Consider the following 51098-nt stretch of genomic DNA (forward strand, 5'->3'; position numbering starts at 1 on the left):
GGTTGGGAAAGCTGTGTCGCCCCCAGTCACCTCTCACCACCCTTCGGTGAGTTACTGCTCCCCTGGTCTCCTCCCCGTGCTCGCCCCAAACAATTCCTGAGTCTCTTCCAGCCCCGTGCTCCAGAATCATGGGTTCTAGGACTTAAGGATTCCAAAAAGTCCATCTCACTATAGCCAGTGGTTTTACTAGCTGTTCCCAGTGGGTGATTTGGGAAGAGGATGACGTAAGGTAAACTGGTAATGTTTGCAAGGCAAATTTTAGGTTCTAGCTAAGTGTCTTAGATATGGCTCTTGGGAAGTTAGGATGAGAGCTACATAGGAGTGTATGTGTGTGTGTGTATGAGAGAGAGAAAGAGAGAAAGAGAGAGAGAGAGAAAGAGAGAAAGAGAGAGAGAGAGAGACAGAGCGAGCGAGTGGTGGGACTGGAGGTGGACGATGCTTAGAGCCCTACAGTAGGTAACACTAGCATGCCTGTATACCCATACCCATAGTTTGTAGGGATTTGTAGGCTTTGCCTTCCTCTCCACTCCCAGCCTCTTAATTCAATTAAGTAATAAAGGACTGTGCAGATAGCCCACACATGAGCACAACTCAGTTCAAAGAAGAGGTTGCTGCAGTGCCACCGGTGGGATTCCATGCTCTGGTGATGAGTGAATTATTTAAAATAACTTGCAGTCATTACGTCTGTGGCTTTTTCCAAGGGCCTGGTGAAATGGGCAGGCCTGAAGGTGAAGGTGCACCTTTCATCAGAACCTGACCCCCGCACTGCTGAATCTTGGGACATTTTCTGTTGTTTCAACCTAGGCACTGGGGCAGTGGTGTCAGTGATGGGCAAGGGGCTAGGGCGCTGTCAGCCGAATCATGAGCCCAGGGTTGGTAACTGGGCCTGTCTGTCCACCTCTGACACCAAAGTCCAACGCATCATTTGAGTGTGTGCATGTAAGAGCACCCCGTCACAGCGTTCAGATTCTCAAAAGGGTCCAAGGATCTCACGGAGGCTAAGCCACACGTCCTCGCTGCTGGGTGTTAGTAGTAAGAGGAGGGGTGCTTCTGTTTGGTTTTGGTGGGCAGCTGGATTCTTGGTGGGGACTGAGATGCCAGGGGCTAAATCAGTGCCCACCCTGCTGCCCACACCCCTTCCCAACCATCCTGCTCTGCGTGAGGGAGCTCCAGCATGGTTGTGGACAGCAGGCACGGGAAGACCTGTCACAGTCAGGGTGGGGGGTGGGGGGTCCTGGGCCCCTCTGCACTGCACAGGGCATCGCCTCACTGTGTAGCCCCTCAGGGGCACTTCAGCTCTGTTGGGGGTGATTATGGTGCCACAGACCCCAGGAGCCGGGGTTGAAGAAGGAAACCAAGCCGAGGGTGGTGATGGTCGGCGGGGGTGGTGGTGGTGATGGTGTTCTTTGGAGAAACCAAATGTGCTTCCTGCCCAAGAGAAGACATCAGGAGGACAATCCCCCATGGTTGTAGGGGGCAACCCCTCCCTCACCGCAGACAAACCGCCCCTCTGTCTCACTGGCTTCCCACAAGAGGCTCACTTGAGATTGCTGGGCTTCTTGCTTGTGGTAGGCTTTAATTACATCAAAATGCAAATGGGCAGGGAAAGGGAAGAGCATCACCCTTACTCACTGAGGTTTTAATTACCAGCGTTTTTATTATCTTCTAACAGCAGCGAAAATGGCTGGAAGCCAGCCGGGAGCTAAGGAGGGGGACTGGGGAGCCTGGTATTCAGAATGTGGAGGTGGCTTCCTGCTGGGGCCAGTGGGGAAACCCAGCATTAAATAGCTGCAGGAAATCCTTGTCTACCCCTCCACACCAAGGCTCCTGCCTCTGTGAGGAGCAGGAGGCACCCTCTGCCCTGCAGTCGCGGGGATCACATGGCTCTGAGAGGTGCTGCGGTGACCTTGTTATAATTTCCTTTGACACAAACGTAGCCCAGATGTGAGCTAGGCAAAAACATATGGGAAAGGCTTCAGGGTTCACAGTCACATTGCATGCCCCTCTCCACATTTAGGGGGCATACTGGGAGAAAGGCTAACTCGGAAATGCACAACAGGAGAGAGCACGCTGGTTCTGCCTCTCTGTTATCCACACTGGTGGGGATGGTGGTCGGGGTGGTGTTGAGTGCGTATCAGGGTTGGGGTTAGGATAACTTTGGATTTCCTTTAAAAATGCATCATCAGTCTTGCTGTCAGTGATTGTTTGGGGATGAGATTTACTGCTATTAATCCTGTTTGCCTCCAGTTGACAGTCCAGCGAGTTTGCTTTCTCTGATCCCATTCAGAGTATTTGGCATTCCTCCCCAGTGAGGGAGCACTGGCTGCGACGAATCCGATCGACACGGCGTGATTCTGGAGCTCACCGTTAGGCAGGGAAGGTGGCCCTGGTGCTCTGCAGAAAGGAAGGGGTGAGGGGGGCAGACCTGGGAAACTTCATGGAGGAAGAAGGCTAAGAGATGATCACGTACAAGCAGGACTGTGCCCATGACAGGAACCACTGGGCAGAGTCACACAGGGCTTGTGGCTCAGAGCAAGGTGATTCAGTTTCCTATGTCCCCAGCCATGAAAGAAGAACAAGGCAGTGGGAAGTTGAGAAAGAAGTAGTTTAGCAGGAAGCCTCATGCAATCTTTGATGCCGCAAAGGAGACCTTGGCTCACCAACTGAGGCCGAGCTGGCCACTGAGCCATGCGGGCCCTGTATGGAGACCTGTCTGAAAGCTTGCTTCTCCCAAAGCTCCGAACTCCAGCTAAGCTCCCAGCGCAGGTGACCAAAGTCCTGAAGGGCATGGGGAACATGCAAATGAGGAATATTCCCCCTCCTGGGCATAGAACCATCTGGGATGGGCCCAGACCCTGGCCCGTCCCTGGGCCTCCTGACTCAAGAATTCAGTCTAAGCTGAAATGGACCCGAGAGGAGAGGAAGAGCTACCAGTGCTAATGGGGCCCAGTCTGTGTGTCAGCATGAACGAAAAAGATACACCGGTGACTGCTGGAATTTTTGATCTCCTCCAGGAGTTGTCTGAATAAAAGCAGGTCCTGGCTCCTTGACACCTGCGAAAAGAGTGGTTGGCAAGGTGTGTTTGAAAATTTGCAGCAGATATAGAAGTAGATGGTCTATATTTGCTGCATAGGGTGCTACAATTTTGTCATATGTTTGAGATGCAGAACTCCAAGTTTTTATCGTATTCACCACCCTGTTAAGAGAGTCTTAGCTACATTGTAAGAATCTCAGGGGCAGGTGTTTGGTGCTGCAGGTGAGACGCTGCTCGGGACACCTGCATCTCGTATTGGAGTTTGTGGGTTTATGTCTCGCTCTGCTTCCTGTTGGCACACACCCTGGGAGGCAGCAGGTGAAGGCTCAAGTACTTGGGTCTCTGCCACCTACCCAGGAGACCTGGGTTGCTTTCTAGGGCTTTCTGTTTCAGCCTGGCCCAGCCCCAGGGGTTTCAGGCATCTGGGCAGTGATCCAGCAGGTGGAAGATTTCCCTTCCTCTGTCTCTCTGTGTCTCTCTGCCTTTCAAATAAATTAGACTGAAATGTAGAAAATAACCATTATAGGCCGGAGCCGTGGCTCACTAGGCTAATCCTCCACCTTGCGGCGCCGGCACACCGGGTTCTAGTCCCGGTCGGGGCACCGGATTCTGTCCCGGTTGCCCCTCTTCCAGGCCAGCTCTCTGCTGTGGCCAGGGAGTGCAGTGGAGGATGGCCCAAGTGCTTGGGCCCTGCACCCCATGGGAGACCAGGATAAGTACCTGGCTCCTGCCATTGGATCAGCGCAGTATGCCGGCTGCAGCGTGCTGGCCGCGGCGACCTTTCTCTCTGTCTCTCTCTCTCTCACTGTCCACTCTGCCTGTCAAAAAAAAAAAAAAAAAGAAAAAAAGAAAAAAAGAAAAAAGAAAATAACCATTATAAAAAAGAATCTTAGTCATCCCTTTCCTGACCATCTGTACAAGAAGTCTTCAGAAAGTTCATGGAAAATGTATGTTATGCAAAAACTGTGCTTGGATTTCAACATTTTCTTGTACCCAAATAAACTTACTTTTAATTCTATTTTGAACAAACTTTTTGAAGTACCCTCATACAGGCTTTGTAAAAATGTCCGTAAAACAAAAGCCTGATAATCTCTTGGTGTATATCTTTTTAATAAAGATTTCTTTATTTCTTTGAAAGACAGAGTTACAGAGAGAGGGAGAGAGAGAAGGGAATCTTCCATTCACTGGTTCACTCTCCAAATGGCCACTATAGCTGGTGCTGGGCCAGGCTGAAACCAGGAGCCTGGAACTCCATCCAGGTCTCCCACGCAGGTGGCAGAGGCCCAAGCATTTAGAGCACCTTCCACTGCTTTCCCAGGGAGCTGGATCGGAAGTGGGGCAACCGGGGCACGAACTGGAGCCCTTATTAGATGCCGGCGTTGCTGGAGGCATCTTAACCCACTGTGGGGCAACGGCGGCCCCTTGAGCTTCTGGATGTAACACAGTTGTTCAGTTGTTTCCAGGCTTTCCAGACACCTATGATGGACGTTCACAGTCCCAGGACAGCAGCTCAAGGTATGCATCAGCCCTGCAAAGTTCTGTTCATGTTGTCTTTATTGGGACTTTCATTTCACAGGAACATGGCGTACAGCTCCCTGGTTGCTGGGGCCTAAGGGATCACCCATTCTGGGGGCTGGAAAGCTCTGGAAGTCAGTACCCAGACCCAGTGGCACCGGGGTGGGTGGGTGGGGACCTGGTACATTCAGTGTTGGACAGATATGGACAAAAGCCAGGGAAGTGTCGTGCGGCCTGGTTGGGGTGTTTCATTAGGGCACGTCGCAGGCCCAAATGTCCCAGGCTGAGCGATGCAGTTAGGAATGGGCCACAGTGCCTGGGTCCCCACTGGAGGCCAGTGGTCTTGCACTGCTGTCCGGATGAAAGGGGACAAGAGGGGAATTCAGGAGTCCATGGGTACTGGAACCCACACGGCAGTATCTCCAGGTGCTCCTCGGGGAAGAAGATGAACTGCTGACCTTGAGGGGTGTGGGGTGAGTGTGGTGACTTGCTTGTGGGTGGGTCCTTCAGGAGCGGGTGACCACGGTGGCTGCTTGTCGCTCCCCCTCTTCATGGAGGAACGACACAGGACCCTGCCTGGGCTTCATATCCGAGTCACGGCACCATTATGTCGCTCCCTGTCTTCGTGGAGGAACGACACAGGACCCTGTGCTGTTCTTTTGTCTGCTCGGCCCTCCCCGGGTTTGCTGCTGGTTCTTCCCGGGTTGGCTACTGTCCCTTCCACCTCCGTGGAAGGGCGGTTCCCCCTGCCACATTCCCCACTTCCGCCGGGGAGCGGCACACCACCGGCCGGCTCTCTCGGGGGCTGCACAGGTGTTCCCCTTAGATGTTCCTGGTGCATGTTGTCTCTCTCCTCTTTTATAGTCCTCTTCCACCAATCCCAACTCGGCTGCCCACACGCCGAGTACGCTGCTCTCCTCCAATCAGGAGCAAGTCCTACAGTTTATTGGTTGAACTGGAGGCAGCTGCGCAGAAGCTGTTTCTCCCCTCTCAGCGCCATATTGTGGGAGAGCAGATGCATAGAGTAAGTCTTAATTCCAGTAACCCAGTCCAGTCCGGGTTGCTCCCCACAGCTGCTGGAGGTAGAGAGGGGACAGGCCCCTCCTGCCAAGAATTCAAGCCACAGCCGCGGGATGTGCCCACTCCCGCCTGTGCTGCCTCCTCTGGCTTGCACATGTTTTCAGAAAGTTTCTGGGTTGGAACTTAATCCCCCGCCCCACTGAATGCCTTACTGTGACTCTTAGGGGAGTGGCTTTGTTATGAAAGTGAGCTCTCTCCAATGCACTTGCTCTGTCCCGCTGCGTGATGTCCTCCCTGGTGACCAGGCCACGTTCCTGGACATCCCAGTCTCCAGAGCCAGGGGCTAAACAAACCTCCACCCTTCATGAATTAGCCAGCCTGTGGTAATGGGTCACAGCAACACAGAACAGACTGAGACATAACCAGGCCCCAGCGGGTGGCTCAACTAAAGGAATACTGCACACTCAGTGGAGACAGGATGTGATTTAGTTAACTCGGAACCTGCTGCAGACAAGAATGTTACCCCCGACCCACTCACAATGGGACAGCCCAGTTTGGTTATCAGAGGGCCTCTGGGGTGTGGAGACTGGCAGTGGATCGTGACAGGCTCAATGCCAAGATTCTACCTGCTGTGCAAGATACTGTCACCGTCATTGAAACAGTGGCACCCCACCCTGGAGCTGGGGACATTGACAATGAGCTGACTAGACCTGGTCGGGCCTCAGCCCTGTTGAAGTACAGGGCCCAGCACATCAGGTGCACCCTCTGGATGTCCCTTGGGTGGGAAGCCAAAGAAGCACCCCAGGTACAATCAGGCCAAATGCTGGGCCTTGGGACACTAGTAGGATGAGGCCCGGCAGGTGGTGGACCTCTGACAGTGGAGACAGCGTGTACGTACCTGGCACTCCTTAGTCCTTCTTGGTCAGTGTGTCCTGCAAAGCCACCGCCTTTGAAAGTGGCCCTGTGCAGCAGCAGGGCTCGGAAGCCACTCTGAGCCAGAGCACATGCACTGCCCTTGAACCTGTATAGCAGGCTGCTCCACAGACTGGCAGGAGCCCCAAACCTCTTGGTGTCTAACTTCTTCCCAGTCTCCCATGCAGGTGCAGGGGAAGAGCAGCCAGGACACGAACTGGCACCCTATGGGACGCCAGCACCACAGGCTGAGGCTTAACCTGCTGTGCCACAGCACCCCCCCCCACCCCGCGCGCCCAGGGGTCTTTGACTGATGTCTCTGGTAACAGGAAACGGCCAATGGGGTGGTCTGTCTGCAGAACAGCTAGGGTTTGGTTTTCGGTTATCCTGCTGTAGCTGGGGCAACCTCTCGGGAGCTGTAGAGACTATGGGAGACATCCAGGGCAGGCTCACCTTCTTGGTTACAACAGCAGGGCCCTGGAAGGGGTTTTTCTTTGACCTCTTCAGCAACGTCTCCCCTAGGTGGCTGGGATCCTGGACGCTGGGGGGCCTGGCCATCCTCTTGTGGTGGCGGGTCCTCCTGGGTCTCGTGATCAGAATTCCAGCAGTGGTGCACAGTGTGGCACCGAGGTTGTCTCAGTCAAGGTGTCTCATGGATCTGAGAAGCAAACCTCTGCCTCCAGCTCTAGCTGGCTTTGCTCAAGGGGTATCCGGGTTGTGGGTGGACTGCAGGAACAGACCCGCATGGCCTTGTCTGATGCCTGGAGTCAGCCATCTCCTGGGGTACAAGACCCATCCAGGATGTTTCTGGGGTCCCTGGGCCTCAGTGTGGCGTGGGGCACGGGCGGACGAGGCTCCGCTCGCCTCGGGCGGCTTCTCTGAGTCTTACGGGGCCTGGCTCACCGTGAGTCCCGGGCTTCGGTTGTCCATTGCTGCCCATCTGTGAGTGATAGAAGTCCTTCCCTTCAACCCGTGTGAGTTCGGCCTCACTGCACCCGGGGAAGCGGCAAAGGCAGGCAAGCAGAGCCCATGGAGCCTGCTTGGAGGGTGGCGATGCCCCTGGCCCAGCCGCCTCGCTCTCAGCCACTGGTAAGTAGCAGTGGGACAGGGAAGTGGGGGAAGGCATGGAGGTGCTGCTCTCCCCTTTCCTGAAAAGCAATCCTGGCCTCGGGGAGCAGCGCTGCACCCCAGAACAACTCAGGGAGAGGTCTCCCCTCCCCGCCTCCACCCTTGCTTCCTCCAGAGGAAAGGTCGTCAAGGTGACCGCCAGTGACCTTGCTGGGGACCTGGGGGCCCGCTCTGTGAGACAGCGAGGAGGGAGCTGTCTGCTGCCCTGGCACCCCGCCCCGCCCCCACCTGCTCAGACTGCAAGGTCAGGGAGGGCGGGGCTGCTTCTGCCAGACCTGACACCAGCCCCAGGAGGCTTGCCGCCTCCTCCGAGCCCACCCATGGCTCCTCTGTCTCTTTGATCTCTGACTGGGATCCCTGAGTCCCAGAGCCTTGTGCAGGTGACTCCACCCTCTGCCTCTTTCCTTGCCTACCTGGAGGTCATTCCCGTGTGGGAGACGGCAGCTCTAGAGAAGGCACTGGGTGAGGGAGGCACTCTCACGTCTGTTAACGCTTTACCCAGGGCCGGGCCCTGGGCCACTCGGGAGGGGAGGTGAACCGAGCTGGGGGCCCCACCTGCTGACACCTACCCGTGTGCTTCTCCCAGCTTTCTGGGCGTGATGAGAAGGTTCGTTTTGGTTGCTGTAAATACTTACATTTGGGGGGCTCTTTAAAATTTTAATACAGTTTTGGGGCCAGCGCTGTGGTGCAGTGGGTTAAAGCGATGTGTGCTGGTTCTAGTCCTAGCGCTCCACTTCTGTATTTGCGAACTGTATTTGCAGCAAAACTGAGGCCCACAGACTTCCTTCCGTCTTCTGTTTTTCTTAAACTTAGCTCTCAGATATAAGGGAGAACGTGATATTTGTCTTTCTGTGTCTGGTTTGTTTCACTCTACATAACTTCGTTTAGTTCAACGACTGTGCTGCAAATTATAGAATTTATTCTTTTTTATAGCTGAATAATATTCTATTGTATTTACCACATCTTTAAAATTCCTTCCTTCCTTCCTTCCTTCCTTCCTTCCTTCCTTCCTTCCTTCCTTCCTTCCTTCCTTCCTTCCTTCCTCTCTCTCTCTCGTTCGTTCATTCGTTTCTGAGTTCTTTCATCTGCTGGTTCACTCCCCAGATGGCTACAATGACAGGGACTGAGCCAGGCCAAAGCCAGGAGCCAGGAGCTTCTTCTGGGTCTCCCTACTTTCCCAGGTGCATTAGCAGGGAGCTGGATAGGAATTGGAGCATCTGGGACTCCAACTGGTGCCCATGGGAGATGCTGGCATGGCAGGTGGTGGCTTTATCTGCTATGCCCCGACACTGGCCCCAACATTGTCTTTATCCTCTCATCTGACGGTGGACATTTTGGTTGATTCTATATTTTGGGCTATTGTGAACAGTGTTGCTATAAGCACGGGGGAGCAGGTGTCTCTTTGATACAATGAGTTCATGACTTTGACTTTCGAGTATACACCCAGTCGTTTGATTGCTGGATTATAGGGCATGCTTATCTCTAGCTTTTAAAGAAATCTCCATCCTGTTTTCCACAGTGGCTGCACTGACTTCCACTCCCAGCAACAGTGTGCAAGAGTCCCCCTTACTCCACACCATGCAGCATCTGTGGTTCTTCTGTCTTGGACAGGAGCCATCCTGACAGGCGTGGTTGTGGTTTTGATTTGCATTTCCCAGATGACTAGTGATGCGGAGCGGTTTTACTTGCTGACGATCCGTATTTCTTCTTCTAAGAACTGTGTAGTCATGCCCTTTGTCCATGTCTTACCTGGATTGATTGTTTCTTTGCTGTTGAGCCTTTTTGAGCCGCCAATGTATTCTGGATATTGATGCTTGGTCGGATAAGCGGCTTGCAAGTTTTTTCCTTGTTGTGTCAGACTTCTCTTTGTGCTTTTGATTGTTTCCTTCTGGCACAGCTTTTGAAGGCAGATGGATTGAAGTCTGGCAGTAGGAAGTTACCACGCCTCTCTAAACTCACTTTCTTCTGAGGGCAGCTCTGAGGATTCAGCGAGGGTCAGCGCAAGGCAGTGTCTGGCGGGTTGTGAGCGCCCAATTTCTCTTTGCTGTCAAAGAATCAAAAACTTCATTCTTCAGAACAACTCTAGAGCTACAGAAAAGGTGAAGGATAGTACAGTTCCTGGGTGCCGCACACAGTTTTCTCGTGTTAATATTTCAATTTATTCCCAGATTTATTTATTTCTTTGAAAGGTAGCATTACAGCGAGAGGAAGACAGAGACTGAGAGAGGAGAGAGAGAGAGGAGAGAGGGAGAGAGAGAGAGATTGATTTTCCATCTGCTGGTCCACTTTCCAGATGAGTGAACTGCCAGGCGTGGGCCAGGAGGAAGCCAGGAGCCAGGAGCTTCATCCCACATGGGATGCCAGCATCCCAGGCAGCTGCTTAATCTACTGAGCCACACTGCTGGCCCCAATTATTAACGTTTTTTTTGAAGGTTATTGCATGAGGTTTGTGGAAAGTGCAATTAAAAAGTAAGTATATTTTAGTGCAAAAAAGTTTTGAAATGCATGCATACAAGAGATTTTCAAAAAGTTCATGAGGGGCCCGGTGCTGTGGTGTAGAGGGTAAAGCTGCTGCCTGCACTGCCGGCATCCCATTTGGACGCTGGTTCTCTGGCTGTTCTTCTTCTTCTTCTTTTTTAAAAAATATTTTATTTATTTAATTGAGAGGTAGAGTTACAGACAGTGAGAGGGAGAGAGAGAGAAGGTCTTCCATCCGATGGTTCACTCCCCAAATGTCCGCAATGGCTGAGCTACACCGATCCGAAGCCAGGAATCAGGTGCTTCTTCCCAGTCTCCAATGCGGGTGCAGGGGCCCAAGGACTTGAGCCATCCTCCACTGCCTTCCCAGGCCACAGCAGAGAGCTGGATTGGAAGAGACAGCTGGAACTAGAACTGGCACCCACCTGGGATGCCATCACTGCAGGCGGAGGATTAACCTACTGCCAGCCCCGATGCTCCTCTTCCAATCCAGCTCTCTGCTGAGGCCTGGGAAAGCAGTGCAAGAAGGCTCAAGTCCTTGGGCCCCTGCGCCCATGTGGGAGACCTGGAGGAAGCTCCTGGCTCCTGGCTTTGGATCAGCACAGCTCCAGCCGTGGTGGCCATCTGGGGAGTGAACCAGTAGATGGAAGACTCTCTCTCTGCCTCTCTGTACTCTGCCTTTCAAATAAGTAAATAAACCTTTAAAAAAATTTCATGAAAATATAAATCACTTGAAATCTATTGGGGGCTGGTGTTGTAGAGTGGGTAAGATCATAGCCTGTGACGCCTTCATCCTGTATGGGCTCTGGTTCTTGTCCCAGCTGCTCTACTTCCAATTAATTCTCTGTTAATGTGCCTGGAAAGGTAGCAGAAGGTGCCCCAAGTATTTGGGCCCTGTACCCACATGGGAGACCTGGAAGAAGCTCCCAGCCCCTGATTTCAGCCTGGCCCAGCTCTGGCCTTTGTGGCCATATAGGGAGTGAACCAATGGATGGAAGACCTCTCTCTCTATCACTCCTTCTCTCTCTGTTACACTGACATTCAAATAAATAAATAAATCTTAAAAAAATAAAAAGAGTGAAAAAATTATGCACAGTGTTCATGTTTCTTTGCACCAAGATAAACTTATGTTTGAATTCCATTTTCCATGAACTTTTGGAAGTACCGTGATATTAGTATGGTGCAGTTGTTGGAATTAATGAACTGCTGCTGATGTATTTTTATTAACTAAAGCCCATATTTTATTCAGATTTCCTCATCTTTTAACTAATGTTCTGTTTCCTCTTTCCAGACTCATGGCTCACTTTGGTTGTTTTTCTTTTCATTATACATATATATATATATATTATATAGCAGTCATTCAGCAAACGCCTCACCCCATCTCCCTTTCCAGGCAGGAACCCTCAGGCTGTGAAACTTGTTCTTTCAGTCATTTTCCCTCCAGGAAGCAGGAAGCTAAACCTGAAGCCTGGGTCCCAGGGCAGGGCTGAGAACTAGGCAGCCCAAGGGTGGGTGTGTGGGATGGGTGGATGGAGGCTTCGTCTGAGGCTGAGCGGGGTAAGCTCCTAGGTGGCTGCAATCTGAGCTGTTCCTGTTGCAGTCCAACCACAGGTTATAGCTTTTCTTGGGCAACAGAGCATCGTCCAGCAAATTGCTTCAAGATGAATCAGAGAGATTGCTTCACCCCGGGGCAGGGGTAATGCTTGGATGGTCTTATAAAAACTTGCCTGGCCTTTCACAGAGCAGGCTTCTGCTCATAGCTCCGCACTTCTGCCCACTGAGCGGTGAGTGCCCTTTCCTTGGCTGGGTCCTCATGTGGTCCACAGGATGGTGGGTGGGTGCAGGTGGCTACTTTGTGCACATGGGGTGTTGGGGCCACAACCCTCTGAGTGCCTGAACTCTGCATTCTGGACCCCAGCAGATCAGTTAGCTGGGCTAGGTAGTCCCAGCCCTGGGATGTAGGGATGGCTTGGTGGGGGTGGCGTGGTGTGCATCTGTGAGGATGCTGTGGCCGCATCACCATCAGCTGGGGAAGGTGACTAGTCTGACGAACAGCACATCTTCTCAGGTGAGCCTGAGCATGTGATACCCTCCAACCTATCCTCCCTGGTGGAAGAGGTAGAGTAGGGCACCAGGAGCAGCTCAGGGGGATGGTTCCCGGCTCTAGAGAGGATTGCATGTTCTACGTTTCCCCATCCTCGCCATAAATGACAATTTATGGATCAAACACAGAGCCCAGAGACCTGGAGCCGATTTGGAGGACATTCTGCTTTCTGTAAACCCTAGGTGGGGAAAGAGAGGGAGAACGGGTGTTGAGGGGCTGGGGGAGAAGAGCTGCTAGCCCTCCCTTGTCTCCAGAAAGTTCCCGTGAGGCTGGGACAATGACCAAGCTGGAAGACCACCTGGAGGGGATCATCAACATCTTCCACCAGTACTCAGTGCGCACGGGGCATTATGACACCCTGTCCAAGTGCGAGCTGAAGAAGCTGATCACCACGGAACTCGTGAACACCATCAAGGTGGGTGGGTGGCGCCCTCCCCACGGCAGTCAGGCCCCCGCTCCGCACAGAGGGGTGCGGCAGCCCTGAAACAAGAGGCAGGCAAGCACTGTGGTGGCATCAGGTCCAGTCTGAGCCCTCAGGGATGCTCTTCCCATCTCTGGGACAGGGCTTCTGCCTTCTTCTTCCAGTAACTCACTTTTAAAAAAAATTTTTTTAAATATTTATTTTATTTATTTGAAAGACAGAGTTCCAGAGAGAGGTAGAGACAGAGAGAGGTCTTCCATCCAATGGTTCACTTTCCAGATGGCCGCAATGGCCGGAGCTGCACCAATCCGAAGCCAGGAGCCAGGTGCTTCTTCCCAGTCTCCCATGCAGGTGCAGGGGGCCCAAGTGGGGCCCAAGTCCTTGGGCCATCTTCCACTGCTTTCCCAGGCCATAGCAGAGAGCTGGATAGGAAGAGGAGCAGCCGAATCTTCAACCAGCGCCCATGTGGGATGCTGGTGCTTCAGGCCAGGGCTTTAACCTGCTGCGCCACAGTGCCGGCCCCTCATGTAACTCACTTTATCACATCAAGTTCTCCTCCATAGAGAGAAGCAGGGAAGGGGAGAGGCTGGATGAGGGAAGTCCCAGGGTGACTTCCAGTCAGATCCTGTGGGATTCCAGGATGATCCGTGATTTTTACCTCCTCTGTTTGGTTGCATTGGGTTCTCCGACTGGGTGTTGGCTGCACTAGTGCTCCGGGCCTCTCTGGGCTGAGCTCTGAGAGGTGGGAGGTCAGAGAAAGGTGGGGCAGGGGTTGGAAGAGTCTTTGTTGGCACTCTGAGCTCATGGTCTCTGCTGGGTCTTTCCCCTAGAACACCAAAGATCAAGCTACTGTTGACAGAATATTCAGAGATCTGGATGAAGATGGAGACCATCAGGTTGACTTCAAGGAGTTCCTGTCCCTGCTGGCCTCTGTGCTGGTGACTGCTCATGAGAACATCCACAAAGAGTAGCAAGCGCTCTGAGTGATGTCCCCAAGGGGCCTTTACTTCCCATCAAAGCCCAGCCTTGCCCGAGGGAGTAGGTGAATAAAAGTACTCATGAAAGCTTTCTCATGGTGTCTGGGCAGTTTTTTCTTTTCCATGTCTGTGGTCCCCACGTCACCCCTGCCGTCCCAACAACTTCCTTTAGAGCCTTCAGAAACCTGCTCCGTGTGTTCACCAAACACTTAAGGACGTCAGCTACTCGTTCATTCATTCATTCAGAAATGTTCGCTGGACCGCTGTGACAGCCAGACAGAGACCCAGGACACCAGTCCACATCCTCCTAGAGGTTACCGTCTACTGGGGAGGGGTAGAAAATAGTGCACAACCCCCAACACTTTACTGCATGATGCACTGGTAGGTTCTGATAAGTGACAGGAAGAAACTCCGGTCGGGACGTCGGGCTGTTGTGGGAGGGGAAGGAGAGGGTATTGCTTCTTAAGGGATGATCATGCAAACAGAGAACTCGGTGTGGGTCTTGCATCAGAGAGGATGAGCACTCAAGCAGAGGACTGGGAAAGAAATGAAAGACTGTGGTGCAGCTATCTGGAGACCAAGAGGCCCTGGCTGAGAGAGACCAAGGACCTGGGGTGGGCACAGGCTTGTGCACAAAAGCCAGTGTGCCTGGAGGCCAGGAACTGAGATGGGAGACCCAGAGCTGCCAGCGGGGGCTTACAGACTGAGGGAGGACTCGGCTTCAACCCGTGCTTGCTGAGAGCCCCTGGGGGATTCTGAGCCGAGGAGGAGCAAAGCGATTGCACTGATGCTTCCAAAGATCCGCCCTGGCCGCCTTTGTGGAGAGCCGATTGCAGGGAGGCAGGAGCGGAAGTGGGGAGACCAGCTAAATGCACAACCCAGAGTGGTGCCGTCCATCATAATATAACACGGACCACATAACCCATTTCAGATTTACCAGTTCCCATGTTAAAAAGAGTGAACGGGGAAATTAATTTTAATAATGTGCTTTATTAATCCAATAGACACAAAGAGTTATCACTTCAATGGTATGAAATTATTGTTGAGATATTTTGCATTATTTTGTTATAAATCTTTGCAATCCAAGGTGCATTTGACATTGCCAGTGCCTCTCATGCACATGTGTCTCACAGTACGGCCACATTTCAAGGGCTCACTAGTTCTGTGCAGGCAGCTCTTGGCCAACCTACCAGATGCTCTTGCCCTAAGTCAGTTGAGAGCAGAGGCAGGGCTGGCCTGGGCGGAGGTGACCGTGGTGGTAAGGGGCGGTCAATTTCTGAAGACAGTCTGAGGGTGGGACGTGAAAGATCAGGGACTACTTTACATCTGTTCCCCTGGGACCTTGGGCAGGGTGCTGGTGACACAGTGGTCAAAGACCAAGCCCTTGCCTTGAGATGCTCAGCTCTGGTGAGCAGACCCCCGTGCTGTGCCTTGTGTGTTTTAGCAGAAGGAAGCACAGGTGCTGAGAGAGGATCAGAGGGTGGCCCCACTTCGTGGGTTGGCTGAGGGCAGGTGGGCTCCCGAGGGAGCAGACGCTCAGTCACGGTTTTGAGGCAGAAGGTTGAGAGTGAGAAAGTGATGCAGACTTTTGGCACGGGACAGTAAAGAGCACTTTGTTTGGATCTCTCAGTGCATGGGGGTGGGTGGGAGGGCCTGTGGAGAACAAGGGAGAAGGGACTGGGGAGAGAGTGCCACCGCTCTGTCTGAGCAGGGGCGGGTAAGGAGGGCCGAGCTGACCAGAACCTGTGTTCCCCCAGGGGCACTCGCATTGGAGTTCCTCTTCCCCACTCTGGACTGCATCATGGTTGCTGCCTGAGCACCCATCACCACATGACCAGGCTGGTGGGAGCAGGTCCTTATCATTGTGCACGGGGTAGGTGTTTCTGGGGCTTACGTGTTCGTGTCCCCTCCAACGTCCACGTGGAAACTTTAGCCCCGGGGCAACACACGGAGAGGTGAGGCCGTCAGGAGGTGATTGGGCCAGGAGAGCTGCACCCAGCCTCATGGAAGGATTTTTACCTTCGGAAAGGGCTGTGGGCCAGGGCTGCCCCCTGTCCCTCTGTCCTGCAAGGGGGCAGTGTGCGTTCTGTCTGGAGGACACAGCCACCTTGGAAGCCGAGAGCGGGTCCTCCCTGGGCACCGACCAGCTGCCACCTTGTCCTTCACTTCTGGCCTCCAGAAAGGGCAGAAGTACATTCGTACCATTTATAAACTGCCCCGTCTGTGGTGTTTCGTTATGGAGCACAAATGACCTCAGAGAGTATTTCAGTGAATGGTGGGAGTGTGGAAGTCAGCAAGGCTGCTGGTTTCTTCCCCGGGGAAGACAGAGGAGTGTGAGCTCAGAGGGCAGGACTCTCTCCCCGGGGGTGGGGTAGGTGCTGGGGTCCCTGTTCCCTCTGAGAAATGCGGCCTCTGGCTCCAGCAAACCCTCCAGTGGGGGTCCCCCGGCCCTTCCTTGGCACTAACAACAGAGTGCAAGGCCCGAATTTGAGAAAGAATTTAAGAGAGGTTAGGTAGCTTGGGACGGGCTTTGTGGGGCAGTGGCTGGCGCTGCCACCTGCCATGCCTGCGTCCCCGTCAGAGAGCTGCTTTGAGTGGCAGCTACTCTGCATTTGCTCCAGCTGCTAACACAGCTGGGAAGCAGCTGGTGATGGCTCAAGTCCTTGAGTTCCTGCCACCCACAGGGAGGCCCCAGGGGCAGTGTGTGTCTCCTGGCTTCAGCCTGGCAAGGCTCCAGCTTCTGGGGCCATCTGAGGAATCAACCAGTGGATGGAAAATCTCTCTCTCTCTCTCTCTTTCTGTATTTTTCTATCACGTTGGCTTCCAAAGAAATAGGTAAATAAACAAATAACTACATGTAGCTTTTTGGTAAAGATTTATTTATTTTATTTGAAAATCAGAGTTAGAGAGAGAAGGAGAGGTAGAGAGAGAGAGAGCGAGTGAGCAAGAGAGAAGTCTTCCATCTGCTGGTTCACTCCCCAGTTGGCCACAACGACCAGAGCTGAGCCCATCCGAAGCCAGGAACCAGGAGCTTCCTTCGGGTTTCCCATGTGGGTGCAGGGGCCCAAGGAGTTTGGCCATCTTCTACTGCTTTCTCAGACCATAGCAGAGAGCTGGATCAGAGGAGCAGCCGGGATTCAAACCTGCGTCCCTATGGGATGCTGGCACTGCAGGCGGCAGCTTTACCTGCTATGCCACAGCGCTGGCCCCACTACATGCTTCTTTTAAAAAAGAGAAGGATTAGGTGAGTTGCTAGCACTCATGTCTGACAGCTACAAAGGAAGGTGAGAGAGGAGCTTTCTCCTGGGTGTGGTGGGTTTGGCTCTCGGCTTATTTAGTGTGGAGAGGACGTGGAGGGAGCTGGGATTCAGGATGGAGCTGGTGTCCTGACCGCCCAGGCCTGAGCACATGGGAGGCGGTTTTTGGGTGCCTCCCCTGGGGGAGATGCTGTACCTGTGAGCCGTGGGTCTGGGTGAGCAAAGCCGAGGCAGGAGATGAATGTGGATAGTGTGAGGGAACGGGAGCCCGAAGATGGGGGCCAAGTGGGTTTGGCTGGAGCAAAGGGGTCTTGGGGTGGCCTAAACCTAGATGGCACCTGTCACCGAGTGTGGATGAGAAAGAGGAAGCGCTCACTCACTGAGTGACCTTGTGCAAATTCCTTTGTGTCTCTGGGCATGTGTTTCCCTCAGTTTTGAAGAATGCAAAGGAACTTAAAAGTTTGTTTTGATGGGGCGGGTGTTGTGGCATAGCAGGTAAAAGCTGCCGCCTGCAGTGCCGGCATCCCATTGGGCGCCGGTTCGAGGCCCGGCTGCTCTTCTTCTGATCCAGCTCTCTGCTATTGCCTGGGAAAGTGGTGGAGGATGGCCCAAGTGCTTGGGCCCCTGCACCCACGTGGGAGACTCGGAAGAATCTCCTGGCTGCTGGCTTTGAATTGGCACATCTCTGGCCGTTGTGGCCAACTGGGTGTGAACCAACAGATGGAGGACCTCTCTCTTTCTCTCTGTCTCTCCTTCTTTCTCTGTCTATCTGTGTAACTCTGATTTCCAAATAAATAAATAAATAATGTATTTTTTAAATCTTGTTTTGGAGGGTTTTGAACTAGGTGAAACTAGGTGAACACTCAGGGGTCTGAGGATTGATGTTTCTGGTTTCAGTTTTAATTTGCCAGTTACTAATTGTGGAACCTTGTACAAGTTACTTAAAGTCATTTTTTTTAGGAAGATTTATTTACTTATTTGAAAGGCAGAGTTACAGAGAGGGAGAGGCAGAGACAGAGAGAGAGGGGGAGAGAGAGAGAGAGAGAGAGAGAGAGAGGTCTTCCATTTGCTGGTTCACTCCCCAAATGGCTGCAATGGGCAGAGCTGCACCAATCCAAAGCCAGGAGCCAAGAGCTTCCTCCAGGTCTCCCACATGGGTGCAGGGGCCTAAGGACCTGGGCCATCTTCTACTGCTTTCCCAGGCCATAGCAGAGAGCTGGATTGGAAGTGGAGCAGCTGGGACTCCAACCAGTGCCCATATGGGATGCCAGCACTGCAAGCAAGAGCTTTAACCTGTTGTGCCACAGCGCTGGTCCCTTAAAATCTCGAAACCTCAGTTTTCCCATCAACGTGTGTGAATAACAAAGCAGCCCTCTCCCAGAGTTGGTGGAAGATTAGACAATCTCATCACCTGTGGAAAGCGCTGGGCTCAGCCCCCGAGGCAGAGGAAGCACTCAGTGGGTTTTGGCAATAACAGGAAGAGAATTTACAGAAGAGGTGGTTGTTGTAACTGACCTGTTCTCTGCCACTGCCACAACAGGTAATGGTGGCCTTAAAATGAAGGCACACAGGTTGATTTTAGAGGTGGCTGGTTGACATTGACAGTTTGAGATGAGTGACCAAAAGTAGTTGTGCCAAATCTTTCTCCAAGGGTCTTGAAACTACACCAAGCTGTGGTTCTGCTAGCTGGTCTCTTCCTTGATGCCCTCACATATATCTGAGACCACTTCTGGTACAAGGATACTTGAAAGAGTTTGTGGAAAAATGGAAATAAAAGATAAGTGTAGGCATGGCCATTTGGCCTAGCAGTTAAGAGGCTGGCTAGGGCTCCCAAGTTCCATACTGGAGTGTCTGGGTTCAGTGCCTGGCTCTATTCCTGGCTCCAGCTTCCTGCTAATGCACACGCCAGGAGGCGGTGGGTGAAGGCTCAGGAGACCCGGTCCCTGCCACCCATGCGGGAGACCTGCACTGAGTTCCAGCTGGGGGCCGGCACAGGTGTCTGAGGAGTGAGCCAGCAGATGGGACCTTTCTCTTTTTGTCCTGCTCTCTTTCTCTCTGACTCTCAAATCAGAAACAAAATTTTCAAAAACACAAGTTTATTTTGGTGTAAAAATTTGAAATTCAGGCACAGTTTTTTCATAATATATATTTTCTTTGAATTTTATAATAAAAAAACCTATGCATGGATTTCAACATTTTTTTGCACAAAAATAGACTTATCTTTTAACTCCATTTCGCTTTGAACTTTTTTAAGTACCCTTATATATGTAGCAGCATCAGGATCTGTTGGAAACAACATCCAGCAAGAACGAAAGTCAGCCTATTTACTGTTGTGAAAACACACACCAGTGGTCAGAATAGCCCAAAAAGCCCACTGAACCACAGGCTGAACTTGAAACACAGTTGCAAAAATTTTGAGAGCTTCTAAACTTGATCAAAATCTATTAGCTTGAGGCATCTGCAGACAAGGAAGACAGCCCGCTGACTGGGCTCCCAGGAGCTTGGTTGGACTCCCAGCGTAGTGTACCTTCCTCTTGGCTCTGTGAGCCTAGGGGGCGCCTTCCCGTCTGCCCAGCTGTAACGTGCACCGTGCACCGTTAGGACCAGTGGTCTCCAGTGCGTTTGTGAAAACCCGGAGGCTAGCTCCCCTGACTGCAGCAGGTGTCACACGTGCTGTCAGAACCTCAGGCCTCAGAAGTGAGCCTCTGCCTAGCTCCGGAGCCCTGTTCTGCAGTCACTCTAGAACATTCTCTAGAGTGATCCCTGTGGTTGTCCAGCTTCTCTCTTGGCTCTTGCTCCTGCTATCCCAGCAAGGTCTTGTCTGTAGGGCCCTTCCCCTGCTTTGGTCACAGCCAGTGTTCTTGTCCAGCCTGCTGTAGGCACGGGGCTCTCTGGACCCTTCTGTAGCTACCTAGGCCCAATGCCCAAGCCACAGCCTAGGGGGCTCTCCTGCGCATATCTTGGTCTGCCAAGCGTAGACTATGGGTTTCTTGCAGCTCAGGGCTGACTTGCCTGTTCTGTTTTCAAGTCCCTCCTGGGACGGTGAGCTTGCTGAAACCATCTAGTAGAGGCACTATTGTATGCCCAGGGCTGCCAATGCCACTGTTTTGGGGTCTACATGTGTAATACCTTGCCCTTCAGGGGGACACTTGAGGGGCGCACACCACAAGTCACGGCACACCACCTGTGCCTCTGACCTGGGGGCCAGGAGCGGGGTCTGGAGTCTCCAGACCGGCTGCCCAAGCCCCTGATGTGAGAACTGCCAGATCCGTCATTTTGACTTAAACACCCAAGAAGCCTCCAAGCGAAAGAAAGCAAAGTGACGCTCTGACAATCTGGTTGGCCAGGACTCGTCTCCCAGGGCTTTTGGGGTCTGTTTCGGTATCTGACACGGAGCTGGGTGTGCAGAATGACAGCTCTCGGTCTATCCAAACACAGCTCAGGCATGCTAGGGCGTGAGCCCCAGGGAACCTCCTGCCACCTCCTCTCTGCCCTTGCCTCCACCTTGGGCCAAGCAGAGACGCAAAGCCTCACCCATGCTCCCAGGACAGCTATGTTTCTCTCTGGTAAACCTGTTTGTTGGATGCAGGGGTGGGAGACCTAACCTGTATTTGACACAAACGTCAGTCTCAATGAATTCTCTCTCTCTCTGTCTCTTTTTAAAAAGATTTATTTATTTATTTGAGAGGTAGAGTTACAGACAGAGAGAAGGAGAGATGGAAAGAGAGGTCTTCCCATCTGTTGGTTCATCCCCCAGATAGCTGCAACAGCTGGAGCTGGGCTGATCTGAAGCCAGGAGTCAGGAGCTTCTTCTAGGTCTCCCACATGGGTGCAGGCGCCCAAGGACTTGGACCATCTTTGACTGCTTTCCCAGGCCATTAGCAGAGAGCTGGATCAGAAGTGGAGCAGCCGGAACTAGAACCGGCGCCCACATTGGGTACCGGTGCCACAGAAGGCAGCTTTACCCACTATGCCACAGTGCTGGTCTTGCAGTAGCCTCCTCCTGGGTCCCCATGCCTCTGTTCCAGACCCACCCAATCCCTCCTTGCTGCAGCCAGGACGGCGTCCTCCAAACTCAAATCATATCAGCCACCTGCCCGATTAAAGCCCTCCTCCAAGCTCTCCCATGCCTTGGAAGGAAAGCCTCTGCAGAGACAGCGTCCTGTCATTCTGGCCTCATGTCCCTCACTCCCCGTTAAGGAGGCCTTGCTGCCTCACCGCGCGGCTCGAGACCGTGTCCTCCTCCTCTGAGGCCTGTGCAGACTCTCACCGGCGGACATGATCTAGGCGCTCTCTTCCTTGCTTTGCTCCTTGTCTGAGTCTCCTCTAGACGCAAGCTCCAAGGGAGCAGGGGCTTCACGTGGCTTGTGGACCCCGCCCCTGGAGCCAGGTCCTGTGTCCGCTTGCCGCTCACTCAGTATTTGCAGAATGAATGGATGACTGGCAAGCACTGGCTTCTTTGCAGAGAGTTTGTTTTCCAACCGAGGGAAGGAACAGCCGATGTGGGCTGTGGGGGAGATGCTCGTGGCCGTGCTGGGGAGTGCTGGCAGCACACGAGCCCCTTCGCAGAGTCCCGGAGGCCTCACGTGGGGCCAAGGCCACTCCCCAGACCTTGGCAATATTTTTAGGCCCGCATCATGCTCCCCTGCTGCTTTGTTGGGGCTCCGTACCCCGGGGCCTTCACTTGGCTGTGGGACACGGGGTGTTTGAAGGGGTTGTCCCTGGTTGGACACGACCCCTTGTGGATTCTCACAGGCAGCCCCCTCCCTGAAAGCCCCTCAGTGACCCAGGACTAACCTCACCACGGAGCACAGCGGGGAAGAAAGCAGCCAGGGAGGATGCAGACAAGGAAGAGAGAGGGCGAAAGGGGAGAAGAGGGGGCAGGGCACAGACTCAACATGTGGCAGGTGGCCCCTGGGCTGCAGGCAGGGATCCCTGCTCCGCCTGCTCTGCCACCACCCTTTAGGTCTTGGTGACAATCCCCCCCTCTCACTGGGCAGTCTGCATGCGACAAGGCTGCCTCTGCAGGCAGAAACGGCAGGGCTCTTAGAGAAAAGGGAAAAGGGAAAATTGGGGCCAGACGGAGGCTCTCCCTGATGCTTGTGTCTTGGGGGGTGTGGGTCCGCAGTCTGGCCAGAGTTCTAGGGGTACAGGATTTGTTTGAGGTGGGAGCCCAAGAGACAACAGGGCTTGGGCAACCAGGTGTTTCAGCCCTTCTGTGACTTTGGTAATCGGAATGTCAAAATTCGTGACACACAGCTTTCTAAAATACAAATTTAAGCAACTGCCGGGAGGGGGAAGGCTCAGAGGCTGGGCTCTGGATATGCTTCTGGGTAGGGCCTGCATCCGCATTGTGTAAAATTGCCTCACAGGCTGTAAAAGCTGAGGTCTTTCCTTCCCGCACAGTCTTGGCAAACACCACAGATTACAGCATCCTATTTACCCTACAGGGTGTGTGCACTGTACCTCCACTGGTTGAGATGGAGCCTGGGGGCTGGTTTCAGGTTCTTTTTTTAAAAGTTTTTTTTTTTTAAAGCATTTATTTATTTGAAAGAGAAAAGGAGAGACAGAGGAAAAGTTCTTTCATTCTCTGGCTCATTCCTCAAGTGGTAAAATTGGCCAGTGCTGGGCCGGGCTAAAGCCAGGAGCCAGGAGCTTTTTTTGGGTCTCCCACACGGGTGCAGGGGCCCAAGGACTTGGGCCATCTTCTTCTGCTTCTTCCAGGCGCATAAGCAGGGAGCTGTATCAGAAGTAGAGCAGTCAGGATTTGAACCGGTGCCCTATGGGATGAGGGTGCTACAGGAGGTGGCTTAACCTGCTGCTCCACAGCATTGGCCCCTGGTTTCAGGTTCTGAGTCAAGTTTGTTACTGCTGACCTTTCTTGCAGTCTCCAGGGCCTTTGTAGCAGCCCCCAGTAACTGTGTGCCTGTGGTCCCAGGTCCACCCAGGTCCGTTCCCTAAACACAGACGGCCTTGTATAAAACCCAGACACAATTGCGTCTGTCCCTCCTGAAGCCGCACCTGCTCTTCCCTCTGCCCCACTGGAAGCCGTGCAATCACCCGGCCTAGTGTCTGCCCACTCCCCTCTGTACCTCTCCCCTCTTCTCTGCTCACTCTTCTCACTCTCATGTCCACCCATGACCAGGTCTTTGCACAGGTGGTGGCCTTCATGCTTATTCACAGATGCTTCCCAGCCTTGACCCCACTCAGACCCTCAGACTTCCAGGAAAACGCCCAGCTGGAGGCGCTGTTCCCACCTCAAAGTCCCACCAAGCGTCCCGCCTCCCTGTCCTTTGCTCTTCCACCTTTGATTGGTTTGTGGATCTGTCTTGTCTCCCTTGTGGGCCTGAGAGCTCCTTGACAACAGGATGCAGCCGTTTCATCAGGGCAGCCCCTTGGAGCCCCACATGGTAATGCCAAGCATACAGCAAGTCTGAGGATTGTGACTGCTTGAGAGCATGACCGAACAGATGAGGGAGTGGGTAAGTGAATTCACTTCTCTCCCAGACTCACCTGGAGCACGTTCAGAGCAGTCAAGGGTGCAGCTCAGGCCAGCTTCGCTCCTTCCTCACCCGTCTCAGAAAGGTGTCTGGAAGCTCAGGGCCCAATGCTGATCCCAGGCTGGAGGGGAACTCCCTTTTGCAGCCCTTTGGGCAGGGGCAGTTATCTCCACCAGGCTGTCTCTAGTTCTTTAGTTACTAGGACGCTGGTGGAATCCTCTCCCCAGATTTATGCTTCCTGAGAAGACTCACTCCAGGGGCCGGCACTGTGGTGCAGTGGGTTAAAGCTGCCACCTGCAGTGCCGGTATCCCATATGGGCACCGGTTCGAGTCCTGGCTGCTTCTCTTCCAATACAGCTCTCTGCTATGGCCTGGGAAAGAAGTAGAAGATGGCCCAAGTCCTTGGGTCCCTGCACCCATGTGGGAGAACCGGAAGAAGCTCCTGGCTTTGGATTGGCACAGCTCTGGCCTTTGCAGCCATCTGGGGAGTGAACAGATGGAAGACCTCTCTCTCTGTCTCTACTGCTCTCTGTAACTCTGTCTTTCAAATAATAAATAAAATAAATCTTAAAAAAAAAAAAAGACTCACTCCAGCACTTCTTACTTGGAGTGGGAAACTTCACCTTGACATTGATATTGTTACTCTCTCTCAGGAAAGAAGCCAGCTCCCCTCTCCTCACCAGAGGCAGTGTTTTTTGGAATGAGAAGGGTTAAGTCACTGTGACTCTCTCTGATGAGCCATATTCAGAGAAAATCCCACAGAGCTCTGGGGAAGCGGCATTCTGCCAGACCTTCCCCAGGGGTTAGAAAAGTCTCCTCCACCCTGGCTGACTTAGCAGAGAGACGAGGCTAAAGGAAGAGTTCTTGGCACCTAGTAAGGCCTGTCTTCTCTGTTCAGTGGCTCTGCCTTCTGCCAGACTCCAGGTCGCCAGGCAGCTGGCACAGTCCTAAATGCTCAAAGCCACTCCACCTCCTACTCACCATACCTCCCTGAAGGGCCCCCCTTCTGCTCCAACCTCTGTCTTAAGCTCCCTAAGGCTCGAGGACCACCCTACCTTCATTTGTTCATCCCTAATGCTCACTGACAGCTTGTTCCATGCTGGGATCTGGGGATGTGGGAAAAAACCAGCCCTAAATCCTGCTCGGAGACAGACGGTCAGACGAGGAGCCAGCATTCAGTGTGTGAAGTGCAAGAGGAGAAGGCCCAGCGAGTCCGTGGGCCTGGAGGAGGGCAGGTGGCTGGGAATTCTGCATGGAATCAGTGACACTGGCTCTGAGCCTTGGTGGTCCCCAAGGGGTTTACCAAGGACATTGGAAGGCAAGGAGCGAGGCTGGAGGAAGCCTGTCTGTAATTCAGGGAGAGAATCCTGGAAAAGTGGACGGTGGACATGTGCGTGGAAGGATGAGGCATCCCATTTGTTCTGTGTCCTCCAAGGGGTGGGAGGGAGACTGGGGCCACGCCTGGCAGGCACAGGGAGGCAGGCTTTGGCTCAGGGTCGTGAAGAGCTCCCTAGGGGTCAATGCCAAAGGAAGAAGCTCTTCTCTCCTGGAGGAATTCAGGCAGGCAGGTCTGCTTCAACCACTTGGCATGGGTGTTGGGAGAACTACTCAAGGGTGGGTGTGGCAATGGTGGGATTACATTGGTAGTTTTGAAAAACAAATCTCTGTCTTCCATTTGAAACGTGCTGTGTGTGTGTGAGAATAACAGCAGAACTGGTCTGATTGAGCAAAGTGGAGGGAGGGCCTCTGCCTTCAGGGTTGCGGTTCTGTAGTGCTGGTCCAGAAGCCTTCCTTGTGTGTGTTTTCTCCCACCTCTCCTCCTAAGCCTTCCTTGTGTGTGTTTTCTCCCACCTCTCCTCCTTTCCCAGCATCTTCCCCTGACAAGGGCACGTGGAGCCCACGAGAAACTTCAGAACGCGCATACAGTCGTATGTGATGAGAGCCTGCTACATATCAACCTGCTCTAGGCATCCAACGTGAGGCAGAGGGCAAGACAGTGGACATCGCCCTCTCAGAGGCAGAGTCCCGACGGCATCTGTGGCACGTGGTGATATGCAGGGTGGGCGGAGGGGAGGCAGGGAGCCCCCACCTTCCCTACAGAAAGCTCTAGTCCTGCAAAGTTTGTAGCAGAACCCAGGCCTTCCAGCCCCAGTCCGCTGCTCTCTCTTTGCACCGAACTGCACTCAGCTGGGGATACGGGTGGGGGCTCCTCCCCGGATGCAGTCATGGAGCGGAAGGGCTGTTGGAACATGAGGGTCTGTAGCTGTGGGGTCCCCAGGGAGGCAGAGGCAGCCTGAGGAAAAGCTTTGAAACTCTGCACCCAGGCTCATGGCTTGGAACAGCACCGGAGCCCTTCAACCATAGAGGATGCCCCTGGGACCTTAGAACAAGAGGGTTGGGGACCTCCTCAGCCAGGCCGTGCAGGGGAAGAGCTCAAAGCGGGCCCCAAGGGCTCTACTCCCTCTCGCTCAGCCCAGGGGAAGGAACAGGGAGACCCAGCCAGTGGAGCAGATGGGATTCAGGTGCCTTTTCTCACTGTGCTGCTGTGACCAACTCTGTCCTCTGTGACCTTGGGTTACAAAGCTCTCCTCCCCATGCCTCGCTTTCCTCTCTCCCGTATAAAAGGGAGGACGTGACTGCTCGTCCTCATCGGTTGCCCTACATCCTCATTCTGGTCTTCCCTCTGCTGAGAGATGGGAGGCTGTGGTTCTGGAACCCACTCCCGCTGGGTGTGACCTGGAAAGGACCTCGTTCTGAGGGTGGAGAGATGGTCCCAGTGACAGGGGAGTGGGCACTCAGGTCTGCAGGCTGCGTGAGAGGCAGCAGCCCAGGGAAGCTGGAAGCAGAGGGCTGCTGGTGTTGCAGAGAGGAGCACACGCCCCTGCCGGCCTGAGCCCTGGGTTTCCACCAGGGACTGGAGGTGTCTCCATTGGCTCAAGGAGGTCAGCTGGCCCTCCAGGCATCAGTCAGAGCCTTCAGGCCCCAAAGGTCCACTGGACCCCGAGGACAACTCCTCATAGGAGTCCTGGAGCCTCTCGGCCAAACAGCAATGTCCGTGCCCAGGTCTTCTGCTGGGTGGGCGGGTGCCATCAGCTTTCCACCGTGCCCTCGGCTGGGGCTGGGGCTGGCCCAAGGCTGAACTCCCACCTCCACCTGTGTGAGCAGCCAAGGTTAGGATGCTAGGTGTGGCAGGAGGGGGCAGCTATGAGCGTGTGGGTAAACACAGCCCAGTCTGTGCCCAGAGAGCTTTTGTAGAAGCTCCACTGTGCAGCGTTGCTAGGAGAGAGAGGGCTGTGTGGACAGAGGCCAGTGGAAGGGGTGGGCCGGGTGGGAGGTGGCTGGCATGCTGAGGGGGAACGGATATGCCACTTTTGCTTTCTGTGTGACAAGGGCCTCTTTGGCAGGCTGGACGGGGTGGGTCCTGAGCTGGGGCAGGATGGGACCAGAGCAGCCGTTGGCCTGATGTCAGAGGTGAGCCCCAGACCCACTGTGGCTGCCTCTCATTTTGCTGTGACTGCATGAAGGGGCTGAACCCAGAACAGGCTGGCGCGGGGGTGGAAGAAGCACACGGAGCACTGGTGTGGAGGGAGGCTTTATTTTCCCCACCTGCAACCCCACAGCCAAGGCAGAGGCGCACAGCATTCCCTGTGGCCCTGGTGGGGCAGGCACAGGGCGACCTGGCCTCCTGATTAGTGGCTGTGGCCATGGCCATGGCCGTGACTATGCCCATGTCCATGGCCAGGACCACCCCCGCCAAGGCCTGGGCCGTGGCTGTGGCCCTCATGGTCATGGGGGGCATTCTTGTGCATCTCCTCGTGGGAGGCGTGGACCAGCCTTGCCATCAGGATGACGAACTCTTCAAAGCTCAGCTGCTTGTCCTGGTTCGTGTCCAGGTCCTCCATGATATCATTTATGGCTTTCTCATCCCTCGCCTCCTTCTGTGGGTTGGGGGGGGGGGAGAGAAAGCTGTTAGGGCTGGGTGTGGCCAGCGTTGGGGACTGCCGAGCACAGCAAATGCCCAGGGCTTGGTGTAAAAATCACAAACGACCAGGGACAAGGTGCCCACGGTGGACCAGACGCTTATTCCCAGACCCCGCTGGGGAGCCACAGTTCTCTCTGTTTCACTGAAGGGGAAACTGAGTCCCTGGTGCTGGCCCGGAGTCAGAACCAGACCCTTGCTGGTCCTTTTGAGCATGTCGTCTGGTAGAAGCAGTATCTTTCTGGAGGAAACGTGGCAAAGCTAAGGGGTTCCACACACGGCCGATCCAGGCCTGACTCAGGGCCCAGTCTCCTCCTGTCCCCTTCACTCCCTGCTTCCCGCAGAGCTCCCGGGATCCCACAGGGTGGGAGGCGCGTGGGGCAGAGGTGGACTCAGTGCGCACGCCCTGTTGACCCCAAAGGGAGACATCACGTGAGGCGGTGAGATCTGAGGCATCGGAGAAGAGAGCCTGGGCCAGCTCCCGGTGCAATGCAGGCCTGCAGGCTGTGCACCTGGGCCCGGTCCTCTCCCACACCCCACCCCCGGACACTCCCCAGCAGCCTGCCCTCAGGGGCCCAGCTCCTGCTGCCATTCTCCTCCTTCCCTAGGTGTGGGCGGGATCGTGGAGAGTGCTGGTGACCTCCCCAGGTTGTCTGGCTGCACACGGACCCGAAACTGGGACCCATGTGTCGCACCTTGTTTGATCAAGAATGCTGCTTCTCCAAGCTCAAACCAAACACAGAGGCCATAGGGGCAAACCCCCTTCTCGTAGGGATGCCCCGGCACTTTCAGATCAAGGGAAAAAGCTAGCAATGGAGGCCTTGCACCTGCTCTTAGGATTAGAAGTCCTACCACGCATGCCCAGCTGCGCCTTGGGGGCTCCACAGCTTCCTGCCAAGCACCCACCTCAGGGCTCCCCAGCATTCAGGTCTGAGCTCCAGGGGGCACTCAAGTGGCCCCTTCTTGTCCATCCTGTCACCTCCACCCAGCCAGCCCCGATCACCCACAGTGCTCCATGTCGTTGGCACTGGATGTCTCCGTGCTGCTTGTTGACCCCTTTGCTGGGCGTTCCCTTGCCCCTGCCTGGGCAGCACCGTCCCCCTGAGCTGGGGGCAGGGCAGGCGCACCGCTGACGCCCCTGCCCCCCGTCTCCTGGCTCTGTGGGTGCCGTCTCCCCCTTGGCGACGGGCCCCGCGACCCCTTGGGGTGGCTTCGCCGCTGCGGCCGTGGACGCCAGCCTACCTTGAGGAAGTTGTGCAGCTCTTTCTGTACCAGCTGCTTGAATTCCTTCTGGCTCAGGCTGTCCCGCGGCCCCACCCGCACGGAGTACTGGTGGAAGACGTTGATGATGGTATCGATGCTGCGTTCCAGCTGCGACATCCCGCAGGACATTCCTGTACCCTGCCTGGTGGGGGAGAAGCCGGGGTTGGGGTGCTCAGAGGAGAAGGCTGTCCGGTGTCCCGGGAAAGAAGCAGGGAGAAGCCCACGATGAGGAGGAGAAAGCACACAGGTGAGAAATTTCTGGACTATCTGGAGAAAGCCAAAAAGCAAAGCACTGGAGGGCAGGAGGTGCCAGCAGAACACAGTCTAAGAAACCATGGAGGATTTAAGTGGGCAGGCAGGGTCAACCAAGGAGGGAGGGCTCCCAGGAGGAGGACTTGGAAGAAAGCAGGGTGGGGGCAGGAGAAAGGAGTCGGCAGGCCGGGTCCCGCTGGGGACGCGGGCAGCTCGCTTACCAAAGCAGAGGAGCCCACAGATGTCTGACGGCCCGGGGTGGGCCCAGCCTTTATAGACGGCTCCTGGCCTGCTCGCGGGAAGATTGCTTCAGAGGGGAACCGTGTGGAAACTCTGCCAGGAAGGGAACCGGGCGGGACAGGAAATGTTCACAGCGCTCCCCAGGCTTTTTGTGAAATTCCTAGCCCTGGCCTGGCGCAGGTGAGGGGGGAGCCGGCTGGTTAGTTCACTTCCCCTTCCCCCTGCCCTGTGCCACCTCCCTGCCCCCGAGAGCAAGCCAGCAGGCCACTCCCCTCTGCCCTGCCACTCCTGTCCCCACTGAGGGTGTGGGCGCCATGTCCTCCCCGGGACAGTCAGAGGCTGCTGCTGGGCTGGGGACCCTCATGGGCAGCCCGCCCCTTCCATCCACTGAATGAGGGTGGACTGGCCCTTGCCCTGCACTGGAAGGCCTGTGATGAGCCCCATTGCAGGGGAGAGGCTGGGTGGGCTTTTTAGACTCCCAGGGCGGGAGAGAAGTTAGCAGTGTCCCCAGGGGTGTCCACCCCCTTGCGTTCTAGCGGAAGCAACTGAGGTCCAGAGAGAGAGGCCTGAGCAGGGTGATGCAGCAGGAGCTGGACCCAGGCGTCACGGCCCACTCAGGAGTGACTGGCTTCGCTCCCTCTTGCAGCCGGAGGGGGAGATGCTTCTAGCATCCCCTGCAACCAGCACAGGCGGCATGCCCAAGACGACACAGCTGTCACGCAGCCTCCCGGTGGGCAGCGCCTGTCTGTCCTCAGCCATGGGCCTCTGCTGCCTCCTCATGGCCCCGGGGAGAAGGCTGAGGGGACAGAGGCCAGCACACCAGGCCCCGGGGACAGCCCTGCCAGCCTGCTCCGCTTCCTGTCTGCTGTGGGCACACAGGGCCCACTTCCCACCTGGCTGCCCCAGCAGTGTCCCTCTCCCACCCACAGGGTGGAATCCTTTCCCCCTGCCCCCCTGCAGGCTCAGTGCAAGGCCACCTCCTCCAGGAAGCCTGCCATGTTCTTCCCATTTGGAAACCTGGCCCCTCCCTGACGCTTGGGACTCCCCATGCCTGCTTTCCTGGAGCCAAGTGATTTGCATTTCTTGCCTTTGTCTAAGAACTGGCTGTAGTTGCTCCAGAGCTTCTGACTTGCGCTTGTGACCTCCCATGAGTGTAGCCAGGGTGTGGCACATGGGACAGTCTCGCATTTGCTGGACGATGGCGTGTCCAGGAAGCGCGCTTGGAGGGCCTGTTAGAGGCACCTTCCCAGGCTCTCTTGCTCGGGCCCTTCCGCTTCCGCCTCCTCCAGCCCTTCTGTCCCGTGTTCACGAAGCCTTCCTTTGATGCCAAGCCCCTCCTGACAGCTCTGCCATCTGCAAGCCCGACACAGCCCCTGTGTGTGCTCAGCCTTGCCCTACGCGCACCCTGCCATGCGCCGCTGAGACGACCCGCGGAGTTGTGCTTTAGAGGCGGCTGTGGGACTTTAGGCGATTTACCCGGCTTCTCTGTGCCTCACTCTCCCTACCAGCCAAGCAGGGTGTGATCCCCCTGGGATGATTCTAGCAATGCCTGTGGAGTTGGGAAGAACTCAGTACACCAGAGGCATCCTTGTTAGTTACCTTTCCATTTATTCATGCAGCAGCATTGGTTGAGCACCTACTGTGTGCCAGACGCCAATGCTGGATATTGGGGGAATTCGGTGACTGAGACCCAACACGTGGGAGAGGCGTAATGCTAAATCCTGTCCTCCTGATCCCACTTTAAATCCGTGGTAGGCGGGTTCAGGGGCTGCTGTGATGCTAGGCACACAGCATCTCATAAATGCTTGGAGAACGAATGACTGCTTGAATGAAAGAGCCAGTCATCTACGAATGAATGAACGGAGCCAACAGAGCCCAGGATTTCCTGAATGGAAACTTCAGGTCCCTTCCCTACCCAAGTCTGCCCCCATTCCTTGGGCTCACAGAGGAAGTGTGGACAACAGCCGGCCATCAGCCCGCGCTCCGCAGGCCGTCAATGCATCTAGTTTTAGGCAATGCAGCAGGCACCCTGGGCGCCTTCCTGTGTTCTCCTGCAGAGACTTTCAGCCCGGAACAAGGATCTCCCACACCTGCTTGCAGGGACAAGGCACAGAATGAAGCTGGCTGAGCGTGAGGATATCAACAGCCACCAGAGGCCAACCGACGTGGGGTTCCTGGGGCTGGAGACACCTGGGAGTGGTGGAGACTGTGGCGCGTGGGTTTGCTCCTGACTTGAAGTGATCGGCAGAAGTCTCCCGACCTCAGCGTAAGGCTGTTGCAGATCCCTCGAAGGTCCAGGCGATCTGAATTTTTAAGTGGACAATCCAATTTGTAAAAATTTGTCAACTGACTTTAGAGAATAAATGAGGACAGTAACAATGAAGCAGGGGGCGTGGCAAGCAAAGCCGGCTGCATGCAGACAGCGGGCAGCCGCTGTTCTGCTGGGAAGTCCTGGCCTCTCTCGGGGCTGTCTCCTCCCTTCCACCGCAGCTCCTCCAGGCAGGGGCACTGCCCAACTCACCCCTGGAGTCCTGGCACCAAGCAAGGGCTGGGCTCGGCGGTGCCAGGCTGTTGAATGAGTCAGTGCAGACGCATGGGCATCTATGAGGAAATGATGGGTGTCACGCACAGGCTGCCCTCTGCGCTTCTGCTGAGCCCTGGCTGCAACCCGTTTAGGACGGGAGTAGAATAGGGGGGAGGGGAAGAAGGCTCTGCAGCTGGTGGCAGGTGAGCCAGGCTTGGCACAGGAGCCCGCACCTCGGGCCGCCACGCTGACAACAGGCCCTCATCCCAGAAGGCCACAGAGGAGCTGTCCAGGTGCTGGCCCAAGCAGGTGGCCCTTGGTTTAGTCAGTAGGTGCCCAAGCCCCGACTGCCTCCTCACAGCCAGCTGAAGCCAGAGGCTGGCCCGAGGCTGGTGGGGGGTGGTGGCAGGGGAGTCTTCTCTTCAGGACACTGATTTTCTCAGGGGAAACTCAGAGCCTCCTGCTAGGGCACGGATCAGGCCAGCCGCCAGGCTGTGGACGGTGACTCTAGGGGTTGTCACTGGGAGAAATGGGTGTGCCGTCCACTGCTGGGTTAGCAGGGAGGAAGTGGACAAGAGGCGGGGGCTCCTGCAGCCACAGGGAAATGTGGGTCTCCCCTCCTCTCAATAGCCCTCCTATGCGAACCACACAGGAGTGTCACAGCAGGTGCACAGGACCCCGGGTGGAAGCGCATGGTGGACCGAGGGCCCGAGATGGGACCTAGTCTCAGGGTGCCTCCTCTGTCCTATCGTTAAACCAGGGGGTTGGGTCAGTTGGCCTTTACCCCATTTCTAGCCCTGACTCTGGTCTCGGTGGACTCTCAGTGGGCCAGGTCCCCTCTTCATGATGCCTGGGTGGGTGGGGGGGACAGTCTGCCTCCTCTTCCTTCACCCCCGCCCTTCCTCCTCGCTGGGACTCCCAGGTGCTCCTCCACGGAGCTTTCTGGAGCTGAGCCTCCTGGTGTCAGCCCCTGGTGTGCGCCACCCCCACTGCTCATTCTGGACCTCTGGTGCGTGAGGACGGCTCGGAGCAGCTGCCTTTGGACTCAGCACACACCAAGCTCGACCACCCCTTGCGTCTTCGTGGCTGCTGCCAGCTGGCCATCTGGGGGTCTCTGAGCCACCCTGCTCACGGCAGCCCCGTTCCCTGCACCATGCTTGCTGCTCCAGCATCCACAGTGAGGCCCCCAGCACCGGGCTTCTGACATCCTCAGCCTGCAACTCTCTGGCCGGAGCACCTCCCCTGGACTCTGCCTCAGCAGCTGCTGGGAAGCGCTGCCTTCCAAACCAGGAGTGCTGGTCCGCCCTGTCCTGGCCCCGGGCTTCTGTCTTTCCAGTTATTCCTCCGCTGCCATCTCTTGTTGAATCTGGGTTTTGTTCTCATTATGCCCGCCTGAAGGTTCCGGATCCCTCTGGGTATCCTGCTGTTGACTCCCCAGGCCGCGCAGGATTCCCTTTGAAGTACACAGGGCTTTGTAGAAAATAAAGGGTTTCCACAAACACCGCCGGGCTGGCCTTGTAATTGACGGCCCTTGAGTCTGTCTCCTTCGCTAGACTACTAAACACTTTGCTCATCCCTGGACAACGAGCTCCGTGTATGAGAGGCATCTGATAAACGCTGGCAAAATAAAAAGACTGACTTGTTTCTGATATATCTTATGTTTGCAAGACTGTTATTTCCTGTAATTAGGAAGTTGTGCAACTCCGGAGAACGCAGAGAAAAGGAAGTAGGGAGGAGTGATGGGAGACCCCTGTGGGTGAGAGGCGGCTCAGGATTGTCAAAGGCGCGTGCTGCCACCTGGTGGCCCACCTGCATTAGGACAGCCTGTGGCGTCCCTGCGGTCCCAGAATTTCAACCTTTTTGTTGTCAGGACCCTATTATACTTGTAGAAATTATGGACGCCGGCGCCGCGGCTCACTAGGCTAATCCTCTGCCTTGCGGCGCCGGCACAACGGGTTCTAGTCCCGGTCGGGGCACAGGATTCTGTCCCGGTTGCCCCTCTTCCAGGCCAGCTCTCTGCTGTGGCCAGGGAGTGCAGTGGAGGATGGCCCAAGTGCTTGGGCCCTGCACCCCATGGGAGACCAGGAGAAGTACCTGGCTCCTGCCATCGGATCAGCGCGGCCATTGGAGGGTGAACCAACGGCAAAGGAAGACCTTTCTTTCTGTCTCTCTCTCTCTCACTGTCCACTCTGCCTGTCAAAAAAAAAAAAAAAAAAAAAAAAAAAAAAGAAAAAAAGAAAAAAAAAGAAAAAACAAAAAAAGAAAGAAATTATGGACTACTCCAGAGGGCTTTTACAGGTTGTATCTATCCATATTTACAATATTTGAAATTAAAAAATTTAAAATATTTGTTAACTCACTTAAAATAGCATTAATAAATTAATATTAGCACATTCAAAAGATTTATTGAATTTATTTGAAAGGCAGTATGGGGGGGGGGGAGGGAAGGAGGGAGGGAGAGACACTTCATCCCCAGGCTCACTCTCCAAATTCAAAAACAGCCAGGACTGGGACAGGCTGAATCCAGGAGCCAGGAGCTTCATCCACCTACTCCCATGCAGGTGCAGGGCCAACTCCCATTGCTTTCCCAGGTGCATTAACAGGGAGCCGGATTGGAAGTGGAGCAGCTGGGACTTGAACCAGTGACCATATGGGATGCTGGCTTCACAGGCGGCGGCTTAATCCATTATGCCACAATGCTGGCCTCCATATTAGCACATTTAAAGTTTTATTTGTTTGAGAGGCAGAGACAGGGAGACGCACACATGCACACACACACAGAAAGAGAGAGTGAGCGAGATGAGCAAGTGAGCTCATCCACTGGTTCAATCCTGAAATGCCTACAGCTGAAGCCAGGAGCCGGGAACTCAGCTCAGGTCTCCTAGGTGGGTGGCAGAGACTCAGTCCCTTGAGCCATCACCACTGCCCCCCAGGGTCTGCATTAATAGGAAGCTGGAGCCTCCGCATCCAGTAATCAAATCCAGACACTTCACTATGGTAAACTCCAACGTGGGAGTTTACACTCATTCCCTGTATTTTAAAAAATTAAAAATAATTATCTATGTGTATTAAAAAACTAGTGAAAAGCATATCACACTATATATCAATATTTATTTATATTTAGTTGTTTATTGTGTGACTTCAACGAAGACAACTGGACTCTTGAAAGTTTGCATTCAGTGCGTTGCCCGTGTGTTATTTTGGTTAAGATAGGAAGAAGATCCAGCCTCCCACAGAAAAGTAGTTGGAAAGGGAAGGAATATAGTAATAGCCTTTAAAAGTAAGTGTGGATATTTTTCTTTGATATGCTGTCAGAGCTCAATGAGTGGTAATTTCTGAAAGGTTAGTTAAGGTCTGAAACCATTGTCAGTGCATTCTTTGTATTCTGTTATGATAGAATCAATTGGTCAGTCTTGAAATTTGAATGGATCTTTTATCCAAGTATGATTTTGTAACTTCATTTATTGGTCATTAGAAAATATTGGTTCACTGAGTTATGCACATCTTCTAAATGCTGACATTTTTCATTATCATATATATATACACATGAATATATATGCACATTATACATCACACACACATTTATCAGACATTTGTCACATTTGTTAATAGCACCATGATCTCATCATTAAAACCTGTAAGTTTTGGGAACCCACCAAATTATAGTGGGAGACATAAGATTATAATATTTGCTTGAAAGCGCTAATGTTGTGCCAACAAATTCCATTGGTTCTTTTTCTGGAAATGAAAGGCTCACTTGGTTCATTTTCAAAAATGTATCTGCCATATGCCCAGGTAGGAGTTTCTACGGTGTGGTGGTGATTTTCATTTTTTAAGTATTATTTATTTTCTTTTTTTGTAAAGATTTATTTATTTAGCTGGCACCGTGGCTCAATAGGCTAATCCTCTGCCTGAGGCGCTGGCACTCCGGGTTCTAGTCCCGGTTGGGGCGCCGGATTCTGTCCAGATTGCCCCTCTTCCAGGCCAGCTCTCTGCTGTGGCCAGGGAGTGCAGTGGAGGATGGCCCAGGTCCTTGGGCCCTGCACCCCATGGGAGACCAGGATAAGTACCTGGCTTCTGTCAGCGGATCAGCGTGGTGTGCTGGCTGCAGTGCGCCGGCCGCGGCGGCCATTGGAGGGTGAACCAATGGCAAAGGAAGACCTTTCTCTCTGTCTCTCTCTCTCACTATCCACTCTGCCTGTCAAAAAAAAAAAAAAGATTTATTTATTTGAAAGGCAGAATTACAGAGAGGCAGAAGCAGTGAGAGAAGTCTTCTATCCGCTGGTTCACTCTCCAATTGGCTGTAATGGCGGGAGCTGGGTTGATCCAAAGCCAGGAGCCAGGAGCTTTCTCCAGGTCTCCCATGTGGGTGCAGGGGCTCAAGGACTTGGGCCATCTTCTACTGCTTTCCCAGGCCATAGCAGAGAGCCGGATCGGAAGTGGAGTATCCGGGACTCGAACTGGCACTCATATAGGATGCCGGCACTGCAGGTGGCAGCTTTACCTACTATGCCACAGTGCCGGCCCCAAATCTTATTTAATTTTCATCTATTTGGAAGACAGAGTGATAGATAGATAGTGAGAGATATTGAGAGAACTATCTTCCATCCACTGGTTCATTCCCCAAACAGCCGCCACAGCCAGGGCCAGGCTGAAGTCAGGAGCCCAGAACTCCCTCTGGGTCTCCCACATGGGTGGCTGGGGCCCAAGCACTTGAACCATCATCTGCTACTTTTCCAGACACCATTAGTAGGGAGTTGGGTTGAAAGCGGAGCTGCTGGGACTCCAATCAGCACTCCAATATGGAATGCTGGAATGCAAGCTGTGGTTTAACCTGCTGTGCCTCAACCCCAGCCCTGAAAATTGTTCTTTCATGTAGAAACGGTGTCCATGAAGAGTGGCTGATTCACTCACAATCCAATCATGCAAGGGCTTTTCCTCAAGAGAACCATGGTTGAGATGAATGGAATGAATAGTTTTTTAAATTTATTTTTAAAAGATTTATTTTATTTATTTAAAAGATAGAGTTGCAGAGAGAGGTAGAGACACAGAGAGAGAGGTCTTCCATCCGTTGGTTCACTCCCCAGATGGCTGCAACGGCCAGAACTGCACTGATCTGAAGCCAGGAACCAGGAACTTCCTTCAGGTCTCCCATGTGGGTGCAGGGGCACAAGGACTTGGGCCATCTTCCACTGCTTTTCCAGGCCATAGCAGAGAGCTGGATCAGAAGTGGAGCAGCTGGGACTTGAACTGGCACCCATAGGGGATGCTGGCACTGCAGGCCAGGGCATTAACCTGCTGCGCCACAGCACAGGCTCCTGAATGAACAGTTCTCACTGCTTCATCAAGAATGTTCCCAGGGAGATCCAATAGGGATCTATTGGATCCCTAATAAGGGAGAGGTGTGCCGATTTTGACCTTGGGAAGATACCAGAATGGGAGGAACCCCTTTCTCAGGGGAAGTTGGAGAGAAATTTGCAGTGGATGGTATACAGAAAGAAGAGAGCCTCCACGGAGCAGTGGATACAGTGCAACCCCACAGCAGCTGGCAGGACACCACCAGTGACTCCCGCAGCCGGTGACTGGGGGATGCCATCTTATCAGAGCCAGGTGAGAGGAACCTGCACTGCCTGCAAGCCACTGGAAATACTGTCCGAGGGAGAGCCTCGCAGTCCCCACTGACTTTGAACCTGGCCTGAAGCACTGCAGGGGACCAGGCACTCACCTATTGGCAGTGCACCAGGTATTCTCTGGGTCTTGATCTAGAACAAAGGGAGGGCAGAGCAAGAGGGAGACAGGAGGGCTATGTAAAAAGAAAAACGCGTGGCTCTCTCCTTGAAATGTTTTTAGGTTTTCATATTTTATCTCGTTTTCTAGTGTGTTTCTGTAGCTCTTTTGGTAAGAGAAATAAATGTTAAGAGCATTGGTATTTTTAAAGCAAATACAAGTCCTGTGCCACATAATAACATATTGGTCAACAGCAGACCACATACATACATAAGATTGTATCACCCAACAGCTTATCTCCTTTAAATCCCTGCTACAAAGCAAACATCTCTGGCTTCTTAGAGAGCCCCTGAACATTTGAACAGGGGGTAACAGTGGTAAGCGTCTCATGGGGCTTGTGGGATTGAGTGCACTATTATGTGTGAAGTGTTTCGAGCCAGCGTGTAATGCATGGTAGCCTTGCATTATCTGCTTTTTGTCATTGTTCCTGTTACTGTTTTCGTCATCGGCAACATGTTTGGCTTGGGTGGGTGGGCTCTGCCTTCCTGGGCGACAACCTGATTCCCACTAGAGGTTTGGTGCAGTTTGGTGTGAGTGGGTCTGAGTCCGGACCACATGAAATAGAAGGCAAGAGAAGGGTGCCTGAGCCACACACAAGGGACAGGCATGAGGGTGCCCACTACGAATCAAGGAGCAGGCGTGGGAGAAATTCAGCCTGGCCCCTGCAACATCATAATATCCCCATCTCAGGGTGCTTTACAGTGTCCAGGGTAGCAGAACACTGTGCCATTGAGAGTTCCAGTTTCCAGGGCCAGTGGTGTCACAGGTGAAGTTCCAGGGTCTGTCACTCAGAGTGGGCTCAAGTGTCCTTCCCAAAGGACGCGGCAGTGTCGGCTGCTCTATTTCAATGGACTGCTGCATTCTTCCTGGTTTCACATCCTGGGTGCCTAGTTTCCTAGCGATTCTCTGAAACTATTACTATCCCTTTAATAAAGTGTATTTCAGACCAAATCGGTGAAGCTCCAATTCTAATCCTTACAGAGAGAGTGAGTGAGCAGGTAGGTGGTTCTCCCTGGAAAGGAGCTGGGTGCTGAGTTCTCTCCCTGGTGCCTCCAGTGTTCTGGCAAACGTCATCCTCCTCCTCAACTCAAGACCAGCCCTTGAGGATACGGTGACCCCACTCCCTGCTCTCTGTTCTGAAAATCTAGGCTGCTTTCCTCCTGTCTGTCCCAGTCCCAAGGTCTAACCTATTGTTCTGTTAGAAGAAAAATAAGCAAAACAAAAACTTCATTCTAAAAAAAGGAAAAAAAAAAACACCTGCGAAACTCACAAAGAACCTCATCTCCCATCCCTTGCTTTAGCCCATCATTTCCTTCTCTGAATCTTCTTGTGTTGTGCTCTGTGCTGGGAGGACAGGGACAATGATCTCTAAGGCATTGGGAGTATGAACAGGGAGGGACACACACAGAAAATGCACCCGTGGGTACTCTGCGAAACAGCCCGAGTCTGCACTGCACCTCCATGCCTCACACATACATACACCTGCTGAGTTCATATGATGCTTGATTTCTATTCATTGCTTTACATCTTTTTTCTTTACTTAAACATTTTGAATGGGGATTAATACATGATTATAAAATTCTTCTCCTTATCATATAGCCTAGGAGAAAGGTTAAGCACCCAAGAAGTGGGAAGGAAACCTCTGTGACCTGCCTTAGATGCCTGGGTGTCTACAGTGGGTGCAGGTGTTGATGTCACCACCCTTCCGGTTAGAGTGCTCCCCACTGGGCAGGGCAGGTGCAGGTAATTGTAAGTATATAAAAAGGCTACTGATTTTTCTGTGCTGATTTTGTTATTTTATAACTTTTCTGAATTACCTATTAGTTCTAACAGTCTCTTGATGGAGTTTTATGGTTCCTCCATATACAGAATCAGGTCATCTGCAATAGGAATTTTATTTCCTCCCGTCAAACCAAGAGGCTTCTGCACAGCAAAGGAAACAATTGACAGAGTGAGGAGAAAGCTGACAGAATGAGAAAAAGATTTACAAACCATTGTAACTAATAATTAATAATCCAGAGTATACAAGGAACTAAAAAAAAATTCAAGTGTCAGGCAGAATTTCAACTGGATCACCCACATGCGATGTAAGTCATGGGATTTAAGATGATTGTGAAGTATGGATCCTTGGTATGGTTTTCTTCCATCTGTTGACCTCTGACATTAATCAGTCCACTTAGCTGCCCCCAGTGTGCCATGCTGGGACAGACATAGGATAACCATCACAGTGACTTTTGTTCAGCAAAGGCAGAAATGAAGGGTACAAGGAAGTCATGGAGCCCAGACAGTTCTGACGTCCAGCTGGGCAAATCCACTAGAAGCTCCTTGGTTAGGTCTCGAGGGCTGGGACTAATCCTCTGTGACCTGGAGCCTTGCCCCTGGGCTCTCAGCCTTGCATATTTCTCCACTTTCATTCAAGCCAGTGTTCCTTTCTTCTCAAACGGCTGTGTTCTTTCTCTTCCTCTAGGTGGCAGTGTCCTCCCCTTGATTGCACATATACCCCACCTGAGTCAGTCTGGCTCTGATCACCCTCTACAGGGGCTCTCACCATCTCAGATTGCTCTTTATCAACCTCATTTCTTTCAGTCATTGTGGTTTTTATTTTTATTTTTTGTTTAATCCATCAGTGCAGCCTTGGAGAAAGCCCAAGACTACCAAGACCCAGAACCAATCTCTACTCTAACCTTCTCCAGGAGAAGAAATAACATAGATAAAGAAATGAGCTGTACGAGGTCTGAGATTCTCCAGCATTGCAGGGGAAGAATAAAACCTAAGGGAGAATGGAGGAGGTAAGGGCTGACACTGGACAGGCAGGGTTTTGTTATGTGGTAGCTAATACATATGTGTTCTCTGGTCACATTTTATCATCCAGGACTACAGAATTGTGAAAGAAGACCCAAATCAATAAAAATCAGAGATGAAAAAGGAAATGTAAAAACAGAAACCACAGAAATAAAAAGAATCATTGGAATTACTACAAAGAGCTGTATGCTAACAAATTGGTAAACCTAGAAGAAATGGAGATTGCTGAACACATAACAATCTACCAAAATTGAGTCATGAAGACATAGAAAACCTAAACAGACCAATAACTAAGATGGAGATAGAATCAGTAATAAAGACCTCCCAACAAAGAAAAGCTCAGGACTGGATGGCTTCAGTGCTGAATTCTACCAGACTTTTCAAGAAGAATTCCAATTCTTCTCAAGCTGTTCAAAACACTTGAAAGGGAGGGAATCCTCTCAAACTCCTTCTATGAAGGAAGCATCACCTTAATTCTTAAACCAGAAAGAGAAACAACAGAGAAAGAAAACTATACACTAGTGTCCCTGATGAACATAGAACCAAAATTCTCAGCAAAATACTAGTTAATTGAATCTTAACAACACTTCAGAAAGATCATTCACCTGGACCAAATGGGATTTATCCCTGGTATGCAGGGATGGTTCAATATTCACAAATCAATCAATGTGATACATCACATTAACAAATTGAAAAAAACCCATATGATTATTTAAATATATGCAGAGAAAGCTTTTGATAAAATACAATATCCTTTCATAATGAAAACCTTAATCAAATTGGGTATAAAGGGAATTTTTTTTTTTTTTTTTTTTTTTTTTACAGGCAGAGTGAAGAGTGAAAGAGAGAGACAGAGAGAAAGATCTTCCTTTTTGCTGTTGGTTCACCCCCCAATGGCCACTGCGGCCGGCACATCGCGCTGATCTGAAGCCAGGAGCCAGGTGCTTCTCCTGGTCTCCCATGTGGGTGCAGGGCCCAAGGCCCTGGGCCATCCTCCACTGCCTTCCTGGGCCACAGCAGAGAGCTGGCCTGGAAGAGGGGCAACCGGGATAGAATCCGGCGCCCCGACCAGGACTAGAACCCGGTGTGCCGGCGCCTCAGGCAGAGGATTAGCCTATTGAGCCACAGCGCCAGCCAGGGAAAATTCTTCAACACAATCAAGGCTATTTATGACAAACCTACAGCCAGCATCTTATTGAATGGGGAAAAGTTGGAAGCATTCCCAGTAAGATGCAGAACCAGTCAAGGATGTCCACTTTTGCTATTGCTATTCAATATAGTTAGTATATACCTGGAAGTTTTAGCCAGATCCATTAGGCAAGAAAAAGAAATCAAAGGGAAGAAAAAGAAATCAAATTGGAAAGGAGGAAGTCAAACTATTCCTACTTGCAGATGACATGATTCTATATGTAGGGGATCCAAAAGACTCCATGGAGACTATTGGAACTCATAAAAGAGTTTGGTAAAGTGGCAGGATATAAAATCAACACACAAATATCAATAGCCTTTATATACACAGTCAATGTCATGACTGAGAAAGAACTTTTAAGGCTAATCATGGGCCGGCGCCGTGGCTCACTTGGTTAATCCTCTGCCTGCAGCGCCGGCATCCCATATGGGCGCCGGGTTCTAGTCCCGGTTGCTCCTCTTCCAGTACAGTGGTTAAGATGCCCACATCCTACATCAGAGTGCCTGGGTTTGAGTCCCTACTCTGCTTCCCATCAAGACTTCTGCTAATGTGTGCCCTTTGAGACATGTCCTTGCCATCCAAGTGAGATCCAGTTAGAGTTCTGGACACCTAGCTTCAGCCTGGCTCAGCCATCACTGTTGCAGGCATTTGGGGAGTGACCAAGGAGATGGACAACTTTTCACTACCATCTCTCTCTCTCTTTTTATCTCTGCCTTTCAAATAAATAAAAATAGGTAAACAATGAAGTAGAAACCTTTTATATTTTTATAAAGTTTAATCTTTTAAATTTATTTATTTGTTTTATTTAAAAGACAAGAAGACAGAGAAAGAGACAGAGATTTATCACCCATTGGTTCACCCCGCAATGACCTGCAATAGCCTGGTCCTCGCTAGGCCAAAGCTATGAGCTGGGAACTGAATCAGGATCTCCCACGTGGGCTGCAGGGGCCCAAGGACTTGACCCATGACTACTGTCTCATAGTGCGTCCAGTACCAAAAAAGCTGGAATGGAGAGCAGAGCCAGGACTCAAACCCAGGCACTCTGAAACGGGTTGTAAAGTTCCAAGTAGCATCCTAACTGCTGCTCAAATGCCTGCCCCAATTTCAACCTTTTAGAAGAAAAAATAGGACAAAATCTTCTAAATTTGAATCAGATAACAATTTCCTAGTTAGGGTATCAAAACTATAAGTAATAGAAGAATAAATAAATAAATATCAACAAGATATTTAATTTCCTCTTCAAAAGGCACTGGTAAGAAAATGAAAACATAGGCCACATGTGTGGGGAAACTATTTGGAAATTACATATCTGACATAGGACTTCTATTTAGAACACTAAAGGAGCTTTCAAAATTCATTAATAAGAAAATAAAATTCCCCATTTTTAAATGAGCAAAATATGTTTAAGGATATATCAGTGCAGAAGATATATGGAAGACAAAATAATAGGTGTCCAACATCATTAGTCCTTTGAAAAGTGCACATTTAGACTGCTGCACACCAGGCATTATGGCCACAGGTCAGAGGACCACCACTTCCAGTGCTGGCTGGAAAAGCTGCTTAAGAACTGGCACTGTCACACCCTGCTAGTGGGAGTGTGAAAAGTTACCAACACATGAGAAAACAGACGGCAAGTTCTGACAATCATAAACCAAGACCTACCATATGATACTGATGTTTCACTCAAATGAACAGGAAGGTGTGTTTGTACATACCTTGGCAGAAGTTGGTAGGAGTTCTTTTTTTTCAATACCAGAAGCCATCAAAATCCATGAACACACGAATGAATAGAACAAATGGTGATGCAGCCTTGTTGCTGTGGATTTGTTCTGAGAGGAGGAACGTGGTGGGGGCAAGAGGTGCGGAGTCACCACATAGATCCCAGGAGTCAGGTGAAAGTGGGCCAGAGGTGAGCAGGCCGCAGACTCATTTATTTCAGTTAGTACAGCAGCTTAAATAGTCAAGGCAGCCAATCCAGTCAAGGGGCGGTTTATGCCCTAACCAATCACAGCCTGTTGCTAGGCAGTCTCTGAAGCCATCCAATAACAGCCTGTTGCCAGGCAGGCTCCATTGCCAGGTGGGCTTCGAAGCCATTCCTGAGTAACTGATGCTCGCTTGCCAGTGGCCATCTTGGCATGGCCTTCTCATTCCATCACATTTCCCCCTCTTTGTTTATTTTTGAGCAATGGGAGGCATGATTTTTGGCCATACCATTGTTGACCCCGTTTCCATGTGGTCTCCGTATGCGGCTGTGCCTGTCTTAGGTTGTCCCCCAGGTTATCTTACCTGTCGTTAACTAACCAGCGCTCAAAACGGGAGACCATAGGAGTGCTTGCTCAGATAGGGGTGGGAATGAGGGACAATGGTAATCAGGAATGGCATGACCTCACACAGCTGTGGGCTGTTTGAGTGGCTGACCAGAGCTAGTGGGGTATAAAACAATAATGGATGTGGCTATGGGCAGTTTCTCAAGGTAGGATGATAGGACAGGTGCGTCTGCTAACAAGGCGGGCTCGCAGTCTTGTTCAGCTGGTTCTGGTTGACTATCAATTGCAGGCTTGATGTTTCTGGCTGGTACCCAAATGGGCTGTCCCGCATTCTTTGGAAAGATACAAGCATATCCTCGACCCTTGGTTAGTAGAGGGTGTGGTCCCTTCCATTCTCCTGTCAGGGGGTCTTTCCACCTAACCATAGGGGCTGGGGTCTGGGATGGAAAGAATCCCCAGTGTTTATAAGCTGGGCTGATCCCTTGGGAATCAAAAGTAAGAAAATTGATAGTGAAAAGGACCTCAGTCAAAGCAAGCTGTGGGTCTGGGGGCATGTGATTGTTTTTCTGTCTTTGTAAGAGATCTTTAATCATAGATCTTTAATCGTCCTATGAGTTCTTTCAACAATTGCCTGTCCCTGTGGGTTGTATGGGATACCTGCGGCAGACTGTATGTTCCAGGATTTCAGGAAGGAATTAAATTCCTGGCCCATTATCAGTCTTTGTGGTCCAGGGGACACCAAGGACCAGCACGGCTGACTTTATCGCCTTTATCACATTACTAGCCTTTTCTCCAGATTGGGCTGTTGCAAATACAGCCTTTGAATAAGTACCTACCACCACATGGACAAACAAGTTTACCAAAGGAGTTAATGTGGGTGACGTCTACTTACCAGAGCTTATGAGGAGCAAGGCCTCATGGGTTCACTCCTGCTGGTTGTAGTGGGCCTAACAGGGCAAGGGGTGCACAATTCTTTCAAGAGTGCACTAGGTGTTTGCAGTGGCTCACTGTTAGCTCTGGGAAAAGCAATTTTATGTTGCTTGCTGACATATGAATGTAGAATACAGACTTGTTCTAGGTGTCCAATGGAAGCCGTGTCGGAGATAAGCCGATTAACCTTTTTGTTGCCTTGGAAAATAAAGCCAGGTAACCCAGTATGTGATCTTATGTGTGAGATGTACCATGGGTGTTTTCTGTTCTCAGTTAGCTCTTTAAGTGTTGTGAACATCTGGTCAATTGGCTTATTGGTCAAGTTAAAGACTGCAAAAGGGATCGTCTTTGCTACCTGTTCTGAGTATTTGCTGTCCGAAAATGTATTTACTGGCCCATCCTGGCTAAGGAGTAGACCTTTGATTATTGCCCTTATTTCTCTCAACTGTACTAATCCCCCATGGGGCTCTACATGGATCTTATCTTTTTCCGTTGAAAATTTGATTACTATTCCAAACAGTGACTTGTTGGCATCTGTAAACACACATGGTGCCATGGGTATAGGTCATTAAAGAGCCACTGTGTCTGGCTCTGTGTTAAATACCTTATTGGCATAATATCTTAATTTAAGTCCCATCATAAGGATGGCATCTACTTTGTTAACTATTTTACGACACTTGCTCCAGGCTATGTGCACCCAAAAAAGTGGTCTGTGTTGTTGCCAAATAACTCCCAAGGGGGTCTTGAGGGTAGATATGGTTATGGCAAATAGAGGCACCTGAGGGTCTTATCTAAAGGTTTTTAAATTTGACAACTGGGTGTTGATCTTTTCTATAGTGAATTTGGCTGCTGGTGTCAATGTGATCTTTGAAGAAGGCCTGTTCCCCTTAGTCAGTAAATCGAATAGCAGTCTAAGCTCTGCAGGTGTTAGGGGAAGGAAGAGCTTCAGCCAATTGATTTGGCCACATAGCTGCTGAAGTTCATTGATCATTTATGCTTGACTTTTAGGTTTGGGCCCATTGGAGATATATGGGAGGAGATTTGATGACCCAAGAATTGAAAGGGAGGAAAATGTTGTACCTTTTCTGTGGCAATAGACAAACCCAGGAATTGTAAATTTCTTACTGTCTCACTTAGACAGGCCTTCAGAGTTGTCGTATTCTCATGAGCAAGTAAGATATCATCCATATAATGTATGACCAAGCACTGATCTTTAAGTGTGCTGGTTGCATGAGAAATGTATCTTTGGCAAATGGCAGAGCTATTTTTCATGTCTTGTGGGAATACTGTCCACTGAAATCTTTTTGTGGGGAGCTGAAAATTGGGCTCCCATACTGTAAAGGTGAAGTAGGCCTTATCCTCCTCTGTGATGGGAATGGAAAAGAAGCAATCTTTGATATCAATGGTAACTATGTGGTATCCATTAGGAATGGCCCCTGGATGGGGAATGCCAGCCTGGAATGTTCCCATCTTTTTTATGATTTTGTTAATGGGTCTCAAATCCTGCAGTAGCCTATATTTTCCCTGTTTCTTTGGTATCACAAAAATGGGTGCATTGTGAGGGCTAGTGGAGGGCTCTATGTGTCCCTTTTCCAATTGTTCCTGTACCAATTCTTTAAGGATGCCAAATTTGGGTTGTAATATTGGCCACTGCTCTACCCAGATGTTTCCTGTTTTTTTCCCATTCAATGGGGATTGGGCCTGGCTTTTGTATGAGGTGAGCAGTGGCCCCTAGAATTGGGGGTGAATCTTACTTGTAGGCTCTCCATTAAAGCTTTTGGCTTGTGGAGATTTGTGATCCATAGTAAGAACCGCTTGCATTTGTGAGCGCATCTCTCCCCCATAAGGTCATGGAAACCTCAGCAATTAGTGGAAAGATGGTTCCTGTATCTCCATTGTCATCTTGCCACATTACAGGCGTGATGACCTGATCAGCTAATTTTAATCCTCCAATGCCTTGGAGGTCGAGTCTGGGTGCTGTCTTCCAATGTTGCATTTTCCTTGCATCCCTAGCTTTTAAGACAGTGGAATCTGCCCCAGTATCAATTAAACCCACAGAGGTAATGTCATCTAAATACAGGGTCAATTTTGGCCTCAGATTGAAGATAGGCATCAACCAGTTAATGGTGGTGGGACTCCCTCTTACTTGCTGGGCTGAGGGCTGCCCCACTGGGAGTTTAAAGGCTTGGTCTTGCAATCTTTTGCCCAATGAAAGCCTTTTTTACATCTGGGTCACAGCGTTTTGGGCTTGCCCCATCTGTCAGCGTTTGGGCAGTTTTGCCGTAGGTGTCCCGTTTCCTGATATCCCCAAAAAACTAGAGGATCATTAGATTTCCTTGTGTTCAGTGTGTTAATGGCTGCAGTTAGGGCCTGTATGGGTGTATCAGCAGGGTTTACCTCCTTTGTAGCTACTATCCATTTAGAAATGTCTTCATTATGGACTGGGGTGATTGCAGCTTTTGCCTCTTTGGTAGCACCTTCCCAAGCTAATTGTTTGACCAAATTGTCTTGACTGGAGCCAAGTGGTAATCTTTTCTCTACTGTCTCCAAGACTCTGGCAAGGAAATCGGGGAACCATTCGCCTGGGCCTTGAACTAGGTTTCTAAAGAGAGGACTATAATCAGGAGGATTTACATTTTTTAAGGCTCTAAGTGCCAAATCTCTGACCTGATCAAAATAGGCAACTACTCAATGTGGGCCTGTTCATGAGGATATATGTAGGTGCCGTGGCTTGAAAGCATATCAAAGGTTACTACAATTCCATAGGCAGCATTATTCCTTGCCAGTTTCAGCCTCTTCCTCATAGGAGGCTTTCCACTGTAAGGACTGTGGTCTCGAGAAACATGCTTTGGGCAGTGTAACCCAGTCAAAATGAGTTTGAAGGTTCGCTGCCTATTGTGTGAGCACCTGTTCAAAGTAGGGAGGGTCAGGGCCTGACTCTTAAGAAGCCTTTTTTTAGCATAATAAGGTCATTTATGGATGTTGGAATCCAGGGCCTGAATTCTGCATCCGCTCCTACATTAATGGCAAACATGTGGGTGGGATAGGGTCTAGCGGCTGCCCTGAGAGCCTGGGGTGCCTGCGGACTGCCACAAATGTAGGGATCCTCACTGGGTGCGGATGGGATGACCTCACATGTGTTATTGTGTCAAGGTAGTCTAAGTTCATCCCACGGGTATTTGGGGGGTGGCTGAATAGGCATTGCTACATTGTTTGCTGTCATTTCATTTTCACTGTCCGAGCTCTCTTTCCCTAAGTCATCAACTATTGTCTGTGAGGCAGACGCCTGGAGTGACAGGCTCTTATCACTCACAGATTCATTATGTTTGATAATCTGTGTGCACTTCTGAGAGGGGGGTATCTTTCCCATGTTTGAGTTTTTAAGAGCGGTGCACCACACCAACTCTAGCCAAAGGAAAGACACGCACAGCACTGCTGCCATAACAAAACAAATTCCTAGCCCCTCAGAGGCTGATGGCATTCTGCAGGGGGGTCCCTACGTTAGACGAACAGATAGTGGTGTACCAGATCGTACGTATGTCCTGTGCTTAGTGGGGGACTTCCTTGATTTGTTAGGTCAAGGCCATATGCCCACACGGTGTCTGTGGAGTGTCACCTCTCTCGAGTGAGGGAAGATGACTTGGTTCCGAATTCTGGGATGATCAGTCCCTTTATGTGAATTCACCGGGTGAACCGAAAGTAAAAGGAGGAGCCGAGAAGTGGCGTGCGCTTCTGGGCAGTGTGTGCCTAACCTGGGGTCACTTAGACCAAGGACAAGGACAAGGAAAGGGGCGTGGGAGGGGGTTCTGTGCTCACCCTCACAGAACCAAACAGCACACAAAACACCGAGGGACCTACTTGCCGAAATCCAGGGGGGACCTCGCCAAGTCTGACACGCTGTCTCCTTCTCAGTCACTTTGGCGCACCAGATGTTGAGGTAGATTTCTTCTCAGAGGAGGAGCGTGGTGGGGGCAAGAGGTGCGGAGTCACCACACAGACCCTGGGAGTCGGGTAAAAGTGGGCCAGAGGTGAGCAGCCTGCAGACTCGTTTATTTCAGTTGGTACAGCAGCTTAAATAGCCAAGGCAGCCAATCCGGTCAAGGGGCAGTTTATGCCCTAACCAATCATAGCCTGTTGCCAGGTAGTATCTGAAGCCATCCAATCGCAGCCTGTTGCCAGGCAGGCTCCTTTGCCAGGTGGGTTTCGAAGCCATTCCTGAGTAACTATGCTCGCTTGCCAGCAGCCATCTATTCCACCACACAGCCTCTAATGGAATACTACTCAGCAGACACCAGAGTGATTTATAGATACACACAGCATTTTTATAGATGAGTACTACTCCCGTGTGTGTGTATTTGTTTATATATCTGATTTTCTTTATCCATTTATCCACTGATGGACATCTAGATTGACTCCATATCTTTCCTGTTGTGAATTGGGCTGCAATAAACATGGAGGCACAAGTATAGCTTTCATATGCTGACTGCATTTCTTTTGCATGTATTTCTGGAAATGAGATGGCTGGTTCATGTGGCAGACAGATTTTTAGTTTTTTGTGGAATTCCATACTGTTTTCCATAATTGCTGTAGTAAATTTGTTGTACTTCTACCAACAGTGCATTAGAATTCCCTGTATTCATCAGCATTTTATTTATTTTTGGGGGTGGTGTATAGATTATATATGGGGATACTGGTCTATAATTTTCTTTTTTGTCCTATCTTTGTCTGGTTTTGAAATTAAGATAATTCTACCCTCATAGAATGAGTTTGGACAGCTTCCCTTCTTTCTGGTTGTTTGGACCAGTTTAAGAATAATTGGCATTTGTTCTTCCTGACAATTTTGGTAGAATTCAGCAGTTAAGCCACCTAGGATTTTGATTACTGAGAAACTCTCTTACTGATTCAATCTTATTGTTATTGGTCTTTTTTTTTTTTTCAATGTCTTCATGAATCAATTTTGGTAAATTATGTTTCCAGAAATTTATCCATTTCTTCTATAGTTTTCAATCTGTTGGCACATAGCTGTTCAAAAAGCTCCTAATCATTCTTTGTATTTCCATGGTATTGGATATATCTGCTTTGTCAACTTTGATTTTTATTGACTTGAGTCTTCTCTGCATACTTTTGTGTCTTTTTTGTTTATTCATTCATCTAATCTGCATATTTTGATTCAGGAATTTAATTCATATACATTCAAGGTTATTATTATTATTATTATTATTTTTTTTTTTTGACAGGCAGAGTGGACAGTGAGAGAGAGAGACAGAGAGAAAGGTCTTCCTTTTTGCTGTTGGTTCACCCTCCAATGGCTGCCGCGGCTGGTGTGCTGCGGCCGGCGCACCACGCTGGTCCGATGGCAGGAGCCAGGTGCTTCTCCTGGTCTCCCATGGGGTGCAGGGCCCAAGCACTTGGGCCATCCTCCACTGCACTCCCTGGCCATAGCAGAGAGCTGGCCTGGAAGAGGGGCAACCAGGACAGAATCCAGTGCCCCAACCGGGACTAGAACCCAGTGTGCCGGCGCCGCAAGGTGGAGGATTAGCCTAGTGAGCCACGGTGCTGGCCAGGTTATTATTGATAAGTTATGACTTGGTCCTTCTTTTTTCTCCTTAAAATTTCTTGTTTTCGCATTGGATATCCTTTTTGTTTCCTACTGGGTTTTTGACTTTTCCACATTTTCACTATGAAGGTTGCTTTCTTTTGTTTCTGTACATAGTACATCTTAAATTACCATTTTTAAGGTCAGCTGAGTGGTGGTGAATTCCTTCAGTCTGCTTTTCTTGTAAAGCCTTTATTTTTCCTTCGTTTATGAAACAGCATTGCTTGATGAAGTATTCTTAAGTGACTGTTTTGTTCTTGTAGAAGTTGGACACTTTAACCCCATTCTCTCCTGATCCATAATGTTTCCACTGATAAATCTGTTCTTAATCTAATGGAGTTCCTTTAAAAGTGACCTGGCACTTTTTCCCTATTTTTGGTAAATTCTAGAATTCTGTTTGTATTGCACTTTTGAAAGTGAGTGGATTCCTCTCCAATGAGGATTGCTAATATAAAGTGTTCATGTAGATGGGCTCCCCTGTTCACCCCAGCCCTGTTTAGGGAGTCCCCTTGGCTGTGTGTCTGGGGATCTAATTGCCAATTGGCTTTGTTCTTTCTCTCTCCCTGCTGCTGCTGTGCCTGCTCTGTGTTCTTACCATGTTCCCAGTGTTCCCTTCCTGCATTCAGGTGCTTTTCCTTGGGCACTCACCTCGAGTCATAGTTGCTTTGCTTCTTCTCAGTGGAGGAGAAGGTGATGCTGGATTTCTCTATTTGGTCATCTTGAAGTCAATCCTCATTCACTTTTTTAAAAAAGATTTTATTATTTTATTTATTTATTTGACAGGTGGAGTTACAGACAGTCAGAGGGAGAGACAGAGAGAAAGGTCTTCCTTCCATTGGTTCACTCCTCAGACGGCTACAATGGCTGGAGCTGCGCCAATCCGAAGCCAGGAGCCAGATGCTTCTTCCTGGTCTCTCATGCGG

At 51.4% G+C, this 51098-nt stretch overlaps 2 protein-coding genes and 1 long non-coding RNA gene across 3 annotated transcripts; 2 read left to right on the plus strand and 1 right to left on the minus strand.

The window, feature by feature from the left end:
* Positions 1–11605: 11605 nt before the first annotated feature.
* Positions 11606–13681, plus strand: LOC100008703 (protein S100-A12). The gene is made up of 3 exons (XM_002715516.5): positions 11606–11871; positions 12446–12606; positions 13443–13681. Exons 1-3 carry the CDS (start codon positions 11787–11789, stop codon positions 13581–13583), a joined length of 387 nt encoding a protein of 128 aa, XP_002715562.2. The 5' UTR covers positions 11606–11786; the 3' UTR covers positions 13584–13681.
* A 9491-nt stretch (positions 13682–23172) lies between these two features.
* On the plus strand, positions 23173–23928 carry LOC138850309 (uncharacterized). The gene is made up of 2 exons (XR_011390032.1): positions 23173–23328; positions 23704–23928. It is a non-coding gene; the product is annotated as an uncharacterized lncRNA (long non-coding RNA).
* Positions 23929–26928: 3000 nt separating this feature from the next.
* S100A9 (S100 calcium binding protein A9) lies at positions 26929–29087 on the minus strand. Its single transcript, NM_001256473.1, is given in 3 exon segments — positions 26929–27284; positions 28568–28730; positions 29062–29087. Coding segments are annotated over 2 exon segments (399 nt in total). The 5' UTR covers positions 28718–28730; positions 29062–29087; the 3' UTR covers positions 26929–27035.
* Between the last annotated feature and the right edge of the window lie 22011 nt (positions 29088–51098).

The sequence above is a fragment of the Oryctolagus cuniculus genome, chromosome 7 (assembly GCF_964237555.1).
Source record: "Oryctolagus cuniculus chromosome 7, mOryCun1.1, whole genome shotgun sequence".
NCBI lineage: Eukaryota > Metazoa > Chordata > Mammalia > Lagomorpha > Leporidae > Oryctolagus > Oryctolagus cuniculus.

Coding starts and splice junctions, on each gene's coding strand:
- LOC100008703 (XM_002715516.5), top strand. CDS start 11,787: ATGCTTGGATGGTCTTATAAAAACTTGCCTGGCCTTTCACAGAGCAGG. Junction 11,872..12,445: donor GCACTTCTGCCCACTGAGCG/GTGAGTGCCCTT, acceptor CCTTGTCTCCAG/AAAGTTCCCGTGAGGCTGGG. Junction 12,607..13,442: donor AACTCGTGAACACCATCAAG/GTGGGTGGGTGG, acceptor TCTTTCCCCTAG/AACACCAAAGATCAAGCTAC.